Consider the following 72,089-nt stretch of genomic DNA (forward strand, 5'->3'; position numbering starts at 1 on the left):
ATAGAGCGCCTTAGAGAGCTTACACACATGGTCGGGGTACCGTTCATCCTCGAAGCCAGGGGGTTGCTCCACGTACACTTCCTCCTTGATTGGCCCGTTGAGAAAGGCGCTCTTCACATCCATTTGGTACAACCTGAAAGAATGGTGAGCGGCATATGCTAGCATGATACGAATGGACTCTAGCCTAGCCACAGGAGCGAAAGTCTCCTCAAAGTCCAAACCTGCGACTTGGGCATAACCTTTTGCCACAAGTCGAGCCTTGTTCCTCGTCACCACCCCGTGCTCGTCCTGTTTGTTGCGGAACACCCACTTGGTTCCCACAACATTTTGCTTCGGACGAGGCACCAGTGTCCAAACTTCATTGCGCTTGAAGTTGTTGAGCTCCTCCTGCATGGCCAATACCCAATCCGGATCTAGCAAGGCCTCCTCTACCCTGAAAGGCTCAATAGAAGAGACAAAGGAGTAATGCTCACAAAAATTAACTAATCGAGATCGAGTAGTTACTCCCTTGCTAATGTCACCCAGAATTTGATCGACGGGATGATCCCTTTGAATCATCGCTCGAACTTGGGTTGGAGGTGCCGGTTGCGCTTCTTCCTCCATCACTTGATCATCTTGTGCTCCCCCTTGATCAAGCGCCTCCACTTGAGGTACCTGTTCGTCATCTTCGGTTGGGGGATGCACCATAGTTGAGGAAGAAGGTTGATCTCGTTCATCTTGTTCCTGTGGCCGTACTTCTCCAATCGCCATGGTCCGTATAGCGGCCGTCGGAACATCTTCTTCATCTACATCATCACAATCAACAACTTGCTCTCTTGGAGAGCCATTAGTCTCATCAAATACAACGTCGCTAGAGACTTCAACCAAACCCGATGATTTGTTGAAGACTCTATACGCCTTTGTATTTGAGTCATAACCTAACAAAAACCCTTCTACAGCTTTGGGAGCAAACTTAGAATTTCTACCTTTCTTCACTAGAATGTAGCATTTACTCCCAAATACACGAAAGTATGATACATTGGGTTTGTTATCGGTTAGTAGCTCATACGACGTCTTCTTGAGGAGGCGATGAAGGTAGACCCTGTTGATGGCGTGGCAAGCAGTGTTAACGGCTTCCGTCCAAAAGCACTCGGGGGTCTTGAACTCTCCTAGCATCGTCCTCGCCATATCGATGAGCGTCCTGTTCTTCCTCTCTACCACACCATTTTGCTGTGGTGTGTAGGGAGCAGAGAACTCATGCTTGATCCCTTCCTCCTCAAGGAACTCCTCCACTTGAAGGTTCTTGAACTCGGACCCGTTGTCGCTCCTTATCTTCTTCACCTTGAGCTCAAACTCATTTTGAGCTCTCCTGAGGAAGCGCTTGAGAGTCCCTTGGGTTTCAGACTTATCCTGCAAAAAGAACACCCAAGTGAAGCGGGAAAAATCATCAACAATAACTAAACCATACTTACTCCCTCCTATGCTTAGATAGGCGACAGGTCCGAAGAGGTCCATATGCAGCATCTCCAAGGGTCTTGAAGTGGTCATCACGTTCTTGCTGTGATGTGCTCCTCCCACTTGTTTACCTGCTTGACAAGCTGCACAAGGTCTATCTTTTTCGAAATGCACATTAGTCCAACCTATCATGTGTTCTCCCTTTAGAAGCTTGTGAAGGTTCTTCATCCCCACATGTGCTAAGCGGCGATGCCACAGCCAGCCCATGCTAGTCTTAGCTATTAAGCATGCATCTAGACCGGCCTCTTCTTTTGCAAAATCAACTAAATAAAGTTTGCCGTCTAATACACCCTTAAAAGCTAGTGAACCATCACTTCTTCTAAAGACAGACACATCTACATTTGTAAATAGACAGTTATACCCCATATGACATAATTGACTAACAGATAGCAAATTATATCCAAGACTCTCTACTAAAAATACATTAGAGATAGAATGCTCATTAGAAATCGCAATTTTACCTAACCCTTTTACCTTGCCTTGATTCCCATCACCGAATATAATTGAATCTTGGGAATCCTGATTCTTGACGTAGGAGGTGAACATCTTCTTCTCCCCCGTCATATGGTTTGTGCATCCGCTATCAATAATCCAGCTTGAACCCCCGGATGCATAAACCTGCAAGGCAAATTTAGGCTTGGGACTTAGGTACCCAACTCTTGTTGGGTCCTACAAGGTTAGTCACAATTTCCTTAGGAACCCAAATGCAAGTTTTATCACCTTTGCATTTTGCCCCTAACTTCCTAGCAATTACTTTTCTATCCTTTCTACAAATTGCAAATGAAGCATTCAAAGCACAATAAATTGTAGAGGGTTCATTCACTACTTTTCTATGAACATTTGCAACATTTCTTTTAGGAACAACATTTCTCCTAGTAACATTTCTATCATACACATAAGAAGAACTAGGAGCAAACATGGCATGAGAATCATAAACATATGAATCAAAAGCATCATAACTTCTATTTTTAGTTTGTCTTTTATCATGATACAAAAGGCATGGTTCCTTTTAGCACTAGTAGCCATAGGGGCCTTCCCTTTCTCCTTGGCGGGAATGGGAGCCTTATGGCTTGTTAAGTTCTTGGCTTCCCTCTTGAAGCCAAGTCCATCCTTAATTGAGGGGTGTCTACCAACCGTGTAGGCATCCCTAGCAAATTTTAGTTTTTCAAAATCACTTTTGCTAGTCTTAAGTTGAGCATTAAGACTAGCCACTTCATCACTCAATTTTGAAATGGAAACTAAGTGTTCACTACAGGCATCAACATCCTTACACCTAGTGCAAATTTCAACATGTTCAACACAAGAGTTGGATTTTTGTGCTTTTACTAGTTTAGCATTTAAATCATCGTTTATGCTCTTTAAGTTAGAAATAGAATCATGGCATGTTGACACTTCACAGGCAAGCATTTCATTCCTCTTAATTTCTAATGCAAGGGATTTTTGAGCCTCTACAAACTTATCATGTTCTTCATACAACAAATCCTCTTGCTTTTCTAAAAGTATATTCTTTTCATTCAAGGCATCAATTAATTCATTAATTTTGTCTATCTTAGATCTATCTAAGCCCTTGAACAAACATGAATAATCTACTTCATCCTCATCACTAGATTCGTCCTCACTTGAAGAAGCATAGGTAGAGTTGTGAGTACATACCTTCTTCTCCTTTGCCATAAGGCATGTGTGACGCTCGTTGGGGAAGAGGGTTGATTTGTTGAAGGCGGTGGCGGCGAGTCCTTCATTGTCGGAGTCGGAAGAGGAGCAATCCGAGTCCCACTCCTTGCCTAGATGCGCCTCGCCCTTTGCCTTCTTGTAATGCTTCTTCTTTTCCCTCTTGTTTCCCTTTTCCTGATCACTATCATTATCGGGGCAGTTAGCGATAAAATGACCAATCTTACCGCACTTGAAGCATGAGCGCTTTCCCTTCGTCTTGGTCTTGCTTGGCTGCCCCTTGTGACCCTTTAGTACCGTCTTGAAGCGTTTGATGATGAGAGCCATCTCTTCATCATTAAGTCCGACCGCCTCAATTTGTGCCACCTTGCTAGGTAGCGCCTCCTTACTTCTTGATGCTTTGAGAGCAAAAGGTTGTGGTTCGTTGATCGGTCCATTCAAGGCGTCGTCCACGTATCTTGCCTCCTTGATCATCATTCGCCCGCTGACGAATTTTCCTAAGACTTCTTCGGGCGACATTTTGGTGTACCTGGGATTCTCACGAATATTATTCACCAAATGAGGATCAAGAACGGTAAAGGACCTTAGCATTAGTCGGACGACGTCGTGGTCCGTCCATCGCGTGCTTCCGTAGCTCCTTATTTTGTTGATAAGGGTCTTGAGCCGGTTATATGTTTGAGTTGGCTCCTCGCCCCTTATCATCGCGAACCGTCCAAGCTCGCCCTCCACCAACTCCATTTTGGTGAGCAAGGTAGCGTCATTTCCCTCATGAGAGATCTTGAGGGTATCCCAGATTTGCTTGGCGTTATCCAAGCCACTCACTTTGTTATATTCATCCCTGCACAATGAAGCTAGAAGAACAGTAGTAGCTTGTGCATTCTTATGGATTTGCTCATTAATGAATATAGGACTATCTGAACTATTAAAGTGCATTCCACTATCTACAATCTCCCATATACTAGGATGGAGAGAAAATAGGTGACTACGCATTTTGTGGCTCCAAAATCCGTAGTCCTCCCCATCAAAGTGTGGGGGCTTGCCGAGTGGAATGGAAAGCAAATGTGAATTTGAGCTTTGCGGAATACGAGAGTAGTCAAAGGAAAAGTTAGAATTAACCGGTTTCCTTTGCTCGTAGTCGTTGTGGTCGTCGTCCTTTTGGGAAGAAGTAGACTCATCACTGTCGTCGTAGTAGACGATCTCCTTGATGCGCCTCGTCTTCTTCTTCTTCCCTTCCTTTCGTCTATGACCCGAGCCGGAGTCGGTAGGCTTGTCATCTTTGAGCTCATTGACGAAGGACTCCTTCTCCTTATCGTTGATCACAATTCCCTTCCCCTTAGGATCCATCTCTTCGGGCGGCTAGTCCCTTTCTTGAAGAGAACGGCTCCGATACCAATTGAGAGCACCTAGAGGGGGGGTGAATAGGTGATCCTGTAAAAACTTAACTTATAGCCACAAAGACTTGTTAGAGGTTAGCACAATAATTGCCAAGTGGCTAGAGAAGGTCTTGCACAATACGATAACCACAAAAGATCAAACACAAAGAAGACACAGTGGTTTATCCCGTGGTTCGGCCAAGCACAAATACTTGCCTACTCCACGTTGTGGCGTCCCAACGGACGAGAGTTGCACTCAACTCCTCTCAAGTGATCCAATGATCAACTTGAATACCACAGTGTTATGCTTTTCTTTTCTTATCCCGTTTGCGAGGAATCTCCACAACTTGGAGCCTCTCGCCCTTACACTTTTGATGTTCACAAAGAATCACGGAGTAAGGAAGGGGATGAGCAACACACACAAGACTTCAAAAGATCAGAGCAACAGCACGCACACAAGTCGCAACAAGAGCTCGCAACACAACTAAAAGAGTTCACAACTCCACAAGAGCTCTATATGCTATCACAATGAAACAAATGCGCGAGATCGATGTCTTGGTGCTTAGCAGTGTTGTAGGAATGCTTGGTGTACTCCTCCATGCGCCTAGGGGTCCCTTTTATAGCCCCAAGGCAGCTAGGAGCCGTTGAGAACACATCTGGAAGGCTATCCTTGCCTTCTGTCGTCGGGCGCACCGGACAGTCCGGTGCACACCGGACAGTGTCCGGTGCCCGATTCCTTTCCTTAAATGGCGAAGCCGACCGTTGCCGACCGTTGCAGATCTGGCGCACCGGACAGTCCGGTGCACACCGGACAGTCCGGTGCTTCCTTCCGACCGTTGGCCAGACCACGTGTTGCGCGCAGATTCCGCGGTCGACCGTTGGCTCGGCCGACCGTTGGCTCACCGGACAGTCCGGTGCACACCGGACAGTCCGGTGAATTTTAGCCGTACGCCGTCAGCAAATTCCCGAGAGCGGGCTCTTCGGCCGAGGGAGCCTGGCGCACCGGACACTGTCCGGTGCACCACCGGACAGTCCGGTGCCCCAGACCGAAACAGCCTGTTGGCTGTACACAGCCAACTTTCTTCTCTTCTTCTTCTTCCTGTTTCTAATACTTAGACAAGTATATTAGTACACAAAGCCAATGTACTAAAACTTAGAAACATACCTTTGTTGTAGATTTGCACTTTGTTCATTCATGGGCATTGGTTCACATCTAAGCACTTGTGTTGATACTTAATCACCAAAATACTTAGAAATGGCCCAAGGGCACATTTCCCTTTCACTCTGGGCCTCTAGCCGACCCCTAACAAATGGGGCATGGGCGTCCACTCGGATTACCCGCCAGCAGCTCACCGGAGACACCATGTTCGGCGCCCTCCGAGGGCAACATGGCACTTTCCCCCCTCCTCCTTGCGGAAAGGCGACGCAGGGGCGTATGTAAAAAAGTCGAGTCTGTCCCTGACCGTCCTCTCGCCCTGTGCAGAGGCTCGGGGGCTGCTCTCGCAAACTCGGCTCCGGCCAAACCGTTGACAGCGTCAACATACCAGCCCGAGAACTTGGAACCCGACCGTGCACCCGGGCTACGGCCAGCTCGCATGAGGGAACGACCAGACCAGCCGAAGCATTGCGCAAGGCATTAAGACCTCGGAGGAGTCAAACCACTCCTCCGAGGCCTCGGGGGCTACACCCGGCGGGTGCGCTCGCGCGCACCCACCGGAACAAAACGCAATCGAGAAAGGCTGGTCCCCTTGCAAAAAAGTGCGACGAAAGCCTCCAAACGAGTATTAACACTCCCTTCGAGGCTCGGGGGCTACTGTCGGGGACCATAATTAGGGGTACCCTCAAGGCTCCTAATTCTCAGCTGGTAACCCTCATCAGCATAAAGCTGCAAAGGCCTGATGGGTGCGACTAAGTCAGGGATTGGTCCATTCGAGGGACTCGATCACGCCTCGCCCGAGCCCAGCCTCGGGCAAGGGCAGCCGACCCCGGAGGATCTCCGTCTCGCCTGAGGCCCCCTCCAGCGACGAACATACTTCCGGCTCGCCCGAGGCCCAGTCTTCGCCAAGAAGCAACCCTGGCCAAATCGCCACGCCAACCGACCAAATCGCAGGGGCATTTAAATGCAAAGGTGGCCTGACACCTTTATCCTGACGCGCGTCCTCCAGTCGATAGAGCCGAAGTGACCGCAGTCACTTCGCCGCTCCACTGACCGGCCTGACAGAAGGACAGCGCCGCCTGCGCCGCTCCAACTGCTGTGCCACTCGACAGAGTGAGGCTGACAGGCAGTCAGGCCCGGCCTCAGGCACCATAGGAAACTCCGCTCCGCCCGACCCAGGGCTCGGACTCGGGCTCAGCCCTGGAAGACGGCGAAATCCGCTCCGCCCGACCCAGGGCTCGGACTCGGGCTCAGCCCCGGAAGACGGCGAACTCCGCTCCGCCCGACCCAGGGCTCGGACTTGGGCTCAGCCCCGGAAGACGGCGAACTCCGCTCCGCCCGACCCAGGGCTCGGACTTGGGCTCAGCCCCGGAAGACGGCGAGCTCCGATCCGCCCGACCCCAGGGCTCGGACTCGGGCTCAGCCCCAGAAGACGATGAACTCCGCTTCGCCCGACCCCAGGGCTCGGACTCAGCCCTGGCCTCAGCCGACGGTCTCCGCCTCGCCCGACCCAGGGGCTCGGACTCGACCTCGGCCACGGAAGACAGACTCGACCTCGACCTCGGAGGAGCCTCCACATCGCCCAACCTAGTGCGCGGACCAACCACGTCAACAGGAGGCGTCATCATTACCCTACCCCAAGCTGACTCAGGCTACGGGGAACAAGACCGGCGTCCCATCTGGCTCGCTCCGCCAGACAAGTAATGGTGGCACCCCGCACGCTCTCTGACGACGGCGGCTCTCAGCCCCCTTACGGAAGCAAGAGGACGTCAGCAAGGACTCAACAGCCCTGACAGTTGTCCTTCCGCCAGGCTCCAGCGCTCCTCCGACGGCCACGACACCACACGAACCGGGTGCCAAAACCTCTCCGGCTGCCACGATGGCATGTACTTAGGGCGCTAGCTCTCCTCCGCTAGACACGTAGCACTCTGCTACACCCCCCATTGTACACCTGGATCCTCTCCTTACGCCTATAAAAGGAAGGACCAGGGCCCTCTTACAGAGAGTTGGCCCGCGCGGGGAAGAGGACGGGACTGGCGCTCGCGTGAGGCCGCTCGCTCCCTCCCGCGTGGAACGCTTGTAACCCCCTACTGCAAGCGCACCCGACCTGGGCGCGGGACGAACACGAAGGCCGCGGGATTTCCACCTCTCTCACGCCTTCTTCCCCCCCTTCGCGCTCGGCCTCGCGCCGACCCATCTGGGCTGGGGCACGCGGCGACATTCTCACTCGTCGGCCCAGGGACCCCCCGGTCTCGAAATGCCGACACTATCCCTCATTTTTTTGAGGTAACATGACTTTTGGTAGTGGTCTGGACCGGTTCATGATACATACCAATTAGGGTTGGATGTCGAGCCAACTCGGCTCAGCTCGTCCGAGTTTAAGCTGACTCAGCTCGTTTAGCTAGCAAGCCACAGCTGAAAAACAATATACATATAATAATCATTTTCTAGTTAATTCCAAACCAATTTAACAATAGAAAATAGTAATTATACTTATAATAGTTTCACATACCACATAATGCAACGTCAAATAAACACAACTCATTAGTTCATAATTCACACACATGTTCATCTGTTTAACCCATAGACACACTTCAGTCGCATAAACCAATTTAACACATAGACACAGTTCATCAATCATTAGTTTAATTCATAGGACATTAGCATCACACATATATATAATATGCTTATAGTTTTATTTTGCTGAAATATGATAACTCGTTAAGCTCGCGAGCTAATTAACAAACCGAGCAGCTCTAAAAAAAATAAACGATTCGACGAGTATTTAGTCCAGCCATAGTACCAATATTGACTGCCACAAAAAAATAAAAAACTAGCACGTGCAGGATTTGGATTTTTTATTAGTCGTTGTACTAATCCCCTTGGTGATGACTTTGCCACACAGGGGCGTTAGGAAAAGAATGAACCCAATGTTGACATTGGTGGATGAGGAGGTGTGTGGTCACAATCCACATGCTCCCCTGGTATGAAATTTTGTTGGACTTCACGTGAAGCTCCAAATGTGTCTAGGGTTGGCCAAAAAGCGGCATTAGTTGATGTGTGTCTGGGGATGTGCAGACTTTCCTCGGCTGCACCTTTTGCAGGGTTGCTGATGCAGCTGTTGCTGCAGAACGCTGAAGCATGAACTAGCAAAATATGAAACAGCCGTAGCTGCAGTCTCATTGAGGATCCTGTGGCGCTGCAGTCATCGTGACATGGTCACTAAATCCGTTCTAAAAAAAAGTAAGACACACATGCAATCCATACTTCCATAGAGACAAAACACTGTAGAATGTAGAATCAGTAGAAACCGACTGCGCAAAATCTCTCAGGTTTGCATAGCAGAATACCAGCGTCTCTACTTGCCCTACATGTGCACTAATATATGTGAGAGACGGATTAGGCAGGTGTTTCAGAATAAGACTTTACAGCAACTATGCATTAGTAAGCAAGAATAAATATGCCAACAGACTTTAGCCTCTCCAGCAGATGCCTCTTAAAAACTTTATGCATCTGTCTGTAATATATTCCATTTCATAATGGGTATTTTAGCTAAATCCTAAAATAAAGCCAAGTAACCCACAGCACACTGTTGATCTGATCTGATCTAAAGAGGCAGTCTGACATTAACAACTACGTACGTATATAAAGGGGGGAGGAGACAGCTGCTTGCAGAAATAAGTTCTTTTCATTATAAATATTATTGAGAGGGACAGCACAATTTTGCTATGTAATCATCAGTCTTCATGCTTTATTATTCTTTTCTAAGGCCACTACCTCCTCAATAAGATTTTAGTGGCCGGCAAAGTCTAAGCCTACAAAAAATTGCCACGGCAAGAACCCATATAGAAGCAACTGTGACCAAATATGTTCTTGCCCATGGCTTAGTTTTTTTCCCCGGCACTGCTAAATATGGAGTTCTAACAAAGGATGCCCGTGGGAGAACTCACTGGTCCCTCCACGGATCGCTCTCGGGTCTAACTTCCGAGGGCTCAATCACCTCTGCTACGGTGCCTTCAGATGAGTCTGCCTCTGCGCTGGCCTCACCCGTCGACGCTTCGGCCTCCTCCATGTCGGACCTTCCCCATCTCCCGCCGAGGGCAATCGCCATCATCTCATAGATCTTGCCACCCAACTCCGCTGGACTCTCCGGCTGGAAATTATGACGGACATTCCAACATTTTAGTAACTGATTTTTCACCAAAGACCCAAAAAAAACCCCGGAAACTCATCCCATTGTACTTACAGTATATCCACTCGAGATTAAAGCAGCCTCGTATAGGAGCTCAACAGCCCTCCTGGCTTCTGTGCTTTCGGGCTCATTTTTGCAAGCAGCCTGCCAACAATAATTTCTCATCCGGATTAGTTATTTCATATAGCTCAAGCAAATTAATTGTTGGCGACTGCTTGGCAGGTGACTCATCAGGAGTAATGGCCTTACGCTCAAATCCTTGATAATTGGGTGGTCAGGGTTGATTTCGAAGATCCTTCTTCCCCTCATGAATTCCAAACTTGATGTGTCACCAAGTGTTTGAGCCTTCATGAGCCTGTCGAGTTTAAGAAATACATATGAAGATACAGATAATGACTAAACAAAGCGATGGCTTAACAACAAACCTACCTTTCCATATTGGCGGACCAACCGAACTTGCCAGATACGAGAACACATGGAGATGAACTTAAACGCTTTGATATTTGGACCTTCGCAACCTTGTCGCCAAGCTGTTGTTTAACCCAATCACATAGGAGAGTGAACTCCTGTTTGGTTTCTTTAGTCTCTTCTTCTTCATCACCTGCGACAATAAATAAAGATATCCTCTATTCAATGCGACTGACGTAAGTAATCAAACAGTGATAACCACTCTGAAAAAGCATAAGCATTTTCTCACCCAATTCCAGATCCTCTTTGCTGATATCCACAAATTTCTTCTCTTTGTAGGTCTGCAAGTTCTGAATGGCAACCTCATCTATCGGCTCAATAAGGTAGAGAACCTAAATAAAAAAAACAAGCAGTACCGTGACCGTGAGCCAAAGCATGAAAACTGAAAAGAAATCAATTGTGTCTATGTCAAGTACATACTTCAATATCTTTCTGGACCAGCTTTTCCAGGAAAGGAGCAGTCTTTGCACTCTGGAGACTATCTGTAGCGATGTAGTAGATTGCCTTTTGACTTTCAGGCATGCTCTCTACATATTGATCAAGACTTATCAAATCTCCCTCGTTTTTAGAAGAGTGGAAGCGCAACAATGGAGCAAGGCGCTTGTGATTCCCTGTGTCCTCGATGCAACCAAGCTTGATAAACTTGCCAAAGCTCTCCCAAAACTTCTTATAGTCCTACATAACAAATTAAAGAACATCAATGTAAGTAAACAAAATAATTATGAGCAAACTAAAGGTTCAGCTGTACCTCCTTATCTTCCTTTTCCGCAATCTCTTCAATCATATCAAAGGTCTTTCTGACAAGTCGCTTGCGCATAATTCTTACCTGAACCAAAAAAGAACATAAGATTATCTCTAATATATCCACAGTAAGAAGAACAATTTCACTGGAGAGGAAAAACTGACAGGTGTTTCAGCCGTTACTTACAATTCGACTTTCTTGAAGAATCTCCCGAGAAACGTTGAGGGGAAGGTCATTTGAATCCACCACACCTTTCACAAAGCTCAAGTATCTTGGAAACTGCAATATGCACACTGAAATCAATAATTCATTCCATCCCAATCAATGGATAGTAGAAAATAATAACAATATCTTATTAGTGTTGCAAGATAGTGTACCAGTTCACCATCAAAGTCATCAGAGATGAATACTCTTTTAACATATAGCCGGATATTTTTGGTCTTGGGGTTCATTATCTCCTCATTACTAAGAGGCGCCATGCCCGGAACATAAAGAACACTCCTGAATTCCACCTCACCCTGTTAATAGAAAAGATCAAGTTATTGGCTATACACAATGTGTGCGAATGTAAGTTTCACATAGTTATTTAATGAATTCGCATACCTCAGTTGTGAAGTGAGTGTGAGCAAGAGGGTCCAAAAACTCATTGAATGTCTTCTTATAGAACTCATTGTATTCGGTGTTCTCAATTTCCTTTGGATTTCTCATCTGCATGGAGGGAATAGAAATCAACTATCTGTTCTCTTCATTAGCCCTTACTCGCTTCAGAGTGATCACAAGTACCAGAAGGGTGATGTTCTAAGTATGAAACAAACAGGCAATTGTAACTCCAGACTTACCCATATGGGTTTTGTCTCATTGGCTAGTTCCCAATCCCAATATTTCTCTGTAATAGTCTTCTTCTTTTTCTCACCCTGTATGTCAAAGTATGCCTAATCAGTTGCAAAAGAAGCAAGATTCTACAAACATAAGAAAACTAGGGGTCCTGGATTCATTCAGAAAAAACTAACCTTTGTTGCCTCTTCAACTTCTTTCGGCTCTTCATCCTCTTCAACCTGACAATCAACGGGCGATTAGATCAATTCATTCATAGATCAAAACTACTTGTATAGTCAAGAGAATAAGCAAGAGCTTTGTCAAGACCCTACCTCAACAGTTCTTGATTTCTCCTGCCATGTGTATATGGGGAAAGACACAAACTGAGAGTAATTTTTTACTAAGCCTTGAATCCTTGAAGGGTCCGCAAACTCGTACTTATCATCAGGCTATAGAAGACATATTAATGCAAGGTTGCCATAAAAAAACATTTCATGACATCTCAGATGAACATAGCAACATACTCTTAGAAACAGGGTAATCTGAGTTCCACGTGTAAGCATTTTCTCAGGATCAGTCTCTTCCTTTATGACATAAGAGCTACTGTCAGCCACAGCTTCCCACACATACTGTTTATCTGATTTTGGGCTCTTGGTGGACACCACAACCTGCAATGCAGATTTGACAAAATGTCAACTTAAATAATGATCTAAGCCGATGCAAAACAAGTAAGAGTTCATTCCACGTTAAATTATTTAAGAACAAAATCATGCAAGAAATATCTCAAACCTTCTCTGCAACAAGAAAAGCTGAGTAAAATCCAACACCAAACTGACCAATTAGACCATTGTCCGCCCCAAGGTCTTTGTTTTCCTGAAGAGTAACCCATTTCACATTAGGGAAAAAAGACAATGAGACAATCACATAGACACTACATCATTTAAACCCTAACCATGTGCCATACTCATAGATGTATGCACAGTTGTCAAGGAAGGTATGAAGCTGCACCTTGAGGGCCTTCAGAAATTTTGAGGTACCACTCTGAGCAATGGTACCAAGGCAGTCCTTGAGCTCATCTTTAGTCATACCAACACCAGTGTCACTGTTGAAACCCCAATAGCCACCAGAAAACCATGCCATTAGAGTCTGTTCACAGAACACCAACATATAGTTCTGTCAGAAACAGGAACTTACGTGATAGTAATCGTTCCAGCATCAAGGTCAGGCTTAATTCTTATTTCTAGCTCGCCGCCATCAGCAAGCAAAGAAGAATCAGTGACGCCGAGGAACCTCAGCTTATCCAGCGCATCACTCGCATTGCTGGTAGAGCAGCAGGTAAGTAGCATCCATGAGTAATGGCATGTAATGAATTGCCATAGATTTCCAGGTTCCAGCAAGAGGTACTAACCTAACAAGCTCCCGGAGAAATACCTCCTTATGACTGTACAGACTATGGACGATCAAGTCCATTAAGCGGCTCACCTATAAGGTAGAACAGAAACAAAGATAAATGTATCAGTAACCAGTGGTGGCACACAATCAAACTCGGTCATACAGTTTTGGCAACATTTCGGCTGAACTACACTAACTACAAATGGAAGACGGTGCCAAATTAAAAGTTCCATCTGAAATAACAGATATATATGGATCGTGGCCATGTCTCACCTCCGCCTGGTACTCGAACTTCTCCCCAGCCGCCTCCTCCCCGGCGGGCTTCTCCACGACGGCCGCATCGCACCTCACCCTGAGCAACCTCCCCCTGCTTCTGTGGGCGTCCCACCTGAGCCCTCTGGAGCACCTCACCACCCCGCTCCCGCGCGGCGCAACCGAGCTCGCGGCGGACGGCGCCCTCCTCCCCGCGCAGGGCCGCAGCGCCGCCACCGACGACGCGCCCAGAGTCCCGCTCAGCGCCGGAGCCATGGGATGGGAGACAGTGACCGCTCACACCACGAGCTTGCGCGCCAACGTTCGTGGAAACGTGGAGAGGGAGCAGAGGATAAGGGAAGGGGTTAGGGTTTTCGTAGTAAGCTGTGGGAGGCCGGCGGGCTCAACAGGAGGAAGGAGATGAGATAGAGGCGCGGCCGAAGCTTCTAGGAGCAGTCGATCGGGCCCGAACACTACTGTCACTGAGTCACTGTGAGTCTGTGATTGTGAGCCGGGCCTCTTTCTTCTGGTTTCATAGGCCCAAACAGGCTTCTTTCTTTCATAGTAGCGAGATAGATTTTGATGTTTAACGTTCAATTCGCATGCCTTTTAAAATTTGACATTCAATTTATAAGTCTTTCAAAATTTGACATCTCTTTCACAATAACATACTATGAATCCTTTATATGTGGGCTAGAGTGTCAAATCATGAAATTTCTTCAAAGCTACAGCCCGTCCAAAAAAAATATGCACTCACTTTTGAGTTTTGAGGGCATTAGAATATTTTTAAGTACATATATAAAAAGGTACTAATATCTAGATCTAACGGACCAAGAGACCTGCTTGCACGATTGTACCTAATGGCTGCTTGCATATTAGTCGTTGTCGTATTTAATATAATTAGATTCCTGCCTGTGCACTGCCTGCGCAGCATCAGACCCCGCCCGTATCTACCACACCGCGTAAAAAATAGTGCAGAGCACTCAAACCCACACCCTTCCTGATCCAGAAACTTGGGACTAATCAGGATACCACACATACCTTATTATTTAGAAATAAACAATAATGTATTTGAATACATATTTCAATACTTGTTTATATAATATATAACAACCGTAGTAAAGCATGGTCAACTAGCTACTAAATTTATATGTATAAACATTAATAAGATTTAACATTTCGACGAATGTTACGTTTTTTTAGAAAGGAGGGAGTATTTTTCTTGCTGATAACAGGTTCAGCAGTCCCTGTCCGGACAGACCACAACGCTGTGTACGTGTGTTTACAAGCAACATAACATATACATGTGTAACAGAATCAGAAGCTGACATATATTTCTCTTTGCTCTGTTCGTGAACATCTTATGATTAACATTGCCATCACGCAGCTGTAGTTTTCTTTGTATCTAAAGCAGCAAGGGAAAAGAAAAATACTGACTCTGACAGCAACCAGAATTCCTTTTCCACTCAACTACCTCTGGAAAGCTCAGTGCTATCAGGAGGCTCTTTGAAGCAGTCGACATTGCACAAACCCATTGCTCTAATCTTCTCTCCGATCCTGCACAAGAATGATGAGAAGAAATAACAAAATCTGTATCACATTTCCGACATTTTAATTAAACTTGATGAAAGAGGAGAAAAAGAATCATTGACGGGGCTGGATTTTTCATCATCTCAGAAACTGGTGTGCAGAACAAACCTGTCGAAGCTTTTCCTTGGCTTTTCCGGCTGCTCGTGTTCGAGGATGCTGTCGAAGCAGTCGACGCTTCTCCTCGATCTCTCTCTCCTGTCTGTGCTGGACCTCGCCTTCTCCCTGTGGCCCGTGCTTCGCCTGCGCTTATCCGTGTGCTCGCTGCTCGGCCTAGGCTTTGCTTCATGGATCGTGCTCTTCTTCGATGACTCTAGCCTCCGCGAGATCATGCGAGGAGGAGCCTCGGAGATGGCTTCGCCGCCATGCTGCGTTCTGTTCTCAGCTGCCCGTGGCTCGTGCTCGGCCGCGGCGTCTTTTTCAGATGGCAGCTTCTTTATGGACAGTAAGAACTTCTTCAGATGTCGAATGAACACTGGGAATTTCTCCAGGTTGCCATGGTCACCTCCCTCGATCCACAGGGGTTCGTACTTGTGCTGGCACAGCTCGTAGAGCCGCTTGCCATGGGAGCAGTCCACCACGTCATCTTTGGTGCCCTGAAAACAATGCTCCAGTCCAGTTTATTGATGATCTAAATCCAGTATTAGAAGAATAATCCTGTATGAAGAGCTTACATGGATTACCAAAACCGGGCATTTAACATGCGGGATTTTGTCGATGTTCTGCAAGTCAAACAAGTGTTAGCATATATGAGATGATGCTAATTACTTACGCTGACACTTCGGTCAGAGAGGCAAACCTTGTATATGTCAAACCAGTACGTTTTCTTCACAGAATACATGACACGCAATCCAGACAGTATCGGACTGTGCAGAACCACAGCTCTTACGCCATCGAAACGAACAGCTAGATCAAGGGTTGGTCCGCTGCCAACAGACTGGCCATACAGAACAATGTCTTCTTCCCTAGTTCCATAGACGTCCACGAGGCACTTGTATGCAGCCTCTATGTCAGCAAAGGTATTAGCTTCACTTGGCTGAAGATGGATTTTACAGAAAGGTTGTGTCAGCACTCAGCACTATCATTCCTAAAAAGGGCCAGCTACTAAAAAATGAACTGATTTACACCCAAGAAAATCCCCTGAATCAAACTCACTGGAGCATAAATCAGTTTCAAGGCCCTCTTTCACAACAAGAAAGGCTTTTTTTTGAAACGGGACAAGAAAGGGTTTTTTTTAACAGAACAGCAAGAAAGGCTTAGAATAATGTTGTGAGGCACCCCTCGACTGAAGGTGACATGGTAAGAGCATTAGTTTCAGAAAGGGACATATAAATACCTTGCCTGATGACTGCCCATAACCAGAGTAATCATACCTGCGGAAGAATGATGGAGTTATTCTAAGGCAGGCGACTTCAATCATCAAGAATAGATGACAGCGAATTTGCTAGAGCTATTTACATGGCTCAACAAGAACTAAAAAAACAGATAGCCTGACAACATCTTTTCATGTCAATAAAAATGTCCATATCCAAAAAAAAAATATTCACATTAATAGTAATACACTAGTAAAACATACTCACTCCGCTCCAAAACGTATGTCATTACATATTTTTATTATGCATCTAAAGAAAATTAGGAGTGTAGCAAAGAAAATATAAATGTTTGTTCTACATGTACATACAAGAGTCTACAATAAGATGTGAGCGATCGAAATGAAATAGAACAAAATTTATGATCATACTACAACAGAACAATGTTAATAGTTGATACAGGATGCACATCAGCTGTCTTGGACTTTGGTATTCTAAAGTTGGAGCTACTTGCCCCTCCAAAATAATATTGTGTTTCATTAACTATTTTTAACCATCTTATTAAAATGTCGTGTAGAGACTATATATCTTTTTAATCAATCTAGAGACACAGTTCTGTCGACAGCTCCTACACGTCACTCACTTTGATGGGCAAACAAACCCCTGGACCACTCTCTTTGTCTTTTGTCTCATTGCTCCCTCCTTTTCTTCACGCTCCTGCATCTAACCCCACCCTCTTCTCTGAAAATCCCTCTTGCCCACTCCACAGGTAGTGTGGTACTCAATTGTACTTATTAATTCAAGACAGTAAAAAGAACTTGTGGTGTCGTTGTGTAGCCAAATAGTTAAGCCAAACAGCAATTAGATTTTAAAACATGCTACTGCTCCAGCAGGGAAAAACAGTTCCAATGAAAGGTCAAAATGCTGTTCACATGATTGAGAAAATTGAAATTTTACAGCTCCAACGAACAGTGCAGATCGTGTAGGCTAATCAAGCAAACCTTAGTGCTCTACTCTCTGACTGTTGTCCAATGATTAGCTGTCTATCTGCAGTGCCTAGTAAAAATTAAATAACCACAAAACCGTATTGAGTACCTTTGAACATGCATGGCACTTTCAAGAAAAAGATGGGCTAACTTTTGCATCGCTCATCGGCCAAACCAAACAGATGACTGCAGAAAAATAGAGCTACTCTATCCTACCCAAAAAAAAAGTGGCCATAACATCTCCACCTCAAACGGAGACAAAAGACAAAAAAAAGAAAGAAAAATCAAACACGATATTTTTACAAGTGGAGGATTGTCAGATTGGCATTAAATCGATTGTAAAATGATTGTAAGAAAAAAAATATGGAATTTTCTGCAGCAGTAACAGCACCAACAAAATTTACATCAGTTGCACCAACCTAATATATATATATATATATATATATATATATATATATATATATATATATATATATATATATATATATATATATATATATATGGCAAACAAAATCTTAGCCAAATAGCATGCCGCACCCCTCTCTCATCAATCAGACAAAAATCTGATGTTCCTAAAAAATAAGGGGTATCAAGTGCAAAAGAATCAGGAGTATCAATTGCGCATGATAAATCTTTAATAAGAAATCGAACCCTACTACCCATTCAAATCAAATATACTATAAGCTAATCAAAGCAATGGATGCGAATCGAAGTAGCAGCACATGATTGCCCAGCTCAATAACAGTAGAAGGACATGTATGATCACTACGTTCATCATGTTCAATTCATCACTCAGGCAGAAAACCCAATAATAAGTTTTCAGAAGACCATTTGTTCCCCGGGAAAAAAAATTCGTTTCTTTTCACAAGATCATCATCCATTCCATTCCAGAAATAACTAAAAATAAAGCAGTAATCTATCTTGGTTCCGTCCAACCAAGTCAAAAGCATCGCCGGAGAAAGCAGTCAACCACACTGACAGAGCTTCATCATCACTCACCCCATGAGGTTGACGTGGAGTCGTTCGCTGAGCTCGACGAAGATGCCGTACATCTTGCCGAGGTCGGCGGCGTTGCCGTGGGAGAAGAGGAGGGTGAGGCTAGCCCCGGGGTGCCGCACGTAGACGGCGATGATGTCGGAGCCCCGCCGCGTGCGCACCCGCCTCGCCTCCACGCCCACGCTCCACCGCACGCCCGTCATCGCCACCCTCCTCGTTGTTGCCACCTTGTTGCACGCCGCGTCCTCGTCCTCCTCGTCCACCACGCCGTAAGACGGCGGGTCGGGAGGGAAGAAGGCCATCTTAGAGGCCACGGACGAAGTCACTCCACCCATATCCAACCAAGCAACCTCAGGCCTCCGGCCGCTGCGGCCGCAGCCGCATCAGGGTCTTCTTATCTCCGGCCGGCCGGTAAGGTGGAGGCGGCGTGGCAGCCTGGATGGAAGGGAGGGAGAGAGAGAGAGAGAGAGGTCCGGGGGCTTCAACTTCACGGGCAGCAGATTGTTTTAGAGGCCCAATTGGAAAGTTTCCAGCTCGGAGCTGCACCACGGAAGGACGTGCATGGAATTGTTGTGTTCTTCAGGGATCTGAGTAGAAATAGTCGAGTCTCCTCCGGGGTTTATCGGAGGGGAAGGGGAGAGGGGGTTAAAGATTGGCGCGGAATTAGGGGGCGGAGCCGCGGAGTTGCCTCGCCGGGAGAGGAAGGCTGTCACGTGACCACACAAAGGAAAGCACGTGAGGTCCTACTTTTTACAAGTATTCTTCCTAAAAGATCAATACATGTAATTCCTGCATTGCCTTTCTTTGATCCGGGGCTATAAATGTCCAGAGATTTGGGCTTTGTACTATGCCAATGCTTAATTGCTTGTTGCTAAATATGGAGTGTAAGATCATACCATTATCAATATTACTACTACTACTATTAATCTACTATATTGCAATGAAATATAAGATTTCCTTCTTTTATTTTTTTCGAACAAACACCCTCTCTTTAGACTTTAGTCCCTTTTTTTGTGCATACGACATGCATGGTCCATGTAAATTGGGTGTTCCATCCATGATTTCTGTCCGGCCGGGTCCTGCTGCTGAGGATTGGATCCAGTGTAAGCTGTGCCGGCGACATGGAAATGGAGTTGGCTTTGGCTGTCATGCATGGCCACTATATATTGGGTCCCTTCACCCAGCTCACTCTTTCAGGTTGTTCCGGCCGGCAATCCTGCCATGATCATGCATACATGCTGTATTTTCGTCATATCATTGCCTGAATATCTGTACTACTTATTAAGTAAGCAATAGTAGTCTGCCTCCCTCGTTCTGCCGTTCTGCCGTTAATCGATCTCGACCGTCCGTGTTGTCGTTAATCGATCTCGACCGTCCGTGTCACGGTAGTCGCCCGCGCTAGCCGCTCGCAATCCATCCGCCCGCGTGTGTCCTCCCTCTCTGGAACCGACGCCACGAGCAACCTCTCCCTCTCTGGAACCGACGCCGCCGCCCTCTCCCCCTCCCTCTCTCTCCGTCCCTCTCGTCTCGCTTCTTCCCCAACCTGCTCGGCTTCACCAGATCGCGCCGGACACGGTCGTTGGGCCGCCACCATGATCTCGACGCGGCTCGCTCTCGGCCACTCGGGTTGGTGGTGGTGAGAGGTCCACAGCCACGTCCTAACTCCACCACTTCTCTCCTCTACGACGCGAGCAAGGGCGGCACCGACTGCGGCGTCGGTGGGAACTGGACCTCGGCCTCCCCATCTCTCTGGTACGCGTCTTCTTTTGTCTCGCTCTGCGTTCGCCTCTACCATGGAGATTAGGGTCTAGGGTTTGGTGGCGCAGCCGCCTACATCACCGGCATCCTCAACGTCGCTGTCCTTGCTCTCAGGTATCCTCATGCCCACCCACCTCCCCTCCGCCTCGATCCGCATTAACTACTCCGGCCTCACCACTTCCTCGCCGCTTCCAAATCCCAATAATACCATCGCGCAAATCCAGATATCAGGGCAGATCAGAGCTGGAACTGAAGGTGGCGGGAGCCGAGTGATCCGGCGGTGAGCTGAGCGGGGCGGGATGGCGGCGGAGCAGGGGCGGTCGCTGGCGGAGACGCCCACCTGGTCCGTGGCAACCGTCACCACGCTCATGGTCGCTGCCTGCTTCCTCGTCGAGCGCTCCCTCTCGCGCTTCGCCAAGGTGACAGAGTCCCGCCCGCACGGGGCATTCTTCTCGCCTCACTACTGCTTTGCTGCTGTTCGCTTAGCTGACCCCCGCCGGCTGTTGTTCGCTCCGCACCGCAGTGGCTGCGCAAGACCAAGCGGAAGGCCATGCTCGTCGCGCTCGAGAAGATCCGCGAAGGTACGTTCCCACTTCCCCTCCTTCCCTCGCCATCTCGTCCTTTCCTCTGTCCTCACCTGCTTTTTATCGCCCTAATCTGAATGAGCTCTTGTGCTGCCTGCTGAATTGCTGGACTAGGTAGTGGTGCACTACTGTACATGTGACTACCATACCATGTATCATTCCACAATTTGAGGAGCTCAGCACTCAGCAGCCTTTCTGACCGGCTGATGTTGATTTGTTTGTTTGCTTATTGCAACTGAATATTCATGGACGGGTTGGTAGTTTGGTAGTACTATTCATTGCCTTGCACCAGTGCCATGTTATCCTTTGTTTTGTTTTCGGCCTCTTCGAATGAACAATAGAAATTTTGCCCATTGTGTCCCATCGGTAAAAGAATATAAGGCAACATGGATAAACAGTTTTAAATTAAACCCAACATTTCACTGGTGCAGTCATTCTAGATTGACACACCAACACCCTTAACCTTCTTTAAGCATATGCAAAAGTATCGGTATTGAAAACTGAGAATTGTGATATATTTGGCAACGAGTATAGTTTTTTTGCTGAACCTTCAGATCCTAATATAAGTGTGTGTAGTTACTGCTAGGTGATTAAAACATCACATTCTAGATGTTGATACAACCATTGGTTGGAATGCATTAATCAATAGTTTTTCCCACTAAGCTACTGGTATTTATAGGCTATACATCCATGTTTACTCATCATTTTCCCTCCCAATTAAGGATCATATGTTTACAGATTACACATCCATGTTTACTCATCATTCTCTAATGTTTTTTCTTATTGACTTTATTAATTTAATTTCCAAAGTTTTTTCCGTTTCAGATGTCTTTCACTGCCTAAGCTAATGAATAAGCCCATCGGAAATTCTAAGCGCTGTCAGTACAAGAAACTACTCCTGAAGCATTGTTCTATCAATTCCATGGTACATATGAACATATTTAACAGTTTTCATTGTTTACAGCACCTGACACAGAAGTTTGTTGTTTCTCTGCCTTCATAATTTTTTCGTTGCAAACACTTACCATCCTAAAGTTTTTTGGCTTATCAAAAATCTGTTATACCTATATTGTAGGGGTTTTTTTATTTTTAAGTGTAGTGTGAGTGCATGATTCATTTCATTGAGTTTCATAAAATAGGAAACTTTCAAGTTTTTGTAAGTGGCTTTTGGCATTAAGGACATATACGTCATCATAAAATAGGTATGGAATGCAAAAAAATTAGAAATATACAAATATGCAGGCTGCACGTTGTGGCTATGAGGGTTCTGTGAACGAGGCCATCAAGATGTTTAATCCCATGGTTCATGTTGGGTTCATCCAGAACATGTGGCACGTGCCTGCAATATGCTTTGTTGCAGTTTACAATGAACTATGTTTCTTACAATGTTTATATCTTCCTGCGCAATTGCACCTAGCAGTTGAGGAGTGCCTCTTTGGCTCTTTTCGTGTAAGCATTAGATCTTTTACTACCTACATTCTTCTTGTGTTTTCTTGGCTTACTCGATCGCGAAGTATTAATCTCTATTTGTGACAGATGGCTTGGCAAGATTATACTAGAGACTTGTATTTCTCATATCCATATTTGGCTTAGGTATGATTCTTGTGTCACTGCTACATATATTTTTCCTAATTATTGGAGGTACTTCCATTTAGCCTTGCAGTAATATATTCCTATATAACTGTATAGCATGCTGGATATAAGGTCAACTCTGATATTTTTTTCTCATATATCAATAGTTAATTCAACTGAACTAAAAATGCTGCTCAAATACCTTTGCTTTTCTACAGTGTGACCAAGCTTTTTTAGGTCTAGCATGCCAAATGGACAGCCAAAATGGCTTTGTTTCATACCAGATTATCCTATGCTTATCTTCATGCTTACTATAGCGATCTATCTTCTTGTAAGTTGCCAACTTCAAACCCATCTCATTACTTATTGGGAAAGAAAATTGTTTCATTGAACAGTCATAAAAAGGATACTCATTTCATTATCTAAGGGGTGTTTGGTTTAAAGAATAAATCCATTCGAGAATGATGTGGTGCATCATCATGAGTCCATTCCACAAATTTGGTGGAATGAACTCATTCCCCCCATATCAAAAACAGTAACAATTTCCTTATCGATTTTTTCTTAGCAGCTAACCACTAGGTCATGTGGGTTTCTTTTTAGGCACATGAGAGGCGCACAACCGAATCAACAGTGAGCTAGACCATTGGAAATATGGGGAAGATATTGTACTCTGGTTTCCATATTTTCACTCCAAATGTTTTGATTTAGCACATGACAATATATTTGAGCATCTAAATCTGATGGCAATTGATTCAAGCTAATGATGCATTTTGTTTTTATTTGGTTCATGGCCAAGAATTGGGACTGAATATCAAACATTCTACTAGGTAGCTTATGCTCAGTTCGTTTCCGCTGAAAAAGAAGCCTATTTAGTTTGCTTTGCCCTACTGTCTTTTGGTTATATGTTATTGATTGTTCATATCCATGCTTGTAACAGGCAATCAAAAGATGTCATCAAGGCACTGAAGAAATGGATTGGCCACAGGAATCCAAAAGTTCAACTTCTTGCTCTAAGTGTAAGTCTGTCTGTGACTTGTCGTTTACTTTTATGTCTTAGGTGTGGAAGGCTATCGGTAACTGTCAAAGGCTTTTCTATTGTTTTGTATTGTGCTTCCACAAAATCGAACACCTGATCCTCTAGCACTGGTAATTATTGAAGATTTTTTTGTCGTCTTGTATTTTGCTTTCACAGATCAAACACCTGATCCTCTTCTAAGTAATGTGTAGCATTTTTATTATATGTTCAGTCATGTTTTGATTTAAGTTCCTGTCATTTGTCTGTCTATTCTTACTAGGAACTGGTGGTAGGCTATTCGGGCTGGTTCTTACTATTTAATTTATTCAGATCCTAAAAACTTTAACTTGCACATTTTGTTTCCTTGTTAAAATCACCAAAGGAATACGAACACTAACACCCAATTCTTTTGAATTGGTTAAGCTCAATATGTTTATTATATTTTTATGATTGTAGAGGTCCAGAATATGTATATGGTGCAGAACATGTATAGTTTTGTTACGATGTTTTTAAATTTAATATTTAGCTACTGCTAAAATATTAGCATTGTATTGCTGACGATATATGTATATTTCAGTAGTTGGAAACTGATATAAAAAACCTTGGGGGTATACTTCACATGCATGTCACAGAGAGAGAAAGATTGCATGAGATGGTGAAGATAGTGAAGAAAAATGTTCAATATGCTTCATGCTTGCAAAACTATAGCTCTTATTTTAATGAACTGATGGTTTCTGATGGTGTTTTGTCTTCATGTTACAAGATGTGTTTGGGGGACCACATGCAAGATATCCACAATACTATGTAGCATACCATGAGTTGGTGGTATAATTTTGAAGCTCGACTCAATTTATTGTTTCAAAATTTTCAATTGGCTCATTTGATTTGTGGTGTATTTGACAAGATTATGATCTTATATTTCAGTCTGGCAGCGTGCTAGAGCTGAATTCCACAAGAGACCCGAGAAACATGCACTTTGTTTGATGGTCAGTCACAGGGAGCAAGGAATAAGCGTAGTACTGACTAGCAGGGAGCAAGGAATAAGCGTAGTACTGACCAATAGGATGAAGTAGAATCTTCTGCTCCCAATGATTCTCCTGCTTTGAGGTGTGTTTTTTTACATTTTATTTTGTGTGCCGATGTCTTTTTCTATCTGTTTCTCCTCTACACTTAAATAGCTTAACATTTAATTCTTTCTCTATTGTCTCTTACTAGCACAAAATCTATCAAACAATATAATATTGTGTGCAAGGATTTAAAGTATGTTTTCTTGGGAGCAAGCAACGCTGAGGCATACCCTAGGTGCCATACGATGCCACATGATTTTAATTATGCCACACAATGTTGGTTCTTTTTATGGTATGTCAGTTTGCCACTTTAGTGATATATTGGAAAAAACAGGGGAGATAAATCCTTAATGGTACATATGCGCTTCCTGAATAAGCAATCCTATTTCTTGTAAGCTGTTATTTTAGTAAATTTGTGTCTTAATAGTACTTTCTATAAATATTTCTCCTGACTCTTTTGTCATGTATACCCTTCACTAATATCCTTTTTTTATCAATGTTGTGGCTATTAGCTTGCATCTTGGGCAGAGGGATAACATTTCTTATCTTTTATTTTGTGTTTCATTGTGCTGCAGGATTTATATTCTGTCTATGGATGAAATGAGCAATCTAATAAATCCACACTTGTATAATTGAATATTTAATTTAATTTAATTCGTGGGCAATTTGATATTGTCCATACCATAGTGACCGGTTGTCTTATGTGGTGCTAATATTTAACATAAAATGTGATATTTGCATTATATATATATGGTTCTTTTCTGCCTTGCCCACATTCAGTATTTTCTTTGTTTACATAAAATGAAACAATTAATTAGTGTGTGCATAGCATTATCTTTTGCTATAACTTGTTCTGATCTCCAGATATATTCTTCAATTCTAAAAGATAGTTGCATATGTCCTTTACCTGAGAGTGTAGTCCCTTTTGATGTTTATGGGGTGGAAGACTTCAAGATAGAAGATACAAATGTTCACAACCCTACTACTCACAAATTTCAGGAAGATCCAAAAAGTGATCCTAGACACTGTAAGCTTCAACATGAGTATGAGGTATTTGATCTGAAAACTGTTCCCCAGAACAGCAGGTTCACCATTAATTAGTATACATTTGTATGGCTTGACTTTCCATTACACAAGGAGAGACTAGCCACTCTATAAATATAAAAGGTGACAACTGATTGCCAACAAACAGTTAAATTTACCAAACAAGTTACTTTTTCGTTTATCTTGTCTTCTAATCTACTATTGTGGCACGATGTATGCTTCAATTAAAGAGTAAATTGTTGACTTCATGCCATGGCATGCTAGGCACAATGTAGTGAATGAGCACTTTTTAATTGTTGTTCCTTGTTGTGAAGTAACCGTGAGTGTTTGTCCCATGAGTTCTGTTTCAATATTCTTTCTTAAGATAATTGCTTACAATTTTTAATTACATTTTGGTATTCTTATCAGCCATATCCTGATTACAAGCTGGTTGTTAGCCATCATGACTATAGCTTAACTTCTAAGCTGCCAAAGGAGAGAACTTCTGTTGTAACGATACTAAGAAACCAATTGATCGTGTATTTAGCACATATGAGTTCTTAGTTGAAGTTGTAGCTAGATTCCTTGTGCACCCAAACTTAACTTCTGTGAAGTTAAAGAGTACCCGTGTGTTAACAAATTATTGTGTTGTCCGAACTTTAGATATCCGGCCTTGGAAGTACTTGGTACCATGTATGAGGGAAGATCTGTTTGCCAGGGTATGCCTGTTACTTTAGTTTACCCTTTGGTTTAAATTTGCACTTTATAGGATTATACTGGTAGAAAATAATAGCTCTCTTTTTCATAGCAATTTCCCAATAGATAGTCCTGTCAAACTGACCAATTTATATGTTCACTGTTCAGTGATTTTGTTGCAAATCTGTACCAGTACTGTGTTATATCTCATGTGTATTTATACGTTATAATGTTATGCAATCTCGCACAAGTAGAACTGTAGTAAACATCTGCCTGCCGCTGATTTTATTAGCCAGCTTTAAAAAATCTGGTTTACTAATTTTTTATGCGTACTAATTTTACCTTGGCAGATTACTGGGTTAACGAACAACTCATACTTTGATGGAGCACATGAGGTTCGACATTATCTCAGGAAGCATTCGGATCTTGGTCGTATTGTGCTTGAAGTTGCTAAGGTATATAATGAATGTCATGAAGGATTGTTTTCTCTTAATCCCATATTGTGTGAGATACTAAATATGTGTCCTAAAAACAACTTACGTCCAGGACTCGCAAATTCCCCGCCAAGTAAACTGCTAGAAAACTTTTCAGAGGTGGACATGATGAAGATGATAGTGCTGATGCCGACACAAATGATGTTGTTGTACCTCGATAACTCCACTTTCTTCCTAGCCCTTTAGAGATGATATGACCATCTTCGTTCGGCTATTTTCCCAGCACTGGTCTATACCGCGGATTGATGCATAAACAACTGCCTTAGAAAAACATAGTTTTGAAGGATAAAACTCAAGATTAGCAATGACAACTTAAATAGTCATCATAGCTGATGAACATCTTAGCTACCAAAAAACATGTTTATCCATCTAGAAACCTTTTCCCCCTGCTCAGTGCTCGCTGCCCTATGATTACCAAGTTTGAGAATTCTTTTTCCAATAGAATTTGTAGGCTACAATAACCTGGCTCAAAGAATGTGAATTCATTTCCCTTTGTACTAAAGAATCACAAGTAGTTGTCTGTACTCCTAAACATGAATAAGTGCAATCATTTTGTAGAAATTAAATCATGTGTCATTCTGTGCAGAAGATACTAATAGTACTACCACTACCGTGTTCTACTTCAACAACAAACTTCAGAAAAGATTAAGAGGTCAACATTTTAAAATGAATGGACTTTTTTATATACTGTTTGCAAATGCAGGTTTGTAGAAACTCTGAATTGTATGTGCATTAGCTTCCACATGGTTCGGAAAACAATAACTATATTGATCAAATCAGGTCTATGTCTCAACTGTACAAGCCAATAATTATCCAATCACTTGCACGCAATGGCATCCTGAGGTAATTTAGTTGTAGCTGTTACAGGAGTTCCACATTTAGTGTTCTTATTGGTTCTTCCTTTTCTCTTGTGCACTGTATTTATTCCTAGATTATATTCACAATATATCAAATTGTAGCTACTCACCAAATACAAGTGGCTTTATGCCACAATAAAACTATCCTCATTTGATGCAGAAAGCCATTTTTGAGTGGAGGAAACCAATGATCCCACACAGCGAAGATGCAATACAGGTTACTCAACATTTTGCCAATCATTTTATCAGGTTTGTTGTTGTAGGCTTTAACTTCTATTATTATACAATTCAAGTTGGCAGTACTTCATGTTGGTTTAAGCATATGCAAGAAAGGACCTTGGTTTGATGAAACTTGCAAGAGTGGTGAAAGAAAAATGGAGTTCATGCTTACCTAGCTCACCCTTTCCGTGTCGTGGAACAACCAAGCACACAAGTCTCCAAACAGGCCTCCTGCCGACAAAGTGCTGGATAACTTAATTTACAACTACAGACCAACATTTACCGGAAAAAAATCGTGAGTCTCTATATCCTTACCCCCTAACAAATGTACGTACAATCCATTGATCAGCTAGACTAATGCGTGTATTTTTGGTAGGAAATCGTTTGAGGAGGTCTACATCTTCTCCTGAGACTGTGGATTGAACGCCTGAGTGTCTTCAGGAATCTGCAGTTCTGCACTGCATTGCTATTGTAGTGTAACTATGCATTAGTATTACCCCGTTGTACCAGAAGTTGTATTTGTATAGATTCCTTGGACTGCCTGTATTGCAGTAACCTTTCCACCGTATGGGTGGCTCTATAGAATGCGTATAAGCATAAATGATAATGATAATGTAATAGACTGAAAAAAATACTTGGAGATTTTTTGAATTTAAAAGTTTCTCCAAATTAGGTGAAGGTCGAATGTTCTTGGACCTGATTCATGAAATCCATTGAATCCAATTTGTTTGGAGTGACGTCTCTGCTATGGCTTGGCTCAAGCATCTTGCGCCCAGAATGTCGCCGTGTTACCTAACCGGCCGAATTACGGATCCCAAGGGTCGAGAAGAAGTGAAGAACACAACAAAGGTAGGAAGTACGGAGGAATGCTTAATTTGGAGAGGTCACTCGGGTTATATATATATATATATATATATATATATATATATATATATATATATATATATATATATATATATATATATATATATATATATATATATATATATATATATATATATATATATATATATATATATATATATATATATAGGACGTAATCGCATTCGCCCTCCACCCTTTTGATTTTAAAAAAATGATAACATGGTAATCCCTACTATTAAGCATTACTATACTATTAAGCGTGGAAGGGGTGCGTCCATAGGGGCAAGGCTATGCCCCCGCCGTTTCTCCTACGATGACCCCTATGCCCGCTGCTACCGCCATCAAGGCGCGATGTCGATGCTCCCAGCCAAGATAGGTTGTTCGCTTCAGATTAAAGCCATCTGTTCGGACTGTTGCAGCTGCAATCCATAGAGACAAAACATTGTACAAGCAGTAGATGCTGGTACTGATTAAAGCCTCTCCCTCCCTCCCCCTACGGCAGGCGGAGCTACGTCAGGCACCGGCCCCGACGTGGCTCTGCCAGCCGCTGCGCTGTCCCTCTGACGGCTCCCACGCGCACCTTCTCGACCGCACACCATTGTCGTCAAGGCCTCCACCCCGTGACCATGCGCCGCCACTCCACCGTTGTCTCCTAGACCTTGCTCCCTTCATGAGACTACCTTGCCCTTCTCAAGTGTCTCACAAATGGGCGGCCTCTCGTGCGTCACAGGCCTGAGTTTCTCTTCGACGTCATCCCAGACGGCTCGTGGATGTCGTTCTCCAACTTATAACAGTATAACACACATTTATATATATATATATAAAAGTTATCGAGGTATTATATGTTTCTGTTGCAACGCACGGACACTGACCTAGTTACTGCATGATTTCATCAAAACATAGATTTTTTACGTAATATTGCATCACTAGTTTTTTTTCTTAAAAAAACACTCATTCACAGTTGAACAAAACCACTGCGTTTTTTTTTGGGAACGGGAATGGGACTCCTTTTACAGCAACGCCATGGCGAGTGGCAAGCAAATGAGGGCCTAGACATACAGGCCATTGTCAGCTGGAGGAATTATTAGGGCTTTTGTAGTGGCTGAATATTTAAAACAAATTTGCATCGGTATCATTAGCCTTTTCTTTCTTGCTTTGGATGCAACTGAACTGAGGTGGATCCGCACCGGAGTGGGCGGGGTTAGCTGAGCGCGAAACCCGCAGTTTGTTAGCATGGAAGGAAGTCTCCCTAGCCTCCTTGACTTGACTTGCTGTGTTATGTTCATTGACGGCCGGCTTGACAAGGCACAGCAGTTCTTGCAGTCTGTCTCTCTTCTCCTTTTTTCCGACTCCATCTTGGCTTCCAGCTCCAGCAATGATGGCGGCGATTTCTCTCGATGCTTCCACTTGAGCAAATGAAATCAAAAGGCGCATGCTCTCCTTCGTTGTGTGCGTGTGTGTTGGCTAGAAAGAGTGCAGCAAAGTGGCATTGCTGGAGCAGACATGCCTGCCTGCCTGCTAGCTGCTTGGGAGGGCAATCATGAACTGAACTCCTTTTCCTGCTGGGCGGTCCACTTCTGGTGGCGCTGTCCCCTACTGTTTGGTACCCATGAAAAATAAAATTGCTAAACACCAAAACTGGAGAACGGTTCGGTACTATGGCTCGGACGGTCCGCGCCCATAAAAAATCGCAGACGGTCTTGTCCAAAGTCTCAGACAATCAACGTCTCACGATTAGATTGATTTGGACGATTATCTTTATCTCGTGTGATTATCCATCTAAACATGTGTCATCTGTTGGTTATCCATCTAAACACATATCCTAAATTTACGGCGGTTTCTATTTTAAATGTTTTATTTCCTCCATAAATTTAGGATCGCTGCAACAACCATGCAGTTAGACTCATAATGATCATTTTATGATATATATTGATACTAAATATGTTACACTGTGTAGATAATTATGCAATTCGGTATACTGCATAAAAATCTGTTACCAGCTGTATGTGCACGAATTTATGATGGAAAGATTATGCAATGAAAAGAAATGAATTGCATGCATAGAAACAAAAAATTGTATTTAATGTTTTACTTCCTTCATAAATATATGATCCCTCCAACAGCCATGCAGCTAAACGCATTAGAACTAGTTTATGATATATACTGATACAAATTATACTACACGGTGTAGATATTTATGCAATTCGTTACACTGCGTAAAAAATCTGGCAGGTTGTTCACCGGTGGACGCATGTCCGAGTAGAGCGTAAAAACCTTAAGTTTTGAACATAAAATTCTCAATTATAAGCGTAAATACCGAGTCAGTATGAGAGGTTGATAGCTCTAGTAGATTGTTATTACGATACTATTTTTATGATATATCCGAAAAACATGGCAGCAGCATGCATGCAGTTTTTATTTATACAGATCCAAAAATTATGGCAAAATCGTGGGAGTTTCCATTGCATGTGCGCAAATTACGAACAACATAAATCAAGGATTTGTCTTTCCAATATGCATGCAAAAAATATGCATGCAGTAAATTGATATACGAAGTTCGTGTTCAATCATAAAACCGTATAATTTTTAGCGTAAATAATACATGTTGTAGGCATAAAACAAAATAATCGAAAAGAAAACACGAATCGGAGGAGATAGTCGCCGGAGGGCGTCGTCGACGACACAAACACAGATGTAGGTCGTCATCCGGGCCGCCCGAACTGCACCAGATCGGAGGATGTTATGCGCGATCGTCGCTGCGCTGCGCGCACCTCGCACCTTCCGTGACGCCGCTCGAACCTCGCGCCTCGTGTGTCGCTGTCGCTACTCGCACATCGAGGGGCGCCGCTTGCTCGTCGACCTTGGAAGTGCCACCGCCTCGGGGCTCCGGGGACGCCGCCGCTTGCCCGCACAAGGGCACTGCCGTCGTTCGCCCTCTGGATCGGGGAGCCGCCACCGCTGACTTGGGAATCGCCGCATCTACTCCGGATCGAGGAACCGTCGCCACCGCACGTCGAGGTCGGGGAGCCGCGACCACCGCAGCCACTGGCCGGGGGTCCACCGCCGCGCGCGCTCTCGGGCAACCTACGTCGTCACACGCGTCGTCGCTAATGAATCGGGATGGGGCGTGAAAAACTGAACCCTAGCACTCTGAATTTTCTTTTATAGACGTGTGGACCTGGGCTTCCTCCAGTTATTGGAAGCCGAGAGCTTCTAATATACAATATATATATATATATTGATTGAAAACCCCGAACATATTCCAATTAAACCAATTTACTTTCTTTACCATCTCCGTCCATGCGATGCAGGGAAGACGCCGCTTCTGGGTGCAGGTCGTGGACCGTCCGCCCCAGAGCCACGGACCGTCAGTGCTACCGCAGAGGACACCGTCGGGTGGTACACCACTAGTGATTAACGTCCAGATCGGCGCCATAAAAATGAAATATGACTAAGAACCAGACACTATATCATATTTTGCGCCGCTACACTGGCATAATCATACACAAATTCCGTAATTTGTATATAATATTAAAGCACCACTTTCAACAGTCGTCTCGTGTCAATATTTTTTTAAAAAACCCTACATTATTTAGAATCAACCCGCACTTCTATAATCTCTTCTCTACTACTATAATAGGAGAGTTTATGTAAAAAATAAGATAAAATTATGTTTAAGTGAGTGTTTGAACCTTAGTTGTTGGCTCTACATTCACACCCAACTAATCAATAGAAAACATATATTTTGTGCTTTATTAAAAACAAAATTTATCATATGTTATATATGAAAACCGTAGCAATGCACGAGCCTATGACTAGTTGTATATATAAACATGTTACATGAGTGTGCATGGATGGATGCAACCATGGAGGGCGAAACTACATTGTTGTTAGGGGTACAAATTCACCCTTAAAATGCAAAAATCTACAGACTTATTCAAAATTTCACTATATATACGCTCCTACAATAAATCCTTATACGTTCATAAGATAAACGTATCTCTTAAATTTGCTCTAGCGAAGGATTGGTGTCCAGTTAACCGGTGAGCAATGCAATTGCTGAATCGCATGCATGGCATGGGTGTGCTGGTGCTGTGCTTGGATGTCGATGCCGTCGTCAGTGATGAGCCCGTGGGCCGTCAAATGTAAAAGATGGGCTTGTGATGCGCCCAACAAAGTGGCGACGATTGGACAGGGCCATCAGCAGCACGGACGGTTGAGAGGAGAGGAATAAAAATATGGGTTGCGATGCACTTGGGCCGAACGGAAAAAATTCCACATGGGCTGGTGAACCAAAAATTAGGCACATAACTATATGCTTATAGCCTAGGCCCGGCCTGCAATGGCGGTGACGGTTGCAACTACAATTCCATGGAGCATCAGCAGTGAAAGCTGGCGGTCAGCAGCATCTGCACAAACTCCTCCAGGTCCCTGTGCGAGCTCCCGCCCTCCGCCACCGCCGCCGCCGCCATGCGCCCGAGCTCGTCCGCGCGCTCCCTCACGGCCCCCCACTCATTCCCGACGGCCTTTGCGATCGCGGCCGCCATCGCCCCGGCGTCGGGCACGGCGTCGGCGCCCTCCGCCACGGGCACGGCCACGCCGGCCTCCGCGAGCAGCCGCGCGTCCGTGAACTGGTCGGCGCCCATGGGCCACGCCAGCATGGCCACCCCGGCGGCGGCCGCCTCCAGCACGGAGTTCCAGCCGCAGTGCGTGAGGAACCAGCCCACGGCGCGGTGGCGCAGCACCTCCACCTGCGGCGCCCAGCCGCGGATCACCAGCCCCCGCGGCGCCGTGCGCGCCTCGAACCCCTCCGGCACCGCGGTGCCCGCCCTCGCCGCCCACACGAACGCCGCCGAGCTCCGCGCCAGCGCGTCCGCCACGGACGCCGCCTGCGCCGCCGACAGCGCCGCCTGCGTCCCGAAGCTGACGTACACGACGGAGCCGTCCGGGAACGCGTCCAGCCACGCGGACACCCGCGCCGCCGCCACCGCGGGCTCCCCGCCGCGGTCGGCCGACGCGCTGGCGTCCGACAGCGGGCCCACCGCGAACACCCGCTTGGACGCCAGGTCGGGGAGCGGCCGCGTCACGCAGTCCGCCTCCAGCGCCGCGAACGTGTTGGCGACGAAGCAGTCGCTGCCCAGGTTCCAGAGGAAGAGCTGCCGGATCGCCTCGGACACCTCGTCCCCCGCCGCGTACTGCCGGAACAGGCCCGAGAGGTGGCGCCACGGGAAGGTAGGCGAGCCGGGGACCTCCGGGAACGTGACCGCCTCGTCGTCGAGGTGCCTCGTCGGCGGGCTGCGCCAGAGCGCGTGCGACATGGCGAGGTGGAGCGCGGAGGAGGGGGAGAAGGTGACGTGCGGCACGCGCAGGTCCCTGGCCAGCGGCTGCGTCCAGCCCGTGAAGAAGTCGGAGACGACGGCCGTCACGCGGCGTCCGTGCCGGCTCTGCGCGTGGCACCAGGCGAGCAGCGGCGGCCCGAGCGCCGCGAGCGAGGCCATGAAGGGGCGGAAGAGGTGGCGCGGGAGGTCCTTGGTGTTCTCGCCGCTCCCCGGCGGGAGCAGCGGCGAGGACGGCGGGAAGGGCAGCGCGAGCACGGCCGCGGACGGGCAGGCGCGGAGCAGCGGCGCCAGCAGCGCGGCGTTGCCGGACGTGACGGCGACGGTGACCGCGAGGCCTCGCTCGGCGAGCAGCGTGGCCAGGTCGAGGAGCGGGAGCATGTGTCCCTGCGCCGGGTACGGCACAAGAAGCACGTGCGGGTCGCCGCCATTGCTCGCGAGGTCCTGCGGTTGCGGCGTGTGCGTGGCCATGGACGACAAGTGCAATGGATGGACCTCGATGGACGTTACAAGTTAATAAAGACGTACTAATCGACTTGGTTATAGCAGTAAAGAACAAATCTTTAGAATGAGCAGAAATTTATGTTGCTTTCCAAAACAGCTGAAGCTTTTGCGGTCAAATTCATCCAGCTATCCGATTCATGCCCATCCCTGCTTTTTTCTCGCTGCACTTTCTTTTGACTGGCGGGCGCAAGAACAAATCTGCAGTGGATTGGTCAACATTGCGTGGTGGTCAGGTCGGCGAAGACGACGACCAGCAAGCAACAGCAGCTGTGACTTCGGCGCGGTAGCTTTTCCAGGTTCCACGGTTAGTCGCCGCGCATCGGTCCTCCCGGCGGCGGCCGGTGCTGGATGAAACTCTCCGGCCCACGTTACGTCGTGAACCTGCCGTTGTAGTCAGCAAATCGTGGAGATGTACGTCATGCGTAGTTCGTGAACGTACCTGCCGTTGCCGGGCGACATCACCGGCGACGGCATCCAGCAGGATCGGATCGAAATGGATCTGTACAATGTAGATGTAGCCACGTGGAGCTATGATTTGATTTGATCTTCCACGTCAATGTAACTCTGATTAGTATATACAAGTGAATATATTCTTCACCTTAGCTAGGTTCTTCGGCCACCAAAGTCCCACGCACCCCTTCAACTTTACTTAGTACCCGCAAGACATCTCCTCTCCTGCTGTTTATTTTTTTTTCCAAGGTCTCATTGTGTTCATCAGTGACTATGCATAGACCTTTGGTTAGGGATGTATTAACGTATTAAATATTTTTTTCGAACGGAGATGTCCCCATTTCTATTACTTGCATAACAGAAATACAAACGTTCACCCACACAGCCAGAAGAGCACCAAAACTGTCTGACAGACGAAACAGGACTAGTGATAGACAGACAATGTTCACAAAAGGCAGTTCAAACATAACCGGATACAAAAACAAACGCGAAGCAGAAACCCAACATAAAATCAAAGACCATCCACCGCGTCTGCTTCCTAGCTTCCATCACCATCTTGCGGCGTCTACGGAGTGATCCTATCATTAGCCGCCTTCAGGAGAAGCTTCGCGCCATCGCGCAGCAAGTCCTGAAGCTCCTTCTTGCTTAAACCTGCCTATTTCATAATCAGTGCACACGCATGTCACACAGTTTCCACAGGCAACTTGATCACGATGTTTTCAAAGCACACATTGTTTCTGGCTTTCTATAAAGCCCAACAAATGGCAGATGCCCCAATAATTCCGATCTCTTTAGCATCATTGAGACTACAATTAAGCCACGCCCAACACTGCTCCAAATTTTTAGGGACATTATTAGAGTTAATGCATTTATCCACACACCCCCACACTAATCTAGCAGTGTGACAGGTAAAAAAGAGATGATTAGTCGACTCGAATCCGAACAAAAGCCACAAGAAGTATCCCTGACCATTTTCTGCTAACCAAATTCTCATTAGTTAACAACACATTGTTCTCAAGAAACCACATGAAGATTTTAATTTTTGAAGGAATTTTTCCTTTCCAGATGTGATTCTTATCCGAGCCATAAGTGTTACTGGCAATGTTATCATAAAGAGTTTTCACAGAAAACTCCTTCTTACCCCATTTCCATCTAATACCGTCACTTAACTCCTTAAACTCAAAAACCTGGAGTTTCTCAAGGATTTTGTCCCAATTTCTTCTATCACCATCTCTTAACCATCTTCTAAAATCAAGCCGGGCATTTTTTTATCTATGACATCCCTCACAAGGATATTTTTGTCATTACACATATCATACAAGTTTGGTTTAGACATAGCAAGAGGAGTTTCAAAGAGCCAGGAGTCTTCCCAGAATCTAGTTTTATCACCAGACCGAGTAATAACTTGTCTCCCTTGAATATAATACTCTCTGACTTTAGTATATCGCTCCAAACAGGAGAATCACCCACCCTGGGCCCAATATTAAGAATACTATTCCCATGAACATATTTATTGTTCACAATTCCTTGCCAGATCCCCTTCTCACTTTCAAATTTCCACAACCATTTGCACATTAAACAAATATTTATCACTCTCAGGTTCTTAATTCCAAGCCCTCCCTTTTTCCTGCTAGTATAGGCTTTTTCCCATCTAGTAAGATGATATTTTTTCTGTCTCCACCACCTTGCTAAAGAAACTTCTTTCTTTTTATCCAAATTCCCAATAGTTTTATTGGAGAGCAAATACATTGACATATGATAGATTGGGGAATTGGATAAGCAAGCATTGATCAGTGTAATCCTCCCAGCAACAGATAGGGAGCTACCCTTCCAACTATCAAGTCTTTTATCTAGTTTCTCTTCAAGTTTTTTCCAATCAACAATGTGCAAACGATTTGGACTGACAGGTACACCAAAGTATAAAATTGGGAAGGTACCAATTTGGCAGTCAAAGAGACTAGCATATTGCATAGTAATATCCTCATCTCCATTAATCATAAAAATTTCACTCTTCATAAAATTAATTTTTAGGTCTGCCATCATTTCATAGATGTACAACAACATTTTAAAGTTTCTGGCTTTAGTAAGGTCATTTTCCAAGCAAATGATAGTGTCATCAGCATATTGCAATAATGACACCCCATTAGGGATCAAGTGACTGCCCAAACCTGTTAAGACATCATTTTCAATGGCTTTATCCATCATTCTAGCAAGACTATTGAAAGTCGCCTAGAGGGGGGGGGATAGGCGAAACCTGAAAATTATAACTTTACACCCCAACTAGATCCCTTGATTAGTGGTTAGAACAAGATACACAATTATCGGAGTATAAAAACTAAGTCCTTTGCTTGTAAAGAGTATTGCTTTCAAATAATGCAGAATTGATAAATCAATACAACTAATAGGTCAATGAAGAATAAAGCAAGAGGGCTTAGATAAGAAGTGCAATAACACAAGTTCTTTCTTGCAAGGCGTTGCTTCACTAGATGAGAATTTAACTTGAAGCAACACCAAATAGTATTAGCAAAGAATAGTGCAAGAGAACTTAGAATGAGGGAAAGCAAACAAATCACAAGCAATAGACACAAGAGACGCGGGTGGTTTGTTTTACTGAGGTTCGGCCCTCGAAGGCCTAGTCCCTGTTGAGGAGTCCACTAAGGATGGGTATCTTTCAACCCTTTCCCTCTCTCCACCGATCACCAAAGACCTGCGAGCTCTTCTTCTTCTCAAGGATCACTTAAGACCCCGCAAGGATCACCACACTCTTTGGTGTCTCTTGCTAGCTTTACAAGCCTCCAAAACTTTGGAGGAAGTTCAATGGGAGTCAAAACTCCACGCACAAATGAACACAAGAAGTAGCACACACTTTCTATCAATGAATCTCACAAGGCACTAGTGCTAAACTCACACGAGAAGCTTGCTTTTGCTTGCTCTCTCTTTTGTGGCACTTGTGTAGGTTGAAGTGGTCTAAATCTTGTGTATAGGATGGATCAATGAATAGAGGTGGTTGGGAGGGCTTGGATATGTCAACTATATGACTTGGAATGTTGCTTGGACTCCCACCCTTGAAGTGGCCGGTTGGGGTGGTATTTTTAGCCACCAACTAAATTATAGCTGTTGGTGAAGTCTGCTGGCGATGGGCACACCGGACAGTCCAGTGCGCCACCGGACAGTGTCCGGTGCGCCGCCACGTCACCCTGTCGTTAGGGCTTGGAGCTAGTCGACCGTTGGAGGCTTTGTCCTCATGTGGCACCGGACAGTCCGGTGTCACACGGGACAGTCCGGTGCCCCTCTGACCTGCTGCTCTGACTTCTGCCGCGACACTATGCTGCACTGTTCATCCGCCAGAGTCGACCGTTGCGCGCAGGTAGCCGTTGCTCCGCTGGTGCACCGGACAGTCCGGTGAATTATAGCGGAGCTGCGCCTGAAAACCCGAAGCTGAAGAGTTTGGAGTGTACAACCCCTGGTGCACCGGATACTGTCCGGTGGCACACCGGACAGTCCGGTGCGCCAGACTAGGGAGCACTTCGGTTTCCTTTTTGCTCTTTTCTTTTGAACCCTAACTTGTTCTTTTTTATTGGTTTGTGTTGAACCTTTGGCACCTGTAGAATGTATAATCTAGAGCAAACTAGTTAATTCAATTATTTGTGTTGGGCAATTTAACCACCAAAATCATTTAGGAAAAGGTTTGACCCTATTTCTCTTTCAACTATCATCCACAAAATTGAATAGTATGGGGGAGAGGGGGTCTCCCTGTCTCATTCCTTTGACACTTCTAATGTATTTACTAGTTTGGTTATTAATTCTTACACTGAAAGTGTCACCCTCTACCACCATGTGCATCCACATCAACCACTTCTTGCAAAAGCCTCTATTTTGAAGGCAAAGGAACAGAAATTCATAATTGACTTTATCATAGGCTTTCTCAAAATCCAATTTTAGAATAACCCCAACTTCTTTCCTTTTTTAGTCTCATGAAGAATCATCGCTCTAGTCATTATGTTTCTGTAGTTAATAAATGTAGTTTGATGTTCACTAATCAACTTCTGGGCATAAGGCTCAATTCTTGAGGTTAAAACCTTAGTAATTAGTTTGTATAAACAATTGAATAGACAAATAGGTCTATGAAAGGATCACGATGCCCAAGAGGGGGGTGAATTGGGATTTTCTAAAAATCAACACTAACTAAAACCTAAGCAAGAGCCTAACTCCACCTCGACAACTAGCAATAAGAGAATAATACTAGAAATACAACAATGCTAAGACAATACTTCAAATACTTGCTAAATGAATACACAATGTAAAATGCTTGAATTAAGTGCGGAATGTAAACAAGGTTTAGAAGACTCCTCCAATTTTTCCCGAGGTATCAAAGAGTCGGCACTCTCTCCTAGTCCTCGTTGGAGCACCCGCGCAAGGGTATCGCTCCCCCTTGGTCCTCGCAAGAACCAAGTGCTCAGTATGAGATGATCCTTTGCCACTCCGGCGTGGTGGATCCCTCACGACCGCTTACAAACTCGAGTCAGGTCACCAACAAGATCTCCAAGGTGATCACCGAGCTCCCAACGCCACCAAGCCGTCCAGGTGATGCCGATCACCAAGAGTAACAAGCTGTAGACTTTCACTTGACCAAGAGAAGCCTAATGCATGCAGTGTGTGCTCTAGGTGGCTCTCGCTAGCGCTAATGAGGTCCAAATGCAGGATTAAGATTCTCAAATCACCTCACTAGGCTTTGTGGTGCTTGCAATGCTCTACCAATATGTAGGAGTAAATGTGGGCAGCAAGACCATCAATATGGTGGGTGGAGGGGGGTATAAATAGCCCTCACCCACCAACTAGACGTTACAGGAATTCTGCTGCGCATGGGCGCACCGGACAGTCCGGTGCACCACCGGTGCGCCAACGATCGACTCCAACGGCTAGTTCTGACAGCTAGCCGTTGGGCAGATGGCACACCGGAGAGTGAATAGTCACTGTCCGGTGCGCACCGGACAGTCCAGTGCGCTGTCCGATGTGCCACTAAAATTTCTGCATAGGGGAAGGGCCTTCCCCGGGCCACCCTGGCCCCACTTGACAGAGGGCGCACCGGACAGTCCGGTGTCCCAAAGCTAGAAACCCTAGTTTCAGTTTTCTTCTGTTTTTTTCAAATCGGTTTTCGTTCTAACTCGTGAGTATGTTCTAGAGTGACACCTAGCACTATATGTGAGTGTGAATATGCACCAACACTACACTAGAACTCTCTTGGTCAAACTACTCATCGACAACCCCTCTTTATAGTACGACTAAAACAAAACAAAAGACGTAACTATATAACGAGTGTCCTCAACTCCTTGACACTCGGAATACGAAGACCTTCACCTTTTGTTTCGTTGCTTTAGCCGTCGCTTCAAGTTCTTATCTCCGGGATTGTTTTCACCGTTGTAGTACATCTACCTGTAATGCGACCTAACTTACCATTTGTCTCTTAGTTACATATAATATTACGTTGTCATTAATCACTAAAACCAACCAGGGGCCTAGATGCTTTCAATCTATACTGCTGAATTTTGGTAGCCTCTTTAATTTTAGGAAGCAAAGTGATAATACCATAATTGATTCTGCTAACATCCAAGTTCCCAACATGGAAATCATGGAACAAATTAACAATATCTTTCTTAACAATGTCCCAACAAACTTGATAAAATTCATCTGGAATGTTGTCTGATCAGCAGCTTTATTGCTCTCCATCTGAAATAATGCTTCCTTAATTTCTTTCTGAGAGACTTTGCCTCAAAGAATTTGGTTGTTCGTGTCATCTAGTTTCTCAAGTCCATTCCAGACCTCCATGTCAATTTGAAATAAGTTGCCTGGGGTAGGACCAAAAAGCTCAACATAATACTGAGTTGCATGTTCCAAAATATTCTCATCCCCGAAAATTTTCTTGTCTCCATCTTCCAATAAGACAATATTGTTTTTTTCTCCCACCATTACCAATACGATGAAAATACTCATTGTTGCCATCCCCATGCATAAGCCAGTTTTCATGAGCCCTCTGTTTCCAAAACATTTCTTCATCAATTATCAGGAAGTTCTCTTTCATAAGATAACACCTTAATTCAAGCTGTTGAGTATTTAGAGGACCTAACTCCTCATTCACTTCCAGCATCTTCAAATCGTAAGCAATTTGGTCTCTCCTTTTCTTTTTCTCTCCTTTTAAATTCCAATCCCAACCTTTAAGGAACTTGAAAGGGAATTAGGCTTACACCTAGTTCCTAAATAATTTTGGTGGTTGAATTGCCCAACACAAATTATTGGACTAACTAGTTTGCCCAAGTGTATAGACACTACAGGTGTAAAAGGTTCACACTCAGCCAATAAAAAGATCAAGAGTTGGATTCAACAAAAGAGCAAAGGGCCAACCGAAGGCACCTCTGGTCTGGCGCACCGGACTGTCCGGTGTGCCACCGGACAGTGTCCGGTGCACCACCGGACATGTCCGGTGCACCAGAGGACTCCAGCTCGAACTTGCCACCTTCGGGAATTTCCAGAGGCACTCGCGCTATAATTCACCGGACTGTCCGGTGTACACCGGACAGTGTCCGGTGCGCCATGGATGAGTCGCCTCAGGAACTCGCCAGCCTCGGGAATTCACTTCGGCCGCTCTGCTATAATTCACCGGACTGTCCGGTGCAACAGCGGAGCAACGGCTATTTCGGCGCCAACGGCTACCTGCACTGCATTTATTGCGCGCTCTGCGCGCGCAGAAGTCAGGCGTGCCCATACCGGCGCACCGGACAAGGAACAGTGGATGTCCGGTGTGCACCGGACATCCAGGCGGGCCCACAAGTCAGAAGCTCCAACGGTCAGAATCCAACGACAGTGATGACGTGGCGGGGGCACCGGACTGTCCGGTGCGCCATCGAACAGACAAGCCTCCCAACGGCCACTTTTGGTGGTTGGGGCTATAAATACCCCAACCACCCCACCATTCATTGCATCCAAGTTTTCCACTTCCCAACTATTACAAGAGCTCTAGTATTCAATTCTAGACACACCAAAGAGATCAAATCCTCTCCAAATTCCACACAACGCCATAGTGACTAGAGAGAGTGATTTGCTTGTGTTCTTTCGAGCTCTTGCGCTTGGATTGCTTCCTTCTTTCTTGATTCTTTCTTGTGATCAAACACTCACTTGTAATTGAGGCAAGAGGCACCAATTGTGTGGTGGCCCTTGCGGGAAGTTTGATTCCCAAGTGATTTGAGAAGAGAAGCTCACTCGGTCCAAGGGACCGATTGAGAGAGGGAAGGGTTGAAAGAGACCCGGCCTTTGTGGCCTCCTCAACGGGGAGTAGGTTTGCGAGAACCGAACCTCGGTAAAACAAATCCGCGTGTCACACTCTTCATTTGCTTGCGATTTGTTTTGCGCCCTCTCTCGCGGACTCGTTTACATTTCTAACGCTAACCCGGCTTGTAGTTGTGTTTATATTTGTAAATTTCAGTTTCGCCCTATTCACCCCCCCTCTAGGCGACTTTCAATTGGTATCGGAGCCTGGTGCTTCATTAGAGCCTAACCGCTCGAAGTGATGTCGGGAGATCACGCCAAGAAGGAGATGGAGACCGGCGAAAAGACCACTACAAGCCACGGGAGCACTTCATCGGAAGAGTCCCGCACCAAGAGGAAGGAGAAGAAGAAGAGCTCCTCCAACAAAGGGAAAGAGAAGAAATCTTCTTCGCACCACAAAGAGAAGAAGGAGAGATCTTCCTCCCACAAGCCACATCGGAGAGGGGACAAACACAAAAGGATGAGGAAAGTGGTCTACTACGAGACCGACACTTCATCAACATCGACCTCTGACTCCGATGCGCCCTCCGTAACTTCTAAACGCCAAGAGCGTAAGAAGTTTAGTAAGATTCCCCTACATTACCCTCGCAGTTCTAAAAATGCACCTTTACTTTCCGTCCCGTTAGGCAAACCACCAACTTTTGATGGTGAAGATTATGCTAGGTGGAGTGATTTAATGCGATTTCATCTAACCTCACTCCACAAAAGTATATGGGATGTTGTTGAGTTTGGTGCACAGGTACCGTCCATAGGGGATGAAGACTATGATGAGGATGAGGTGGCCCAAATCGAGCACTTCAACTCTCAAGCGACAACAATACTCCTCGCCTCTTTAAGTAGAGAGGAGTATAACAAAGTTCAAGGGTTGAAGAGCGCCAAGGAGGTTTGGGATGTGCTCAAAACCGCGCACGAAGGATATGAGCTCACCAAGATCACCAAGCGGGAAACGATCGAGGGGGAGCTCGGTCGGTTCCGGCTTCGCAAAGGGGAGGAGCCACAACACATGTACAACTGGCTCAAGACTTTGGTGAACCAAGTGCGCAACCTCGGGAGCGTCAAGTGGGACGACCACGAAATGGTTAAGGTTATTCTAAGATCTCTCATTTTCCTTAACCCCACTCAAGTTCAATTAATTCGTGGTAATCCTAGATATACTAAAATGACCCCCGAGGAAGTAATCGGGCATTTTGTAAGTTTTGAGTGCATGATCGAAGGCTCGAGGAAGATCAACGAGCTTGATGATCCATCTACATCCGAAGCTCAACCCGTCGCATTCAAGGCGACGGAAGAAAAGAAGGAGGAGTCTACACCAAGTAGACAACCAATCGACGCCTCCAAGCTTGACAATGAGGAAATGGCGCTCGTCATCAAGAGCTTCCGCCAAATCCTCAAGCAAAGGAGAGGGAAAGACTACAAGTCCCGCTCCAAGAAGGTTTGCTACAAATGTGGTAAGCCCGGTCATTTTATTGCTAAATGCCCTATATCAAGTGACAGTGACCGAGGCGACGACAAGAAGGGGAGAAGAAAGGAGAAAAAGAAGTACTACAAGAAGAAGGGCGGCGATGCCCATATTTGTCGGGAGTGGGATTCCGACGAAAGCTCAAGCGACTCCTCCGACGACGAGGACGCCGCCAACATCGCCGTCACCAAGGGACTTCTCTTCCCCAACGTCGGCCACAAGTGCCTCATGGCAAAGGACGGCAAACGGAAGAAGGTTAAATCTAACTCCTCCACTAAATATGAGTCTTCTAGTGATGATAATAATAATAATGATGAGGAGGATAATTTGCATGTTCTCTTTGCCAATCTTAACATGGAGCAAAAAGAAAAATTAAATGAATTGATTAGTGCTATTCATGAAAAGGATGACCTTTTGGACTCCCAAGAGGATTGTCTAATTAAAGAAAACAAGAAACATGTTAAGGTTAAAAAGGCTTATGCTCTAGAAGTAGAAAAATGTGAAAAATTATCTAGTGAGCTAAGCACTTGCCGTGAGATGATTGACAACCTTAGGAATGAAAATGCTAGTTTAAATGCTAAGGTTGATTCTCATGTTTGCATTGTTTCAACTTCCAATCCTAAAGATAATAATGATGATTTGCTTGCTAGGATTGAAGAATTGAATATTTCTCTTGCTAGCCTTAGAGTAGAAAATAAAAATTTAATTGCTAAGGCTAAAGATTATGATGTTTGCAAAGTTACAGTTTCCGATCTTAGAGATAAAAATGATATTCTTCATGCTAAGATTGTTGAACTTAATTCTTGCAAACCCTCTACATCTATTGGTGAGCATGTCACTATTTGTACTAGATGTAGAGATATTGATGTTGATGCTATTCATGATCACATGATTTTAATTAAGCAACAAAATGATCATATAGCTAAACTAGATGCTAAAATTGCCGAGCACAACTTAGAAAATGAGAAATTTAAATTTGCTCGTAGCATGCTTTATAATGGGAGACGCCCTGGCATTAAGGATGACATTGGCTTCCAAAGGGGAGACAATGTCAAAATTAGTGCCCCTCCTAAAAGATTGTCAAATTTTGTTAAGGGCAAGGCTCCCATGCCTCAGGATAACGAGGGTTACATTTTATACCCTGCCAGTTATCCCGAGGACAAAATTAGGAAAATCCATTCTAGGAAGTCTCACTCTGGTCCTAACCATGCTTTTATGTATAAGGGTGAGACATCTAGCTCTAGGCAACCAACCCGTGCCAAGTTGCCTAGAAAGAAAACTCCTATTGCATCAAATGATCATAATATTTCTTTTAAAACTTTTGATGCTTCTTATGTGCTTACTAACAAATCCGGCAAGGTAGTTGCCAAGTATGTTGGGGGCAAGCACAAGGGGTCAAAGACTTGTGTTTGGGTACCCAAAGTTCTTGTGTCTAATGCCAAAGGACCCAAAACCATTTGGGTACCTAAAATCAAGAACTAAACTTGTTTTGTAGGTTTATGCATCCGGGGGCTCAAGTTGGATACTCGACAGCGGGTGCACAAACCACATGACAGGGGAGAAGAAGATGTTCTCCTCCTACGAGAAAAACCAAGATTCCCAACGAGCTATCACATTTGGGGATGGAAATCAAGGTTTGGTCAAAGGTCTTGGTAAAATTGCTATATCTCCTGACCATTCTATTTCCAATGTTTTTCTTGTAGATTCTTTAGATTACAATTTGCTTTCCGTTTCACAATTATGTCAAATGGGCTACAACTGTCTATTCACTGATGTAGGTGTCACTGTCTTTAGAAGAAGTGATGATTCAATAGCATTTAAGGGAGTGTTAGAGGGTCAGCTATACTTGGTAGATTTTGATAGAGATGAACTCGACACTTGCTTAATTGCTAAGACTAACATGGGTTGGCTCTGGCACCGCCGACTAGCCCATGTTGGAATGAAGAATCTTCATAAACTTCTAAAGGGAGAACACATTTTAGGATTAACAAATGTTCATTTTGAGAAAGACAGGATTTGCAGCGCATGCCAGGCAGGGAAGCAAGTTGGAGCCCATCATCCACACAAGAACATCATGACGACCGACAGGCCACTGGAGCTCCTACACATGGATCTATTCGGCCCGATTGCTTACATAAGCATCGGCGGGAGTAAGTACTGTCTAGTTATTGTGGATGATTATTCTCGCTTCACTTGGGTATTCTTTTTACAGGAAAAATCTCAAACCCAAGAGACCTTAAAGGGATTCTTGAGACGGGCTCAAAATGAGTTCGGCTTAAGGATCAAGAAAATAAGAAGCGACAACGGGACGGAGTTCAAGAACTCTCAAATTGAAGGCTTTCTTGAGGAGGAGGGCATCAAGCATGAGTTCTCTTCTCCCTACACCCCTCAACAAAATGGTGTAGTGGAGAGGAAGAATGGAACTCTATTGGACATGGCAAGGACCATGCTTGATGAGTACAAGACTTCGGATCGGTTTTGGGCCGAGGCGGTCAACACCGCTTGCTACGCCATCAACCGGTTATATCTTCACCGAATCCTCAAGAAGATATCATATGAACTCCTAACCGGTAAAAAGCCCAATATTTCTTATTTTAGAGTCTTTGGTAGCAAATGTTTTATTCTTGTTAAAAAAGGTAGAAAATCTAAATTTGCTCCTAAGACTGTAGAAAGCTTTTTACTTGGTTATGACTCAAACACAAGGGCATATAGAGTCTTTAACAAGTCCACTGGACTAGTTGAAGTCTCATGTGACGTTGTGTTTGATGAAACTAACGACTCTCAAGTAGAGCAAGTTGATCTTGATGAGATAGGTGATGAAGAGGCTCCGTGCATCGCGCTAAGGAACATGTCCATCGGGGATGTGTGTCCTAAGGAATCCGAAGAGCCTCCAAAAGCACAAGATCAACCATCCTCCTCCACTCAAGGATCTCCACCAACTCAAAATGAGGATGAAGCTCAAGTTGATGAAGTAGAAGATCAAGCAAATGAGCCACCTCAAGATGACGGCAATGATCAAGGGGGAGATGCAAATGATCAAGACAAGGAGGATGAAGAGCAAAGACCGCCACACCCAAGAGTCCACCAAGCAATCCAACGAGATCACCCCGTCGACACCATCCTCGACGACATTCATAAGGGGGTAACTACTAGATCTCGTGTTGCACATTTTTGTGAGCATTACTCGTTTGTTTCCTCTATTGAGCCACACAAGGTAGAGGAAGCACTTCAAGTTTCGGATTGGGTGGTGGCGATGCAAGAGGAGCTCAACAACTTCACTAGGAATGAGGTATGACATTTAGTTCCACGTCCTAATCAAAATGTTGTAGGAACCAAATGGGTCTTCCGCAACAAGCAAGACGAGCATGGTGTGGTGACTAGGAACAAAGCTCGACTTGTGGCCAAGGGATACTCCCAAGTCGAAGGTTTGGATTTCGGTGAAACCTATGCACCCGTAGCTAGGCTTGAGTCAATTCGCATATTATTAGCCTATGCTACTTACCATGGCTTTAAGCTTTATCAAATGGACGTGAAAAGTGCCTTCCTCAATGGACCAATCAAGGAAGAAGTCTATGTTGAGCAACCTCCCGGCTTTGAAGATAGTAAGTACCCTAACCATGTCTATAAGCTCTCTAAGGCGCTTTATGGGCTCAAGCAAGCCCCAAGAGCATGGTATGAATGCCTTAGAGATTTCCTTATCGCTAATGGCTTCAAAGTCGGCAAGGCCGATCCTACTCTATTCACTAAAACTCTTGACAATGATTTGTTTGTATGCCAAATTTATGTTGATGATATCATATTTGGGTCTACTAACGAATCTACTTGTGAGGAATTTAGTAGGATCATGACACAGAAATTCGAGATGTCTATGATGGGGGAGTTGAAGTATTTCTTAGGATTTCAAGTGAAGCAACTCCAAGAGGGCACCTTCCTTAGCCAAACGAAGTATACTCAAGATATTCTAAGCAAGTTTGGGATGAAGGATGCCAAGCCCATCAAGACACCCATGGGAACCAATGGGCATCTCGACCTCGACACGGGAGGTAAGTCCGTGGATCAAAAGGTATACCGGTCGATGATAGGTTCCTTACTCTATTTATGTGCTTCTCGACCGGACATTATGCTTTCCGTTTGCATGTGTGCAAGATTCCAATCCGACCCTAAGGAATCCCACCTTACGGCCGTAAAACGAATCTTGAGATATTTGGCTTTTACTCCTAAGTTTGGGCTTTGGTACCCTCGGGGATCCACATTTGATTTGATTGGTTATTCGGATGCCGATTGGGCGGGGTGCAAAATCAATAGGAAGAGCACATCGGGGACTTGCCAGTTCTTGGGAAGATCCTTGGTGTCTTGGGCTTCAAAGAAGCAAAATTCGGTCGCTCTTTCCACCGCCGAAGCCGAGTATATTGCCGCAGGCCATTGTTGCGCGCAATTACTTTGGATGAGGCAAACCCTGCGGGACTACGGTTACAAATTAACCAAAGTCCCTTTGCTATGTGATAATGAAAGTGCAATCAAAATGGCCGACAATCCCGTCGAGCATAGCCGCACTAAGCACATAGCCATTCGGTATCATTTTCTTAGGGATCACCAACAAAAGGGAGATATCGAGATTGCTTACATTAATACTAAAGATCAATTAGCCGATATCTTTACCAAGCCACTTGATGAACAAACTTTTACCAAACTTAGGCATGAGCTCAATATTCTTGATTCCCGCAACTTCTTTTGTTAGATTGCACACATAGCTCATTTATGTACTTTTGATCATATCTCTTTTATATGCTATGACTAATGTGTTTCCAAGTCTATTTCAAATCAAGTCATAGGTATATTGAAAGGGAATTGGAGTTTTCGGCGAAGACAAAGGCTTCCACTCCGCAACCCATCCTTCGCCGTCGCTCCAAGCCACTCTCCATCTTTGGGGGAGAGAACAAAAAGACTTCATCTTTGGTATAATCTTAACTCTCTTGTTATGACCAAAGAGGAAGACATTACTTCGAGGGCTCTAATTATTCCATTTTTGGTGTTTCATGCCAAAGGGGGAGAGAGTAAGAGCCCAAAGCAAAAGGACCGCACCACCATCAATTTCAAATTTCAAAACTTAGTGTTTTCCAAGAATATTTTTCAATTGGTATCTTATTGAGTTCAAAAGGGGGAGAAAGTAGTATTTCAATTTGAATCATCAAAACCCTCTTGAACACTAAGAGGATGATTTCATTCAGGGGGAGTTTTGTTTAGTCAAAGGAAAAGCATTTGAAACAAAGGACAAATTTCAAAACTTGAAAATGCTTTGCAAACTCTTATTCATTTGCCTTTGACTAGTTGCAAAAGAACTTTGAAAAGATTTACAAAAGATTTTGCAAAAACAAAACATGTGGTGCAAGCGTGGTCCAAAATGTTATATAAGAAAGAAACAATCCATGCATATCCAGTAAGTATTTATATTGGCTCAATTCCAAGCAACCTTTACACTTACATTATGCAAACTAGTTCAATTATGCACTTCTATATTTGCTTTGGTTTGTGTTGGCATCAATCACCAAAAAGGGGGAGATTGAAAGGGAATTAGGCTTACACCTAGTTCCTAAATAATTTTGGTGGTTGAATTGCCCAACACAAATTATTGGACTAACTAGTTTGCCCAAGTGTATAGACACTACAGGTGTAAAAGGTTCACACTCAGCCAATAAAAAGATCAAGAGTTGGATTCAACAAAAGAGCAAAGGGCCAACCGAAGGCACCTCTGGTCTGGCGCACCGGACTGTCCGGTGCACCAGAGGACTCCAGCTCGAACTTGCCACCTTCGGGAATTTCCAGAGGCACTCGCGCTATAATTCACTGGACTGTCCGGTGTACACCGGACAGTGTCCGGTGCGCCATGGATGAGTCGCCTCAGGAACTCGCCAGCCTCGGGAATTCACTTCGGCCGCTCTGCTATAATTCACCTGACTGTCCGGTGTACACCGGACTGTCCAGTGCAACAGCGGAGCAACGGCTATTTCGGCGCCAACGGCTACCTGCACTGCATTTATTGCGCGCTCTGCGCGCGCAGAAGTCAGGCGTGCCCATACCGGCGCACCGGACAAGGAACAGTGGATGTCCGGTGTGCACCGGACATCTAGGCGGGCCCACAAGTCAGAAGCTCCAACGGTCAGAATCCAACGGCAGTGATGACGTGGCGGGGGCACCGGACTGTCCGGTGTGCACCGGACTGTCCGGTGCGCCATCGAACAGACAAGCCTCCCAACGGCCACTTTTGGTGGTTGGGGCTATAAATACCCCAACCACCCCACCATTCATTGCATCCAAGTTTTCCACTTCCCAACTATTACAAGAGCTCTAGTATTCAATTCTAGACACACCAAAGAGATCAAATCCTCTCCAAATTCCACACAACGCCATAGTGACTAGAGAGAGTGATTTGCTTGTGTTCTTTCGAGCTCTTGCGCTTGGATTGCTTCCTTCTTTCTTGATTCTTTCTTGTGATCAAACACTCACTTGTAATTGAGGCAAGAGGCACCAATTGTGTGGTGGCCCTTGCGGGAAGTTTGATTCCCAAGTGATTTGAGAAGAGAAGCTCACTCGGTCCAAGGGACCGATTGAGAGAGGGAAGGGTTGAAAGAGACCCGACCTTTGTGGCCTCCTCAACGGGGAGTAGGTTTGCGAGAACCGAACCTCGGTAAAACAAATCCGCGTGTCACACTCTTCATTTGCTTGCGATTTGTTTTGCGCCCTCTCTCGCGGACTCGTTTACATTTCTAACGCTAACCCGGCTTGTAGTTGTGTTTACATTTGTAAATTTCAGTTTCGCCCTATTCACCCCCCTCTAGGCGACTTTCAGAACTGTTTACATAGCTTCAATTTTTGTTGGATCCTATCAAAAGTGCTTTTAGCTCTACATGGTTTACTCCAAATATCTTCAATGATTTTTTTAAAGTTTGGATGAGATAACCATCCAATCTCGAAAAAGAAGGCTAAGTAAGATTTTTTACATGGCTTTTTAGACTCAATGATGAGAGGATTATGATCAGAAAGAATCCTAAGTTTTTTAACTTTCACAAGGGGGAAAATATCTTCCAATTTTTGCTCATAAGAACTCTGTCCAACTTAATTAATGTAGGAAATTCATGGTTATTAGACCAAGTAAAACCGCCTCCGGCCATATGATTTTCCATCAAGCAGTGTTTTTGGACCAAGTCATTAAAAAGACTAGAATGATGATGTATGTTATTTTCTCTGTTTTTCTCATAAGAAAATCTTATAATATTAAAATCACCACTTGTTGGTCACTTGTTCTCAAATGCTGTGAATCAAGAATAAGACAACACAATTGTTAAAAGTCAAAGACCTTCGTCCTACGATGCATTATATCCTCTTGGATATAATGATCTTCAGACGAAGGTCATGAAGGACATGCCTTCATCATCCATAATAATACAAGTACATAGAGATAGTGAATGTAATCCATTAGTTCATTCACATATGTATTTTATGATGTACACATGAACATTAACAAAATTTATATTACATCATACCTTCGGCTTGTTTGAAGATGCTAATGCGAGAGCGATTACAATCCCATGTGAACAGTACGGTGGTAATGTTCACCTATTTATAGGCATGGACGCAGCCTGGGTAAAAATACATTTATGACCTTAACATTTGTTCATAACTGTAATATAAATCATTAGGGACTAGCTAGTCTTTTCCTCTTCAGCTCAGCATCATGTTTGGTCTTCGTCATCATTTTAAGCTGAAGCTGTTATTCTTCGGCTATAGCTTCGGTGTTCATTGTTATAACCCTCGGGCTATATCTTTGCCTTGAAGACCTTCTACAGAGGGGAAGACTTCCATCACAAACTGAAACTCATTGTAATAATCAATATTATGCTAGAAACAAATGGTTAGTCATGTTTTTGAGGACATTCGAAAGAGGAAGGTCCCCAACACCACCCACAATGTATGGTTCCTTGCTATTATAAAAAAAAACCTCAAGTTATTTCAAGAAAAGAGCCTTATATTTCTCATGAATTGGAGCATAAACCATCATCAAGTTCCATTTACATAAAGAAATTTTATCCCAGTAGTTCACTTGGAGAATATGCTTTCCTTGCTTAAAGGATCCAATATCAAGATCATCAATTCTAGATCACACAAGGATATCTCCAGACTTCCCATTAGAGGGAGACCACAACCACAAATAATCACCCGAAGGATCCAGCTTCTTGTTATAGAGACTTCACAATCAACAACCGTAGTTTCTTGCAGACTAATAAATTTAAATTTATGTTGCCCAATAAGATGCCTAATAAAAGGGACAACCCCTTTTTTCTGATACCCCTACAATTCCAAAGAAGACCAATCATTGGGAATTTTTTTTGTTTGGAACCTTATCATCAGCACAATCAGAGGATTCCTCAGTGCCTTTGATCTTCTTTTTCTAGCCAAGATTTTCTTGTTCCTTTTTATGATAAATTCTCTTATTTCTTTTTATATTATCTCTCTTTTTTTAGATTGAACCAATGTGAAGTCATCTATTTTAGATTCTTCTTGGTTTTGAGTCTCCTTTTCCAGCCACTAGTTGTAATTATATTATTTTCACCCTTTTTTGCATCATCAAATCTTTTTCCTGCCCAAGCATTGTCTAGCCAATTCCATCTCTTTTATCAAGTCAATAGAGTCCATGCTCTGATTGCCCATGTTAACACCCATCTTTTTGCTTACATCAATAATTTCGACAGAGCTTGTTACCTTCCAAGTTTCTTTTCACAGCCATCCTCCTATCCGTTTCTTCAATTCTGAGACCCTCATCTTTCTTAAGCCTCTCACTGGCTCTCCTTTTGGGTATGGGAGAAGGGATGTTTTTCTGCCTGGCATCAACTTGCTCCCTGTCATCATCCTTCACCCACTGGTTTTTTTGTGTTTGCTTCCTCCTCTTGAGATGTATTCAGAATCACACTTCCCTGAGTATTATCAAAAATCCTCTCTTCATATTTACCTTCCTCCTTATCAATCGGGTCTAATTCTTCAATAATGACAGAGCATTTTGAGTTCTTTCCTTGTTGCATTTCATTAGTATTCATTTTGTTCATATACTTCGGTTGAGTATTCCACACAGATTGGCTACTAGAATCACTCCCACCAGTCTTCATAGCCAGAAGATCATCTCCAAGAAGATCACTGTCATCATCTTCCTCACTATTAGTGTAACACCCTAAAATCATAGTTTTGGGATTTAGGAGAATTTTATAAATCTAAAATGTCTTTCCAAAAAAGGTTATGCATTCAGAACAATTTTTTCTAAGATAAATAAATGATAATCCTAAATATTGTTAGTATGAACTTCTAAAACTAGAATTTAGTTTGAAGCTAAAAAAATATAAAACTAGGAATATTTTTCAATTCATTTATTAGGAGAGGATTATTCCCCTCATGAATTATATAAGTGAAAACACTACTTTAAAATAATAGGTTAAAATATATAACAATATTTTTAATGTGTGTGTATTTCGTATTTACACACATAGCCTAAATAATAGGTTACAATGTTTTAGTTGAATTAACTTTTAATGTTATCACACATGCATAACAATATTTTTTTCTTAAAGTAAATAATGTGTGTGTATTTCGTATTTACAACATAGTCTAAATAAATTGATAGATTAAATAAATATATAAATATATTTGCATTCATGCTGAGAACTTTTTAATTGTGTATTTAATCTATGCACGAAACTTATAACAAGATTTTAATTTGAAATAAGGATTTAAAAACATACAGTAAAACAGAAATAAGAAAAAAAATTAAAAAAAGAGAGAAAGAATCGACGCAAGCTATGTGACATGGCACATCTTGATGTCAGCCAATTTTTCTCACATTGTTTCTCTGTGATTGTTTCCTCTCGTTGGGACGCTGGCTCGTGGGCCGCTCGGCCAGTAAATCACCAAGAACTGTGTCATCGCTAGGTGGGTCCAAGTTGCCAGATACGTCTTCAACTAACCAAACGATAGACGCTCGCTCGACCATAACAGTCGGGGATGTGCGATCCGCTAGAATCCAGAAAAGAATGTTGAGATTCGATGCTCATCCCTGAACATAAATAGCGAACACTCGTGCCCAATAGTCTAGAATCAGTTGTGCCCACAATCTCCAATAGCGTTGAGGTAGCAGGGGGGAGAGAGAAACAGATAGATTGTTGCCGGAGTAGGAATCAACGCTCGACGTCTTAGAGTCCTTGGAAGCGTCGTGGACTGGTTTCGGACACACCGCCACCGTCGCTGCTAGAAAAGGAGGAACAAAGGTAGGAGATGGACACACTTAGATCCCATAGATTACGTCAATTTACCACGTAATTCTTTATGTGACCCCGATCTAATCAATCAGATCGCGTCATGTCATCTATTTCCGTGCAGCCCTACTAATTTATTAAACATGTGATGCATCTGTGTTAGATGTCTAATTTATTCCATCCAGGTTGTGTTAGGTTCATACTAATTTTGAGTACGTAATATTAACATTGTTTTAATTATGTCACATGTTTGAATTAATTAGTTAATGTTAATTAGCTAGATAATCTAGTTAATCTAATTTATATTTATAACCTACGCATTTTATAAATAATTGTTAACTAGGTGAGTGCCAGTGAGTTGCAACGAAAATAGCTACGGATAGCAAATTGAAGTTTAGAGATCCAACTAAGAGTACATTTGATATGGAATGGTCATTTGAAATAGCAATTTTATCCAAACCTTTAACCTTTACTTTGCTGTTATCTCCAAAAGTGATGCTATCATAATTTGAACAACTTTCCTCACTCATTTGGGTGAACATCCTCATATCCCTGGTCATATGTTGAGTACAACCACTATCCAATACCCAATGATTTCCTCCCGCCTTGTAATTCACCTACAAAAGGAAATCAATCTCTTTTAGGTACCCAAATTTGTTTGAGTCCTTGGATGTTAGTGACCAGGGTCTTTGGCACTCAAATGGCTTTCTTTTTTGTAACAACAATTGAAGTGCCAACAAACTTAGCATGAACACATTTTGCATTATGTGAAAGGACATAGCAATGCTCAAAACAAGATGATGATACATTATTGAATTTGGGACAATTCTTCTTGACATGTTCCTTCTTGTGGCACTTGTGACACACCTTGTCACATTCTTTCACAAACATGGTCTTTCGCTTCATAAAATCATTCTTTCCTTTCTTAGGAACATACCCAAGACCCTCACGATTAAGTGAGCACCGTTGGCTTCCCAATATAAAATCCAATTTAACCTTTCCACCATAGGCCTTCTCTAAGTCATGAGTTAGAGCATTTACTTTCCCTTCCAAGGCTTCATTCTCAACAATGATTTGTGATTCATCAAAACCAATATTATCATTCACAAGAGAAATTTTGCATTTATCACAAATAAAACTAGTAGGTTGTGGTTCACTTGTAGAACTATCAAGTAAGTCACAAGTGATTCCAACATCCTCGGTGACCACCACAACTTCATGCACAAGAGATGAGTTTTGAGCCTCCACAAGCTTCTCACAACTCTCTTTTAGATTGTTGTGGGAGGTCTTGAGCTCCTCAAAGGACACTTGAAGGTTTTGTATAATTCCTTCAAGGTCCTAAACTTCTCTTTTTTTCTTTGTGCATGTAGTCATCGGCCTCACCCAACATTCTAACAAGATCATCATATGAATATCCATCATCATCAAGATCATCAATATCATCATCATCATCTACATCATTTAAATCGGTTATGATTTTTACCTTGGCATCACCTTTTGCCATGAGACAACGAGGAGATGAGAAAAGTGAAGGAGCCTCCTTGATAGCGATTCCTGCATTTAGTTTGGATGAGGAATCATCATCATCATCATCCGAGCTAGCATACGAATCCCATTCAACTAGATAGGCTTTGCCATCCTTCTTGTGATAGAACTTCTTCTTCTTATCATCATCTCCATCCTTGCCCTTGTTCTTCTTGCTTGGACAATTCATGGCAATGTGACCGGGTTCCCCACACTCAAAACATTTTCTATCATTAAAACATTTCTTCTTGATGTTTGACCCCTTCTAGGTTGACCCTTCTTCTTCCTCATGAATTTGTTGAATTTCTTCACAAAGAGAACAAACTCCTCATCACTTTCACTTCCATTTCCTTCATCTTCACTTTCTTCCTTTTCAATCGCCTTGGAAGCTTTAGCTTTGAGGGCTATTGATTCACCTTTCACTTTCTTAGCCAAACTCATAGCTTCGCCTTGAGACCTTTGAATATGTCTTGAGTAAGAATCTCTCCCAATATTTCGGTTGGAGAAGTAGTGGTCAAACCACTCCTTACTAACATGGTCACAATAGTGCCATATTTCTCTGGAAGAGATCTGAGAAACTTATGAGTGAAATCCACATCCGATACATTAAAACCAAGTCCCTTGAGCTCATTTACTATCTCATTTAACCGGTTAAACATGTCTGACACACTTTCATCTTCCTTCCTGAGAAATTGCTCAAATTTCCCCTTGCATACATACAACTTTTCACTCTTCACAATTGTAGTTCCTTCATGAATTTCCATTAGCTTGGTCCAAATCTCATGAGCGGCTATGAGATTTTTGATACGATTGAACTGATTTATGTCTAGAGCATCATAGAACACATTCATGGCTTAATCATTGGTTAGAACATTCTCATTGTCACTAGGTGATGGTTCATCTTGTTTTAATACAACAAACCCATCTCTAACAATAGGCCAAAATTTTCCTCCCATAGCTTTAAGATGCATTGACATTCTTATTTTCCAAAAGTCAAAATTATTCCCATCAAAATGTGGTGGCTTCCCAATGTGCACATTATTGTTACTAGCCATTTTTGTCCAACTCCAGGATGGTTAAATCCACAAACAGTGGAATCCAAAGCTCTGATACCACTTGTAGGATATATGACATTGGCTAGAGGGGGGGTGAATAGATGATTTTAACAAAGACATTAGAGAAACTTAATCAAAACAACAAGAAATATAATTTTCCTAGCTATGATAGGCTAACAAAATATGATGAGCAATTTATGTCAACACTACAAATGATAGACAAAACACAAATTACTTAACTACTTGCAAGTAATCAGTAAAGAGTGAGAGAATGACACCGAAATTTATCCCGTGGTATCGGTGATTTGCCGATCACCCCAAATCCACGTTTAGATGGAATTCAAGCTCTCACTTGCTCCTCTATCAAGACTCGACTTGATCTTTGAGCCAAGTGGACAAGAACTCACTCAATACCTCGATTCCACTAGTGTCGCCTTTGCCACTCCTGCGAGGTGGGCGTGAACCCCTCACAATCAACACCGCGACTCCTCCACAATCTTCACGGAGAGCTCGACGGAGACAACACCCGAGCCCTCCAGGAGGCGGCAACCTCTAAGAGTATCAAGACAATGATGCTTGCCCGGTGTAACACCTAGTGCCTCAAAAGATCACAATGGATGCAAATGCACTAGAAGCTCCCGATCACTCACTAGAATGCAATCTCAATCAATGAGTGTGAGAGTTTGAGTTAGAGGGTCACAAATGTGCTCAACGTGTGCTAGGAATGTCCAAGAGGGCCCTCACACACGAGCTCCACTTCTATTTATAGCCTCCAACACAATACTAGCCGTTATGTGCAACTAGCACATATTCTGCACACACGTGAACGGTCTGCACCCTATGGTCGGACGGTCCGCCGTACCAGTAACGACTATAATTCCCATTTGAAACCTGTCAGTGCTGTCAGAAAAAGTCAAGACCGAACGGTTCGCCAGCCTAGGCCGGACGGTCCAGGACCTGTCAATATGAAATGCTAGAGCACTGACCATATTGAACAACACGGGCGGACTGTACGCCCCTGGACCACGTAATGTCTGGTCAAAAACCCCGGACAGTCCATAGTACAAAGACATAAAAACACATCATCCCTGCCTAATTCCAGTTTGGCACATGCGGACGGTCCGCATAAGAACACAGGGACACGTACACCAGCAGACCCTCTGGCAGAGTCGTGGACAGTTCGGCCTCCTGGCTCGGACGGTTCGCTGACCCCAGAATTCAGTAATTTTAGATTGCTCTTTAACAAAAGACTTTGACTTTTGAAAACCAAAGCGTTGTTAGTCCTGATGCAAATGTAATAGTTTATGCTCTATGAGGCACTAAGTTTTACACCGATCAAGTTCATTGACCCCTCTTAATAGTATGGCTATCTAGCTTACTAATCCGATCAATTTCTTCTCTAAACTCCTGATGACTGGCAAAAACAAAACCTACGTTATACCTTTGCATTCACTTGATCCACAACCAATGGTTATAAGTCTCCAAAAGTTTCCTGTTTCCTGTGGTCCAATCCTGCATTCTTATTTCTCCAAGAACTATTAGTCCACAAGCAGTTGTCATTAATTACCAAAACACCACTAAGGGGTCTAGATGATTCACAGGCGTTTTGCGTACGTTTATTTTCATTGTCTCTAACTGGGACTGCATTCGTTTGGTACGCCACGTTGTCACCTAACTCTATTTGTTCGTGGGGGATTTAGAAAAAAATTCCATGGGCACTTTTTGTCTAGCGATTATGAGTTAGACTTGGTAGATCTACTAGCTCTGCAACAAGGGCAGGATGAATCGGTTAATGACTACATCCAGAGATTCTGGGACACAAGGAACCGATGTTTCTAGATTCACCTTAAAGAAAAATAGCTAGCTGGATTAGCATTTGATGGAATGTCTTATTACTTAAGTGAGTGATTAGAAGGCATTCAATTTTTTACGCTAGCTCAATTACACCAGAAAGCTTTGGCTTGCGAAAGCCAATGCAAAGACACAACTAAAGCAGTTCGTCACATCATCCATACAGTAGATTGTAACTAGAGTAACTCGGATGACGAACTACAAGAAGTGTACGTCGTTGAGTTGGTTTGGTTGAAACAGGCTAAATCTTTGGCTTGTTTCTCTTTGCAGTTGGCAAGTGTGACAAAATATTCAATGAATTACTCAAAAACACCAACATTAAAATAAATCATACTGTTCCATCTGGCGACGAACTTAAATGTCGTGCTTATTATAAGTGGCATAATTCTTTCTCTCATGCCACTAATGATTGTAATATGTTTTGACGACATGTCCAATCGGCCATTAATGAGGGACGATTGAAATTTCAGGAAATGTGGGTGGACACATAACCCTTTCCAATAAATATGATCAACTTTGATGATAAAATGTCATGGTTCAGCCTAGCTCGACCGATAAGGGCAAGGGCAAGGAGATAATCATCGGCGGTACACGAGAGATCGATGAAAACGTAAAAGTTTCATGCATGAAAGTGGTGGCGGAAAAGACTCTGCCTCCAACATTAGGAGGCAGCCACGGGTAGAGGGCTAGGTGCGGGCCCCTATTTTGTGCACCATGCACGATCCGGCACGCAGACGCAGACAGTCTGAGACACCGCCGGATAGTCCGGGTAGGTCACGCGGACAGTTCGGCAGCACCAAGGAAGAACAACGACAACATACCTTCAAACCTCGACGACCAGAAATAGGTACATGGAAGACGAATAATTTTAAAGTATTCAGTCGACTGTTCAAAGCTGACACGACATTTGATCAACTATTATCTAAATATATGAAAAAGATGTCTGGACCGAATAATCGGCTAGCATAGAAACTTTGCTCGCATACCCAAGAGCGATGACAGGTCAAACCGATTAGGTCTTCTCATCAATTGAAAGAGTCAGCTCGTAATGATATTCATCTAAGACCCAATGTACCTACATGGGCACCTCCAACCCCATACCTACCCGTGCCACATCAGTATGCATATCTTCCAACACATTATGTACCTAATCAAATGTGGGGCATGCCACCATACCCATATGGGATACCACGGTTGTAGGATTATGGGGAGGCTACACTAGCGCAAAACAAATTTTTTCACCCCCATAAAACCAAGAACTACTGCGGTTATAGTTCATGGAATTATCACTAGACACGTAGGGCAGCAGAAGACGTCTCGATGTAGACGAACGCGTCGAGCAGTGTCGTGCAGTCGCCAGCGTCCTTCACGTCCTTGCGCATTTCGTCCTAGTGCTCCAGATGCAGCACCTCCGAGGTATCCACACGTACAGGGAGGTGTCGTGTACTAACTGCTAGGTTCACAACGGCGGCTTGGCGAGGGTGAGAGGCGGGCGACTGCTCGTTTACTGGTGGCGAATTAGGGTTCTCTTAACCGCGCCCCTGCCCCTCATTATATAGGCGTTCTGGTGGGCTTCTGACTCTGAGGCCTATCAGTAACCCTAAAGCCTAGTCTAATTTTGGATCTAATCTGAGTTAGGCTTCCTTCCCCTTAAGTGTGTGACCCTATAGGTTCACATACATATAGACATGGTCCGAGTACTCTTACTTGGCCCAATAATTGACAGTGGCCTCTAACAAGACATGTCAACTCATATGCGCACATAAAGATCATATCAGACGAACCATTGCAACATTACGTACATATTGTTCCCTTTGTCTCACGATATTTGGTCTGGCTCTAAGCTGACCTCTCTTTTTCGATACTATGAATTTGAATCCTTTCAATGGTTAACACTTAACCCTAGCACAACCATGCATTTCTTGATCCAATCACTCGAAGGGCCCAAAGATATCTCTCTCAAAAAGAGAGGGACAAATTCCATCATGACCGACCATGCCTCACAGCATGCTTCCTAACAAACCCAAAACTACCTTTATAACTATCCAGTTATGGAGTAGCGTTTGATAGTCCCTAAGTAAGTCAATACACATATAGAGAACATGCGACAATCTCAGGTCTAAGGACACAATATACATGTTGCAAAAAGAGAACTATATTACAATATCTCACGTTGGGTCGGTCCAGCCTCATGTCATACATGCGCCCACATTACTAGTTTAACATCTCCATGTCCATGACTTGTGAAATGTAGTCATCAACTAATACATGTGCTAGTCATCGACTCTGACTAGGGACATCATTTGGAATAACCATACAAGTAAAGAATCTCACAAGCAATTCACATAATTGCTAATAAATACAAGGTGCCTTTCATGGATATTCACTTAAGCAATATATATATATATATATATCATGGATAAAAAGAAATATGCTCATCTCTGTTTATTTCTAGGGCATATTTCTAACAACAGTACCCTGCCTGGGGGCACCCCAAACTTCTGTATTTGACAGGTTGGCACCACCAACACAAGACCGATTATGTTCACCTCAATCTGGTCACCAGACACGAGTCCAGCAAGTTTGCCAGATTACTCGGCCATAAAGGCCGACTGATTTGACAGGGAACATGGAGAGAAAATATCTACGAGTGCCAAGAGGACGACAATTGAAGATATCATCAAGATAGGTACAACAGATGTCATCATACAGGGGAACAATGAAGGGCCGATGATTTTTGATAAATTTGAAAGGATCACGATGCCCAAGAGGGGGGTGAATTGGGCTTTTCTAAAAATCAACAATAATTAAAACCTAAGCAGGAGCCCAACTTCACCCCAACAACTAGCAATAAGAGAATAATACTAGAAATACAACAATGCTAAGACAATACTTCAAATACTTGCTAAACAAATACACAATGTAAAATACTTGAATTAAGTGCGGAATGTAAAGCAAGGTTTAGCAGACTCTTCCAATTTTTCCCGAGGTATCGAAGAGTCGGCACTATCTCCTAGTCCTCGTTGGAGCACCCGCGCAAGGGTATCGCTCCCCCTTGGTCCTCGCAAGAACCAAGTGCTCACTATGAGATGATCCTTTACCACTCCGGTGCGGTGGATCCCTCACGACCGCATACAAACTTGAGCCGAGTCACCAACAAGATCTCCAAGGTGATCACCGAGCTCCCAACACCACCAAGCCTTCTAGGTGATGCCGATCACCAAGAGTAACAAGCCGAAGACTTTCACCTGACCAAGAGAAGCCTAATGCATGCGGTGTGTGCTCTAGGTGGCTCTCGCTAGCACTAATGAGGTCCAAATGCGGGATTGAGATTCTCTAATCACCTCACTAGTCTTTGTGGTGCTTGCAATGCTCTACCAAAATGTAGGAGTAAATGTGGGTAGAAAGACAATCAATATGGTGGGTGGAGGGGGTATAAATAGCCCTCACCCACCAACTAGTCGTTACTAGAATTCTGCTGCGCATGGGTGCACCGGATAGTCCAGTGCGCCACTGGTGCGCCAACGGTCATCTCCAACGGCTAGTTCTGACAGCTAGCCGTGGGGCAGATGGCACACCAGACAATGAACAGTCACTGTCCGGTGCGCACCGGACAGTCTGGTGTGTCAGCTATAATTCAACCTCTGAACTTCATGCTCTCAGGTTTCTGCGCAAAGAACAGCTCTTCCCTGGGCCAGGCTGGCCCCACTGGCAGAGGGCGCACCAAACAGTTCGGTGCACACCGGACAGTCCGGTGCCCCTAGGCGAGAAACTCTAGTTTCTGTTTTCTGTTGTTTTTCAAATCGGTTTTTGTTCTAACTCGTGAGTATGTCCTAGAGTGACACCTAGCACTGTTTGTGAGTGTGAATATGCACCAACACTACACTAGAACTCTCTTGGTCAAACTACTCATCGACAAACCCTCTTTATAGTATGACTAAAACAAAATAAAAGACCTAACTCTATATCGAGTGTCCGCAGTTCCTTGACACTCGGAATACAAAGATCTTCATCTTTTGTTTCATTGTTTTAGTCGTTGCTTCAAGTTCTTATCTCAGGGATTATTTTCACTGTTGTAGTACATCTACCTGTAATGCGACCTAACTTACCAATTGTCACTGCAAAACACACATTAGTCACATATAATATTACGTTGTCATTAATCACTAAAACCAACCTGGGGCCTAGATGCTTTTAATCTCCCCCTTTTTGGTGATTGATGACAACCCTACAAGAGTGTGAGAGTAGTTTGTTTGAAATTTCTGTCAATAGAGAAGATGGTTAGTTATACTCAATATTTTTGACAGAAGGAGCGTGTAAAATAATAATAGAAATGAGCGCATACACAACGTAAGTTTCTTGTTCGTATAAGAATGAAATGAAATCGATGAACAAGAACTAGAAGACTAGTGATAACATATTAGGTGAAAACACAATGCACACATAGTCAACATAAGCATCGAGAGCATATAATAGAGTTTGTGAGAGAAATCATCATACAAAAGTGGAGCTAGTACGGAGAGTATCAAGCACATATATTACATCAAAATACACAAGATGCTCTCAACTAACTCCCTAACTCCCCAAGCTCTCACAACTCTCATATCTCTCCCCCTTTGGCGTCAAACACCAAAAGGGTAACCCGAACCTACAGACCAGAAGAGGAAGGAGGAGGTGGGGGCGCATCCGGTCACGGTCGTGGCAGAAGAGCAAACACCAGCTGAGGGTCAGAGTTAGTCTCGGATCCAGGATCTGCCGTAGAAGCTGGAGCTGGTACTGACTCGGACTGAGGCTACACTGCAGAAGCTGCTGGAGCTGAAGAGGTCACAGACACCGCCACAGCAGCAGTGGTAACAGTGGGAGCTGGTGGCACTGGCGGCTGAGCACTTATGGAACTGATAACCGGCAACGAGAAATCCAGGGTGACTGGCCAGATCGGAGAGGAAGAAGGACCAAACGAAGGTAGTGGTGGTCCTGCCTGAATCACTGGTACAACAGCGGCCTGAAGAGTTGGAGGAGGGGCAGACTGAACAGGGGGAAGCTGAACACCAGTATGCTGAAGAATGTGAGTCATAAAGGCCCAGTGCTCAGCCCTGTCTACTAGAAGCTACTGCTACAGAGTGTCCTGTCGATCCTGAATCATCTAAAACATGGAGAGCATCCTCTCGGACATCTGCTGCTGGATCGCTGCCTAACGAGCATGCTCGGCTGCTAGAAGAGTCTGCTGCTGAGTAAGAGACTGAAGTATCGCAGCTAGAGCAGGGTCAACGGCAGGAGGAGGAGCAGGGGTAGCACGGGAACTCCTGGCCTCATGGTCATGTGAGAGGGGAGGCATAGGAGGCGGAGGCAGAATCCCAAAATCATCATCATCATCAGGAACGGTTGTGCCCTGGGTCTCGAACTTATGGAAAGTCACATCCTCTGCCTAAGTGTCTATCACTGGATCTGGTATTGGCATTGGGTCCTCAGGGTCTGGACGTTAGGAGCCAAAATGGAGGCGTGAGGCCTCAAGAGTGCCTTGGAACTACGGTGGCTGGATCAGCTGCGTGAAGATGTAGCAGTGATAATGAGCATACGACAGCTGTCGCCGGGCACGAAGACCATCCAATACCGTGTCCTCGATCTCACATATAAGGAAATCAACCACATCAAACTTTGAATGTGAGATCAAGGCACCAAGGAGCCAGAGCTGGATGTGAGTGGTGGCCTCCCTATAACCCATCTGAGGCAGTAGCGTCTGTCTCATGAGCTGATAGAGATACTTGGCCACTGGAGTGAAATCTGTTGGAGAGCATCGCGACCCATCTGTGAAAGGCGGGCGGAACAGGGCCGCGACGTGAGCTGTGGTTAGAGCGACTCCACCGTGAGGGCGTCGAGGAGGATCAGAGGTACCATAGCCCAAGCTGTGAAGGTGAGTCGATGACTCGATAAATCCAAACAACTAGTGAATCTGGCTGGCACGAATAGTAACATCCTCTCGCTCAAAGCGGAATCTCATCCACTGGTGAACGGGGTCGATCCATACTGAAGCATAGAACACTCGGACCCACTCCTCAACATATCTGCCGCTGGTATTCAAAAGAGTGAGAAGTCCAGGCAAATATGAGAGGTGCACCTCAGAATCCGCACCAGTGGCTAGCAGGAAAGCAGGGAGATCCAATGGCCAGTGCGCTCTCAGAGGTATCTGGGCTGACATCTGAGCTCGAAAGAACGACTCCTGAATCCGGGTGCTAAACAAATCTGCCGCTGTAGGGTCCCTTTGAGCAGGTAGCCAAGACTCCACGGGTACGTGTCTAAACCGACATACCCGGACCGCAGTAGCACGCTGAAGATCGATCAGACGAGGATCGGCAACCAGTGGTCGCACCTCGGTCTCATCACGCTCCCGGAAGCGGGCATGTGGAATGGGTGGAGCAGAAAAGGGAGCGGTAGGAGGAACAGTGGAAGCGGGAGTGGTGGAGGTGGTAGGTATGGCTGAAGTGGTGGATGGCTCAGGAGTGACTGGAGCGTGCGAAGTGGGTGGTGGAGTGGTACCAGTGGCGGGTGTAGAGGGAGCGGAGGAGCGAGACCGAGAGGCGAGTCAACGAACTCTGTATGCAATCTGATCGGATGAAATCTATAGCTGACCACCTCTCTCTGCCTGCTCAGCTGCTGCTGCTAGAGCTGCTCGGGCTGCTCTATCCAAACGCCGCTTCTTGCGACCTTCCTACTGCTCTAAGTATACGGTCTTCCCCTTGACCTGCCTGAAGGGGCGAGGAGGGTCCTCGTCGTCTCCTCCCCCTGGCGCTAGCACATTCTTCGTGCGCACCATCCTGACCTGAAGACTGCATATGAGAGAGAAAAACTAAGCACGAAAAGATAGCAGCCGATAGGATTACAAACGAATGGATAATTACCTAGAAATCTCACGAGAGAGAATCCAGGCAGGACAGGAGATGGGCTCACGGGCAGGCGAGATCACTGAAATGACAGAAGAGGTGAGCACATATTAATCACATAGTCATAAGTATATGAAATGTGAATAAATACATACACAGAGAATTATGACACAGAAAACGAGTGATTTGGCGATAGAGAGGTCAAACGACGCGAAAACGAAGTTTGAACGAAGAATAGTGTCATAGGAGGTTTGAAATTCGAATTGAGGCATGAAATGACTTGGAATCGAGTCGATACTTCACGAATAGGTTAATATGGGTAAATATGAGTGAAGCGTGCGCTTGGTTTGATTTTAGGCGAAGAAAGTGGAATTTGGGCACTCGGCTCAGAATCGATCGCTAGAAATGGTGATTTGTGGAAATTTGGAGTCTGGGATATCAAATTGGCGTGAAATTTGGTGAATATGTTACTGGAGGTATCATGAAGGTGCCTGAAAAATTTGGGATAGATTGGAGCAAATTTTGTTGGTTTGGGAATTTCACCGGGCATGTGGCGTGCGGAGGTTTAGGGTTTCGGTGAAATGGCTGTTTGAGGTGGTGAAACCCTCCCTAAGGAGCTAGGAACCTGCAGGGGTATTCAAGAAGCATATAGGGACATAGACAACCACTTGGATTCATAGATTTTCATCAGGATTTGAATTGGACACAAAAGGTGGTAGGGTAGCTTCACTGGCAACAGTTGAAAAAGGAGAGAAGTGGGGAAGTCAGAGGGATGCTCACTAGAAGGATCAGGGGCAAAAGAGAGCTTGGAGGTGATCATAGGTGCTCGAGGTCGCCGCCGGTGAGGGAGAGTCGCCAACAAATCGCCGAGAACAGAGAGAGCCAGAGAAAGGAGAAGAGAAGTAGCTGTCCGGTTAAAAAACGATTATGGGCGCACCAGACAGTCTATAGTGCATGTCCGGTGCACACCGGACAATGCACAGTAGCTGTCCGGTGAGCCACAGACAACACACAGAGAAAGAGGAGATTTGCGCGCGCCAGCCGGTGCACCGGACAGTGCAAAATGCAGTGTCCGGTGCACACCGGACTGTCCGGTGAGCCCAGACAGAGGGGTTTTTGACTTTTTCAAATTTTCTATCTAATTTTTTTAACCAAACCAAATCCCAACTTATAAGCACACAAAAGAACACCTATTGGGATAGGTATTGTTACCCTCATATATTTTCCCATAATTTTCAAAATATTTTTGCCATAAGCTAGATAATTTTTAGAGAAAATAGCCAAATGGTGAGATTTGCGGGCTTTGCACTAGGGATTTTCATGAACGATTTGAGTTTTGAATACTCCCCCTAAGTGAAGTGCCTCATGCATATCTCAAGAACCGACAATTGCATAGTAAATAAGAATTTAAGTACCAAAAGCTTAAAACTAAGACTTGTCAAGTTTGAGCCCAAGTTAAGCTTTTTCACTCGCTTTGTTGGCGGTTATATTAACTAGGTTAGACAAGCCCTAGATGCAATACAAGAAATTTAGATATGTAATGCAGGCTTGACAACACCATTTTGAGATCTTAAATAAAATTTCTGAGATCAAGTATATTTAATTCATTCCTCAACATGCAAAAGCGGATTTTATCAAGTGGCTTAGTGAAAATGTCCGCTAATTGATCTTCTGACCTCACTCCTTCTAAAATAATGTCTCCTTTAGCAACATGATCTCTAAGGAAGTGATGACGAATATCAATGTGCTTGGTGCGAGAGTGTTGTACAGGATTATTAGCAATTTTAACATCACTCTCATTATCACACAACAAAGGTAACTTTTCTAGAACTACACCATCACTACAGGAAACGCCTAAATTTTCGTGGGCCAAAAACCCACGAAAATAAGCCTAAACCGACGAAAATAGAGTATTTTCGTCGGCAGGCCGACGAAAATAGCCGCCGAAAATAAGTTCGACGAAAATAGGCACCTATTTTCGTCGGTACCGACGAAAATCACCTATTTTCGTCGGCTTTCCCAAGGCCGACGAAAATCAGTGGTCGACTGACTATTTTCGTCGGCCCGGTGATGGCCGACGAAAATACGTGCCCGCTATTTTCGTCGGCCTCGGTGATGGCCGACAAAAATACGTGCCAGGCTATTTTCGTCGGCCTCGGTGGTGGCCGACGAAAATTGCCTGGGAACATATTTTCGTCGGCCACCACCGAGGCCGACGAAAATTGATGGTTTCCCCCCCCCCCCCAAAACAGATTTTTCTGCACCTATTAATAATTCACAGCAATATACACAATATCACAATTCACATATACAGATTCACAAGCCTAATATATAATTCACAAAACACATTCACATATACATAAATAGTCCATAGTCCATTCAAATAAGTCTAGAGTCCATAAGTCCATAAGTCCATTGTCCATTCAAATACACAATTCACAAAACTCTAGTCCATAAGTCTAGAGTCCATAAGTCCATAAGCTACTCACTACTCACTACTCACTCCTCACTCCGGCGGGCTGTGGGAGTTTTGGCCACTCCCTCCTCCGCCACCAGGAAGGTGGCCACTCCCTCTAGCACCATGGACGAGGAAGTCTTAGACGTTGACACCACCCTCCGATCCATGAGCATGTGACGCTGAACCCTGCAATTCATCAATCATTCAAATAAGGCTGTATTTTGCTATCACTATACCTATACATTGCTGTGTTTGGTCAATATTTGCATAAAACTAAACATGGAACGTCACCTGTGATCCATGGTGAGGAGGAGGTTGTGCATGCATCCACGGGTACTGTTGTGCTGGCCACCCCAGAGGTGGTGGCACCCACCCCGTCGGTGGCGGTGCCATCCACGCTTGAAATGGCTGATAGCCCGCCGGTGGCTAGGAGACCGATGGCACCCATCCCGGGACTGGCTGCGATCCTTGGGGTGGAGGCGTCCAAGTGCCTGGAGGTGCCTGCGTCCACTGTGGCTGCGACGCTGGAGCTTGTCCTGGCCACTGTCCCCATCCTTGTGCCTGCGAGCCATTTTTGATAATAAAAAAAGAGTTGCTATGGAATTGAAGTGTTCAGATAGTGTTACCTGGGGAGGGCGAAAAGCGGGCAAGTTCATACCAGGGCCGAGTCGAGTAGTCATTTCCTACAAATGGATGCAACGTTAGAATCACAACATTATACTTTGAATTCAATGACGACACGTGATGAGATAGACGGATTACCTGAAAATAAGAAGCCATATATTGCGTCAGCTGTCCAACCTGCTCCTGCGCTGCTCGAGCCTGCTCCTGTGCTGCTTGAGCCTGCTCCTGTGCTGCCCGAGTCTCCTCCTCCAGCTGAGCCTCTCGAGCAGACCTGGAGGAGCGAGAACTCCCTCCCGAAGACGATGCCTTCCCTTGACCTATTGTCCTGTTATATTCCACAACGCCGGTGCCAAAGGCAAACCTGCATGATACACATAGTTGAGCCATTAAGTGGACACATTCTTGTTAATGAAATCGTCGAATCAAACACAAACACCTCACCTGCCATGCTTTCTACCCCCACCACTGTGGTACAACGCCGAGGCATCTAAGTCTGAATGCATCCAGTCGAAGTCAGGCCCATGGCGTTGAGTCATTTCCTCCCCATATGCATTCTGCAAAGAAAGTTGGAGTTAGACACAAAACATGCAATTTAATTCGTAAATACAAACTTGTTTACCATTTTCTCCCTTGTCGCCTCACTGCATAGCACATCAGGGTTCGCCGGATCAGGGCCACGGTGACCACGGACGTAAACCTCCATAAAACTTGGAGCAACTCCACTTTCAGCTTCCTGCATGAAAAAGAAGAGTTAAACCATATAATTTTCATAGATGTAACATACAAGTTTGATTTATATACTTACCATGCGGCGTGCGGTACCAAGGTGTCCATCGGCGCCGTACCTGTGCCCCGGTCCTTCAGTGCCACGGTTGGCACGGTGCTTGTTGGACTCTGCAATCTACTCAGGCGACGCCCATCTCTTAGCCAACCACCTCCAGGCTTCCATGTCCTTCGCCAGCCAATCCACAACGCTCTCCAGGTACTGCTCCTCTGTGAGGTAGATCTCATTGGCCCCTAATGCTTTGCTCATTTTCTGCCCCTTTATCTTCTTGTAGTAGTAGTTGACGGCCGCGATGCGAGCATTGTACATGGCATCCTTGATTATCTTATCAGCGCACTTCCGAAAGTGCCTCTTCACACGTGTCCACTGAGCCTGATCCTCCTCGATGTCATCCGGCAATTGGAACCTCCCCTACATATCAATGTAGAAGTTAAGTTAAAGTAAGATTAGGAGAAGCAATAATTCAATGAATTGCTTATATACGAAAGTAAACTCACCCAGAACTCGTCCCACACAGCCACCTGACAAGTCCTTCGTTTTTTTCTGAACTTCCCCCTCCGCTACTGCTTTCCCCTGACTCCCCTGGCTCGACATAGTCCTTTAGACCCCAGTCAGCCCACTGCATAGCCGCGAACCTCTCGCCATTCAGCTCCACCATGCCAGGGTAGTAGAAGCGACAGAGGCTACCCAACACCGCGTTCACCTTGGGACGTCTGCCTGTACCGTCCCAAGTCAAGTCTTCCCATGACCTACAAAAATTAATAAAACAAGTAAACTAGTGCAATCACGTTCACATTAAAAAATTAACACAACAGAAATAAGCCCCACCATTCTCCATGCGGCCGGATGAGCCTCCTCTCGGCAGGTCTCGGACCAAGCGCATTGCTCTTCTTAAACCTAAGTATACAAGTAAATTCAATATGATGAAATGATTAGAAACTAATATCAATTAAACTAATATGCATAATAATACCTGAAGGACGTAGAACCATCTGACGCGTCGCCCGCGCTGCCTGCCCCCATTGGGTCAACCTCCTCATCCTGCTCACCCTCCTCATCCTGCTCACCCTCCTCACACTGCTCACCCTCCTCATCCTGCTCACCCTCCTCATCCTGCTCACCCTCCTCACCCTGCACATGAGCATCCTGCTGAGGAGTCTCCTGCTCACCCTCCTCACCCTGCACTTCGTCTAGACAGTCGAGAAGTTGTTGCTGCCTCTGTCGGCTCTGTGAGGTGCCCTGAAAAAGCCCACTGCCCGAGCTGTCCTCGCTGGCCGCGCTGCCCCCACTCCTCCTCGATCTCCTATGCTTGAACATGTTCAACTATAGATAAATTAATGTCAAACCACAGTATATGAAACAAATAATATGAAAATTAATAATGTGGAAATTGGAATACATAGCTTAATTGATTAACTAAAAGAAACATACTAATCAAAAGTCATCCGCATCCGATGATGCTTCTTCGGCTCGTTGTTTATTCATACGCTCTTGATTTCGTTGGATCCTTACTGATCTTCTAACGACGACAGGTCTTTTGCGCTTTGACCTAGGTTCTTCAATTAAGTCGCTTGAATTGCAACAGAGATTTTCAAGTCCTTCTCCATTGGTCACATGGAATCGGTGAGCTATGTCTTGATTCGACGCCGCTTCTGGTTGAAAAACAACATCATCGTTGTCCCTGCTCGTACTCACGTAGTCAGCACTCTCTGGAGCGACGACTTGTGGGTTGACTTTGATTGCAACCCACCAAGCCCTAAGGCTTGGGTGAGGATATGGCAGGTAGTACACCTGTTTTGCCTGATTTGCAAGGACAACATCGCTCATACTGCTCGGAATCCTAGAGCTATGCTTCACCTCGACATTACCATACTTGTCGACACGAGTCCCACTATGAGCATCAAACCAGTCGCACTCGAAAAACACGACTTTAAGTTCTTTGGGGCCATCGAAAATCAACTCTACAATGTTTTGAAGAACACCGTAATAGTCCACTACTTTGTCATCGTCAACATATGAACTTGCCAACACACCACTATTGGTGGTGGCTGCCAATGGTCGACTCTTCTCCAATTTCGCGGTTCGGAAGCGATATCCATTTACATCATAGCGAGTATAGTTTCGGACGGACACAGAGGTATGTGCCATTTGCTGCAAGTCTGGGTGCACAGAGTTTTTGGAAACCTATACAAGTAATTAGTATATGCATTATATCTTCCAAGTCCAAAATTCAAAGATTAAGTATGGACAATGAGAGAACGACAATTACTAACATAATTACGAAACCACTGCACGAAGTTTGGTCCACCTTTCAACCCATCACGTCGAAGATTTTCTAATTGGATGGCCGTAGGTTTACTAGTAGATTTCCAACATTCTTCATCAAACATGCTGGACATATTACAAACATGGAGATTACACACTATAGAAATTATGAGATGAGAAAATGGATGTAACTATGAGGAAAACTTACTCGAACGCCTCTTGTGTGCTGTCAATATTGCTATACATATATAGCATTAGACGTAACTATTGTGGAAGTCGCTAGATGACAATCAAAGTGACTGCTTAATCAATGGCAGTCGAACCCCTACAATTTCTAGGTTACTTTGACTGCTAAATCAATGGCAATCAAAGTGTCGCTAGATGACAATCAAAGTGATCTCAACCAAAAAGAACTATCTACTACTCGTTCACAGGCTCAAGAGCGACATGTTGTTCACAGGCTTAAGAACTATTTACTACCCGTTCACAGGCTCAAGAACCAGCCAAACTCCAAAAGAATAATTCTAGGTTATGCAGTATAAGAACTCCGAAGGGATTGGACATACCTTGATATGGTGTGCGGGTGGGAGCGGGGGCTCCTTCTTCGTAGCCGACAGCGGTACAACTCCGATGTGCGCGGCGCGACGGCGGTTGCGCGCGGCTGCGAGCAGGTGCGGGCGGGCGCGCGGCGGGCGGGCCGCGGCG

The 72,089-nt window shown here is 44.5% G+C and overlaps 3 protein-coding genes and 1 long non-coding RNA gene across 4 annotated transcripts; 1 reads left to right on the top strand and 3 right to left on the bottom strand.

The window, feature by feature from the left end:
- Positions 1–9,416: 9,416 nt before the first annotated feature.
- LOC100383793 (uncharacterized) lies at positions 9,417–13,938 on the bottom strand. Its single transcript, NM_001318377.1, is given in 19 exon segments — positions 9,417–9,844; positions 9,938–10,027; positions 10,133–10,238; positions 10,313–10,484; positions 10,581–10,683; positions 10,772–11,026; positions 11,100–11,177; positions 11,280–11,372; positions 11,471–11,611; positions 11,697–11,801; positions 11,933–12,007; positions 12,104–12,148; positions 12,242–12,358; positions 12,434–12,577; positions 12,699–12,782; positions 12,918–13,011; positions 13,104–13,229; positions 13,318–13,391; positions 13,575–13,938. Coding segments are annotated over 19 exon segments (2,364 nt in total). The 5' UTR covers positions 13,830–13,938; the 3' UTR covers positions 9,417–9,637.
- Positions 13,939–14,812: 874 nt separating this feature from the next.
- On the bottom strand, positions 14,813–19,002 carry LOC100284035 (uncharacterized). The gene is made up of 6 exons (NM_001156933.2): positions 18,436–19,002; positions 16,477–16,513; positions 15,940–16,176; positions 15,815–15,862; positions 15,252–15,736; positions 14,813–15,110 (listed from the first exon to the last, which is right to left on the bottom strand). The coding sequence occupies exons 1-6, from the start codon at positions 18,765–18,767 to the stop codon at positions 15,020–15,022; spliced, it is 1,230 nt and encodes a 409-aa protein (NP_001150405.2). The 5' UTR covers positions 18,768–19,002; the 3' UTR covers positions 14,813–15,019.
- A 2,644-nt stretch (positions 19,003–21,646) lies between these two features.
- LOC103654462 (uncharacterized) lies at positions 21,647–28,361 on the top strand. The gene is made up of 8 exons (XR_002269283.3): positions 21,647–23,173; positions 23,284–23,362; positions 24,125–24,186; positions 24,286–26,170; positions 26,498–26,602; positions 26,694–27,484; positions 27,659–28,012; positions 28,094–28,361. It is a non-coding gene; the product is annotated as an uncharacterized lncRNA (long non-coding RNA).
- A 4,448-nt stretch (positions 28,362–32,809) lies between these two features.
- Positions 32,810–34,866, bottom strand: LOC103654463 (UDP-glycosyltransferase 89B2). The gene has a single exon (XM_008681293.4). The coding sequence runs from the start codon at positions 34,386–34,388 to the stop codon at positions 32,961–32,963; it is 1,428 nt and encodes a 475-aa protein (XP_008679515.1). The 5' UTR covers positions 34,389–34,866; the 3' UTR covers positions 32,810–32,960.
- Between the last annotated feature and the right edge of the window lie 37,223 nt (positions 34,867–72,089).

The sequence above is a fragment of the Zea mays genome, chromosome 4, assembly GCF_902167145.1.
Source record: "Zea mays cultivar B73 chromosome 4, Zm-B73-REFERENCE-NAM-5.0, whole genome shotgun sequence".
NCBI lineage: Eukaryota > Viridiplantae > Streptophyta > Magnoliopsida > Poales > Poaceae > Zea > Zea mays.

Coding starts and splice junctions, on each gene's coding strand:
- LOC103654463 (XM_008681293.4), bottom strand. CDS start 34,388: ATGGCCACGCACACGCCGCAACCGCAGGACCTCGCGAGCAATGGCGGC.
- LOC100284035 (NM_001156933.2), bottom strand. CDS start 18,767: ATGGGTGGAGTGACTTCGTCCGTGGCCTCTAAGATGGCCTTCTTCCCT. Junction 16,514..18,435: donor CTCCACGTCAACCTCATGGG/GTGAGTGATGAT, acceptor ATTCTTCCGCAG/GTATGATTACTCTGGTTATG. Junction 15,737..15,814: donor GCCCGGTTTTGGTAATCCAT/GTAAGCTCTTCA, acceptor CATTGTTTTCAG/GGCACCAAAGATGACGTGGT.